The sequence below is a fragment of the Oryzias latipes genome, chromosome 4, assembly GCF_002234675.1.
Source record: "Oryzias latipes chromosome 4, ASM223467v1".
Lineage (NCBI taxonomy): Eukaryota > Metazoa > Chordata > Actinopteri > Beloniformes > Adrianichthyidae > Oryzias > Oryzias latipes.
The window spans coordinates 16,799,649-16,869,391 of NC_019862.2; the positions used below are offsets into that span (position 1 = coordinate 16,799,649).

The 69,743-nt window shown below is 39.0% G+C and overlaps 2 protein-coding genes across 3 annotated transcripts; one reads left to right on the forward strand and one right to left on the reverse strand.

Annotated features, from left to right (window-relative positions):
- The first annotated feature begins 34,897 nt into the window (after nt 1-34,897).
- On the forward strand, nt 34,898-38,257 carry fam183a (family with sequence similarity 183 member A). 2 transcript variants are annotated; one of them, XM_020702485.2, is made up of 4 exons: nt 34,898-35,167; nt 35,295-35,354; nt 35,438-35,541; nt 37,447-37,553. In XM_020702485.2, the coding sequence occupies exons 1-4, from the start codon at nt 35,047-35,049 to the stop codon at nt 37,501-37,503; spliced, it is 342 nt and encodes a 113-aa protein (XP_020558144.1). In that variant the 5' UTR covers nt 34,898-35,046; the 3' UTR covers nt 37,504-37,553. The 2 variants fall into 2 exon arrangements, with proteins under 2 accessions (XP_020558144.1, XP_004068078.1); XM_004068030.4 differs by lacking the exon at nt 37,447-37,553 and adding an exon at nt 37,886-38,257 and having other exon boundaries at nt 34,945-35,167.
- Nucleotides 38,136-41,218, reverse strand: ebna1bp2 (EBNA1 binding protein 2). Its single transcript, XM_023954329.1, has 9 exons — nt 41,014-41,218; nt 40,738-40,821; nt 40,456-40,619; nt 39,779-39,902; nt 39,149-39,238; nt 38,968-39,043; nt 38,782-38,872; nt 38,533-38,695; nt 38,136-38,439 (listed from the first exon to the last, which is right to left on the reverse strand). The coding sequence occupies exons 1-9, from the start codon at nt 41,107-41,109 to the stop codon at nt 38,392-38,394; spliced, it is 936 nt and encodes a 311-aa protein (XP_023810097.1). The 5' UTR covers nt 41,110-41,218; the 3' UTR covers nt 38,136-38,391.
- Nucleotides 41,219-69,743: the final 28,525 nt, after the last annotated feature.

A 69,743-nucleotide genomic window follows, 5' to 3' on the forward strand; every position in this document is an offset into this window, starting at 1 on the left:
CATGTTTTAAGATTATTTTCTGGTCACACACGAATAAAATACAAAAAACTCCCTCTTGTCTGCATGAGTTTTTCCCAAATCCCAATGAAATAAATCCCAGTTTCGCTCTTGCTCCTAAATCTTTGCACAAATGTGCTCTCTGTCCTGTACTCTCCTTTTTTTTTTATAATGCCAGAATAGTGAGTGCTTAGGTTGAAGTGGAACAACCTTGCTACCTTCAACACTCCTTCCACTGATGGATCTTTGCCCAAAAATATTTGCTCTGTAACACAAGCTTGTCTGTCTAATGTTTTTACTTCAAACATAGCTATTAATCACCTTAATCGCCCTCAATTAACCCCCGAAAACCAGAGGCACTCTCTGCATGACACAGACTGAACGTTCATGAAGTCATCTCCGCCACGCAGATGATGAATCGCACCATTCAAGTGATATTCAGATGACAAAATTTAAGGCAGAAGGAAACAGCAGAGACTACCACAGGGAGGATGGAGGAGATCGTCACAACAAAAGGAGGCAAATGTTCCCGGCGCTGTGAGTGCAGGTGCACAAGGCTTTGTCTTAAAAAAAAAAACATTTGATTTGATTCAGTTGTTGTCAAAGCTACTGTGAAAAAAAAACCTTTAAAATCCACCAAAAACGTGATTCTTTTTCAGTACCAACTTTTGTCACTTTTGCTTACTCACCTGTTGACGTAATACATTTAGGAATGAAACTAAGAAATGATAAATTAGGTCAAAGATAAAATATCTTTTTGGAATTAAGAAAAAAGAAAAAGAAAATTAAAGGAACTTTTAATCTTTAACTGACTTTAACAGACTGTAATCTGGTCAGTAACTTTCATACGTCATAAAATTGACAAAAATATGTAATTTAAAAAAGAAGTCCGGACATGATATTCCGACTGCAATTAGATCACATTTTCTGTCTCATTCGAAGGAAACGAAATAAAAAATAATTTACAGTAAAGACTGATGAATTTTTCATGCAACAGGCCTTGTTACCAGTGGGGTCAGGATTTATTCTTGTACTGTTGGTTTCTTATTGAGTTACTGGGATGGGGTTAGTTGCCAAAACTTTGATATGAAAGATGGAAGACTGATCCTCCTGAGCGTAGCTAATGCCGCTTCCCTCCTTTGGTCTCACATCAGACGGATCATCATAAATGAAGTCAGTCATGCTGTTGACAGCGAGGAGGATGAGTGGGGATCTAATTTGACTGGTGATGTAGCAGTTACCGGATAGCGTTAAATAGGGTATTTCAAAATAAGTGCAGTGGGTCTTAAGACAGTATTCATACACAGGAAAACATGAAGAAAAAAAAACTTATGGGGAAGATCTAATTAAATGAAATAAAAAAAAAAGGTTCAGCTTCCAAACTTTTAAGAAGACTAACAGCTAGTTTTCATTTGAAGAAACCAGGCCCAACGTAGTCATTTCAAAATAGTTATATATCATTAGCAAAAACAAAATTATCTTTAAAGAAACATTGCATGATCCATTTGTTGTGCATTTAATAGAGAACTTTAATTTTAAAAATGTAATGAAAGTTTTTCATGTAGTTTAGGGTTTAGTCCCCTAAACTTGAAGATAACCACAATATTTACCGGTAATACGTTTGCGTGGGGGTGAGAATTTAATGTGTTTAAGGGTTAAGAATGGCATAAAAATGTTGTTTAATTTTTCATTTGGATGGCTCGTTTTCCAACCTTTCATGTGACTATTGTTTGCATGAAATTTATTCTGGTTTCAGCTTCTTTTGATTGTTATAGTCGCATTTGGAAAAACGTTGACCTAAGGTTAAAAAAAAATTACATTTTGTAAAATTTTTATTTTCTGCAACAAAAATGTCACTTTTCTTCATTTTGATTTTTTTTATTACATAAGCTAATAAAAATATCCAAAACTTTAGATATAGAGTAGGAGAAAAAAGTATTTAGAATTTGAGGTTTGAAATAAACTCAACATATTTAATTTTTTTCTTATAAAGAAATTGTTTAGGTGCAACTGTACATTTGGCAAAGGATGATGTACTTTACGGTTCGTAAACGTTATGCACCGACTATTTTATGGAGACTTGAAAATCGATATTAAATCTGAATTCAAGGACGGTCACAGCTGAAAATAGAGCTCCTTCACAAAACATTTGCATGGACTGTGTTCTCCAAATATTAGAAAATGTTCCAGCAAAGATAACTTTTTCTGTAAAGTCCATTTCAGAGTAAACTCGGAGCGTGTTATACTAGAAGTGATGCAAATTCAAGCTGGCTTAGATTGGCTTAAAACTGCAGCGTGTGGTCACCGATGTTTTCTAACAATCCATCAAAGTGATGTGTCGGGTCGAAAAAAAAAAGTTTCTGCCATCAAAGATTAATAGCATGCTCACAGACAGTGGGTACACTGTTACGTGTGAGAGGAAAGAATCAAAAAGTATGGAGAGACAGCCGACAGAAAGACAAGGCAGTGGAACGATTTAGTCGTGTGTCACTCCTCACTACGTAAGCGGTTATTACAGAAAGAGCAGTGAAAGCTTGGAGGCCCTGCGACAACCATTTATCAATCATCATCAGGGGAGGGGGAAAGGCTTTCCTTTCCTCCCAGAGTTTTCCACTAGTAGCACTTAAGTTTGTGCACTGCCGTCCTGACACCCGACTGAGGGCGGAGTGAATAAATGGCGGGAATTAGATGGCTGTTAACTGACACGGCTGAAACACTGACAGACAAATGGGAAAACACGGCAGTGACATTGCTGACAAATGTGGCCTCTGTTCTCTCAGAAAATTAGAGTGTAATATCATTTGTGGTGGCAAAAAATAGCATCGATGTTGTCCCACAGTGGTGCAGAGATCCCACTGAAGGAAATGGAATGTGATCTTTTTTTAAGCAGGGTCATTTTCCTCATTACAACTTGCTGTAATGGCAATTTATTACAAAGAGTCAAAGCTGACAAATGATGTTCAGTGAAGCGTGGCGCAGAATAACTGCTTCTTAATGTCAAAAAGAAAAAAAAGAAAATCAAAGATCAGTTAAGTTGATTTGGACATCTTACTCATGCTTAGTGCTTTCTGGAGGTCTTCAATTCACAGCAAACTGGTTTAGGGAGTCTATAATAAGGAACAGAAATGTGCAGAGGATACCTACTATTGGTATAGCTTTTACTCTAGGAAAGGACTTTGAATTAAAGGATTGGAATGAGGTAGCTGTCAAGTTCTCATTGTAGTAAATTGTTCTAGTATGCAACTAAAAAAACCCTTTTCTTAGTGTGAAAAAACACTTTGAGCACAAGTAAAAGAGATAATAAAAAACAGGTGAGCAAAAATAGTAAGATGTTTTAAGTGATTCAGCAAGGCTGTCCCTGAAAATCCATAATCTAGTAAAAAGATACGTGGAATTTACTTGGAAAACATCTGGTCTTTGACAAGAAAGCATTTTTTGTTAAGGTGCAAACTGTCAAAATGAAAAGAAAACAAAAACAACCATCAAGATTATTTTAACAACTACATAAAACATGGACTGTTGAATACTAATTAAATGCAACTCACCAAATTAAACCAAAAACACAAAAACAAAAACTGATTTACAAATTGTTTGACCGTCATGTTTGTGCTTTTATTTTGATAGAGAAACTGTTTAAACTTAGATATTTTCAAATGATTTATATCATGCAAAAAAAAAGTAGCAGTTGAAACGATTTGACTGAAATGTTTACATTTGTTATACTCTTTAAAAATGGTTTAGGTCACATAAAAAAAGTTATTCTAAATAAATGAGAAATTTCACAGCTTTTTTTCTCTAAAGAACTATATTGTGGACACAAAGACACAAGGCTGTAATAGACAATCTTAATGTCAAATGTAAAAAATGGTTTGTTTATTAGACTTAATTTAGCAATAAAACTTTTTCTTGTTTGCTTATTTATTTTCATATACGTTAAAATAAAAACACCACTGATTTTTCTTAAGTCCAATTTTATTTTACAACTTCACACACTTTTGAGTTAATCATCTTAAGTGTGAATATATTTAACAAAATACTTGATGTAGTTTTTGTAAAACGCAATAAGAATGTCAAAAAACACTTTTTCCAAGATTTAAAAAATATCACCCCCAACATTAAGACTTTATCAAGTAAAAGAAAAATAGTTCAAAAGATAAGAATGATCTTTTTTACCTTCTTATGACATTAATGAAATGGTTAAACCTGATGAGTTTATTTAACACAAATATTTTACAATGAACTTCAATTTATTTAACAGGGCATCAGCTTCACATGCTTTCCAAATACATAATAAATGCGTCTTGAATGTTTCTGTGTTTTAGCTATATACGAAATTCTAATTGTTATCTGATACTAAAAGTGTACTCAGAGAAGGAGCAGGGGCCATCATAGGCAGTGGGTACACTGGATGTGGTAATAAGTTTGGTCTAAGGCGTGAATTTATAAAGATTTTTAAAACTTCTCACTCCTTTTAGGATTTTTGTTGTTTCTTTCTTTTTCCTTTTCTCTTTTTCTCATTAAAATGTCCAAAATAAAATATATCAATCCATGGGCAAAAACAGACTAGAAATTAACAGCATCTTTAAATGACGAATTACACTTAAAAAATTGATGCTTGGAGAAAGATTTTAGAAACCACTGATTAATCACATGGGCTTCATTTCATGGATCAGATGCTACAGACAAATGCTTGACTGCACATGTAAAAAGAAGGAAAGAGATGGCAGACAAAGAAGAACAGAGAATGGAGACTGCAGGGCGGCTGATTGTCAAACTGCATGTCAGACCTGCACTCCTCTTTCCCACAGTCTCAAACTCAACATGGATTTCCTCTGGCTCTTTGCTTGAATCTCCCTCTTTCTGTCAGATGTAAATTTGTCAATTTTTTTTTTTTTCTTCAAGCCAGCTAATCAGTCGTTGATAGTAAATCAGTGGTGCATGGAAATGAGGTTCTGACTTATTTACTAGTTTGAATGCATGAGGCAAAAGCTTCATAACAGATGCACTCAACCAGGTGGCAGGCAGGCCGCATCCCAACAATTCAAGTTTGTCAAATATGTCATTTTTGGGGTTCTGTTTGCCCACCTTTTTTTGCACTGCCACTGTGCACAGGGGATGGCATCACGAAGAAAGAGGAGTGAAATCACCGTCTGTAGCCTAAATTCTGCTTTTTGAACAGCAAAAAATGGTTTTGTTCAGGTACTGTATTATGCATTATTTTACACATTTTTCAAGCATCTTTTTGTGTGCGATATTGTTGACCTGTTAGAAGCTAACAGCTAGCACCCAGCAAGCTGCAATTATTTTCTAGTTCTGCTTCTGCTCCAACCCAGGTTTTCCCTCTTCAAAAGCCAATTCAGTCTGTTTTTTAAAAGACATTGTTCTAACCTTGTTATAGTTCAGAAATGATATAAAACTGAATCCAGATAAGATAATTTAGAGATATCTCTAACACAGAAAAAATTTGTTTTCCCAACTTTGTTTCTAAAAAAAAAAAGATAGAATATTTGCTAAAACATGCAGTGCTTTCTATTGGAGTAAAAAAACTAACTAAATTGCTTAAATTATAAGTAACAATATAACTTGAAGTGAGATTTCGCCAACAAAATGGATTTTATGGTGGCCCTGAAGTGCAAATGAGACCAACAAATCACTCTAAGCACAAACATAAAGATCTCAATAGGAGATAAAAAAAGAAAAGAAAAATAATTAAAAAAACATGACATTTCAGGAATCAAAACACAATTCCAAAAAATTGAAACGTTTCAGAAAACAAAAGTAATTTCCAGAAAACAAAATGAAATGTGTAAAAAAGAAAAGTAGGAACTATGGGAAATCACTGAATGATGAAGTTGGCCCATCATTTCAACTGAAAGTTATTTGACATGAGCGATACTGGATATGTTCCGAACAGATCATAAAACTTTATTAGAACGCATTAGGAAATACTAATATGTCAAAAATCAAACATCATCATCCAATCAGCGATGTCCCTCAGTACCCACCTTGTTTCCTTTTTATTTTAGTTTTAGGAATTGTATTTTGATAGCTAAAATGTACTGCTTTTTGTCAAAACACAGAAATAGGATCAAAGAAGACACAGAACCTATTTCTCAGCCATGATACCTTTGTTACACTTTTTGTAGGGTGGCTCTGCTACCGAAGAGGATTGGGGCCATAGAGAAAAAAAACAAAAACGAATCCTCTTCCGTACCCTGCAAAGCTTTATGTAAAAAAAAAAATAAAATAAAATATAAAAGTCCATGCAAAGGCCAACTACACAATTGAGCGCAAGGAAAAATCCACACTCCTTCCAGCTGTGTCAACAGGTGTACATTTATGTAGTCGCGTACTGATATTTGACTACTTGGCAGCAGCAAGTGAGTGTAAATTTGAATTTTAAAACGTGTTTTGGGGGGGTGACGGATAATATAACTGTAATTAATGATCTTGCTCTGCTGGCAATAAGTCATGTTTTGTCATTTCCTTCTCACATGCTAGCACAGTCCATATAACTAATCTCTTCAAAAGGTCAGCAATGCCAGAATGTGTCAGTTGATGCATTTAAATAGGCACCTTTACGCACGCTGAAATGGAGTTCTCTGGAGATTTGGATCTGCGACAGAAATCTACAACCTTGTTGTTGTTGTTTTAGTCAAAGCAACCAGGAGGAAAGAAATTGTGTGTGTCAGGAAAATGGAGCGAAACCAATTTTTTTCTTAAATAGGCTCATGTGTGGCACTAAAACATTTTTGTTTCTAATTTTGTAAAATGCCTGAGAGTTCACTAATAATAGTGTTGAGAACTGCTTTACTTCATCTGAGGACAACCTGATCTAGTCTGCAACACAGCCAAAATACACTCAAGACAGTAGAAATAATAAAACACATGCAAGAAAAACAAGTTCCCTGTGACTCTCATTATAAGTTGTTGTAAAATGCATTAGTCTAATAAAAAAGATAGACATATTTTGTTTTTAATATGATTTGGTATAAAGTGTAAAACTCCACCAGGCAGCTTTATTTAACAAAAGTATCTCCCAATATATTGTAATTATTTTTTTAAATAAAATATTCTTATTATTGCTGTTTTTGTTTTAAATTTCAATTCATTTCCTTTTTACATACATTACAAATATGTTTTACCACTTTTATATAGCCTTTTTAAAAATGGTAAGAAAAAAAATCCTGGGTAAAAAACAGAAATTAAAAACAGTCTGACCTTTAGACTATTCAAGCAAGCTATTTAAGAAGTGAATATAATTTAGAAACCAGAGCGCCTACTCAAAGCTAAAACTATGTTTTGGTTAAAGAGAAAGCAATCCTTTCATTCACCTCAATTCCAAAGATCCTGTCACATTCTAACAAAATGTACACATTTAAATTCTTTTATGGTAGAAATATTACTGTGTGGTATTTCAAGTCCTGGTATGATTTATGTCAGAAGTAATTTTATCTGACTCCCAGGGTGCTTTTAGAACGGATTCTGCCTGCAGGAGCTGTACGGGTGTGCTTTGATCACAAAGAAAGGGCATTTTTATTTCCACAGCATTTAATATTCAGAACCCCTTTTGCTCAAGATGAGTGGACTGCCCTTATGTCCTTCAGCGAGTGCATTAGAGCACCCAAATAATCCTTTGCTGAATGCCCTCCCAGCTATAATTCATTATCCTTACAACCCACAGAAAGCTTCCCTGCAGCATTTTTCCACAGGTCACACCAGGTACAGTGCTTCTGACTTACTCCCTCTGGTACACACCGAGTCCTGATTGCGTGCCGGAGCAGTCTTCTGAGGTCGGTAGTGGCAGAGCACATGCGATAGTTGACGTGACGGGACAAAATGGGCTTCTGAAGCTGAATGAAGTTGGGGTCGTTGGTGTCAGTGTAATTGGATCTCTGTGTTTGGCTGGGGAGGAGTGACCGGCAGCAGGATGATCCTGGACAGGAATAAATAGAGGAAAAATACTGGGTTTTCAAATATTGCTGTAACCTAAAAGGATTCAGTGGATCGTTTAAAGAGGGAAGGTGTAGAAAATACTAATACTGTGGGGCAAAAATGTATTTAGTCAGCCACCAACTGTGCAAGTTGTCCAACTTAAAACAATGAAAGACTGTAATAAAGAAAAGAAATCAAGAAAATCCCATTAAAAAAATTTATTCGTAAATTATGGTGGAAAATAAGTATTTGATCAGTAACAAAAGTCCAAATCAATACTTTGTTATATACCATTTGATGGCAATGACAGCAGTCAAACATTGTAAGGCTTTACAAGGTTTTCACAAACTGTTGCTGGTATTTTGGTCCATTCCTCCATGCAGATATCCTCTAGCCCTCCTGTCGTGTTCGGGTCAAATCTGACCGTTTTACAACTTATAATACTCATAAATATTATGTTTTACATCTGATTACCTCAAGACCTTATGATATCCTTCACACTGTGTACTTGAACATATAAAAGTGATGATCACCTATTTCATTCAATTTTGAGTGTTTTAATCAACCTTGTTACACCTGTGGTGTTCCCGGTCAAAAGTGACCGTCATAGGAAATGAATGGGTATCCAGAGTAAATTCATTCAACATACAGAAAACATCCCCATACACACTGCCCCAGCTCACTCACACACTCTCTCACACACACACACACACACACACACACACTCTCACACACACCGACACACACACCCACACACACACACACACCCACCCCCACACACACACACACACACACACACACACAATTTCTTTTGTGGGTACACATGTCTTTCTGCTTATGTGCCGATCCTCTCACGTGAACCAACTTCCTAATGATACAATGTATCATATGTTTACACAGACTAGACAGGTGTCTTTTGAACCCATTTCTTTCCCACGCTTCTGTACCTATCACACGTGAACCACACCTTCCAGACTAATCAATGTATCATATGTTTACACAGACTAGACAGGTGTCTTTTATATGAACCCATTTCTTTCCCACGCTTCTGTACCTATCACACGTGAACCACACCTTCCAGACTAATCAATGTATCATTTTTACACAACCCCATACTATATATAGCTCGATGTTTGCCTTGCATTCCTTTTACTCTGAGCACAATGAGTAGACGACTGAAGCGTTTTTCTGTGGAAGAGGTTCTGGTCCAGGTTCTTGGGCATGATGAAGAGGGCACTGAAATTGAACCAGAGATAGAGGAGGATGTCTCTGAATTGGAAGACATCACAGATTTTGAACCAGACTCTGAGGAGACTGACCAGTCAACAGATGGAGAGGGAAAGGCACTTGAAGAACAGGCACCTGAGGAAACATTTCAGTCCAAAAGTGGACACTTGCTCTGGTCATCATCCCCCCAGGACCGAGGAGGTAGAGCGAGAGTGGAAAACATCATAAAGATGACACCAGGACCAACGCGTTATGCAGCATCTTGTGTGGATGACATCAAGTCCAGCTTCCAACTCTTTTTACCAGAGTCCATTGAGGGAATTATACTTGAGATGACAAATCTGGAGGGGAAGCGTGTGTTTGGGGACACCTGGAGAGAAATCGACCTGGTAGACCTCCAAGCCTACATAGGTCTGTTGATTTTAGCTGGAGTGTTGCCAGAAAAGGAAGCGTTGTGGCCTCTGTGCCCCTAGAGACATCAAAACGAGCCTGACATGCTGCAAATGTAATGCTTATGTTTGCAAGGCCCACTCTGACCTGAGTGTCACATGCCACTCATGTGCATGTATACACACACAAACACACACACATACCCACACACACCCTGTTGAGTTTGGTGTTTGGTTTTCCATTTATTTTTTGTATTATATGTTCATTTTGTAGTTCATTTTCAGTGCCCAATTGTATTTTCACTGATGTTATTTAATGTTTACATCTACAAATTGTCGTTAGACACTACTTTTAAATGTTGTTCTCAACTAAAGAATGTTTAATAAAAAAATTGGTGGTGAAATTTTTTTTGTGTGCTAATTTAAGACCAGTTAAAACAGACCGGTCAATTTTGACCGGGAACACTAAAGTAGGGGGCTGAATGCGAACACGACCGGAGGGCTAGAGCAGTGATGTTTTGGGGACTTTCAACTCCCTGCAAAGATTTTCTATGGGGTTGAGATCTGGAGACTGGCTAGGCCACTCCAGGACCTTGAAATGCTTCTTATGAAGCCACTCCTTTGTTACCCGGGTAGTGTGTTTGGGATCGTTGTAATGCTGACAGACCAAACCATGTTTCATCTTCAATGACCTTGCTGATGGAAAGAGGTTATCTGCTACATGATATATCACTGTGATCTTTATGTTTTTGCGTTGCGTGATCTATTGATGTGATTTGCACTTCAGGGCCAATTAAGGATGGAGACCTCTAATGTTACACTAAAATAATCTGGAGACACTTCTAGTTTGGACACTCCAGATTCTTAGTGCTCTTATGAAGTGGAGTTTACTTTGTGTTTCTTCTTCTGCACTTCTTTTAAAGTCATGCCATTTCTGTCATCTCTCATTTCAAAACTGCTTTGCTCTGCTTCTTGTCCAGCACCTTGTTGTCTGCTGGAGGTGTAAAGCTTCAAATCCCACAGGATCTCAGCTGTTCTTTTGTTGGATGTCCCAGGGGCCTTTAGAGGCTCTCCTGTAAACCTGAGTACAGATGGAACTGTACTGCTACACAATCCCAGGGGGGTATTCCAGGAAGCATGTTTAAACTAGCCTGACCCCCTCTCTTCCTGCATCGTGCAACATGTAAACCCGGTGTGCAAATACTTGGTGCAAATACGCCACATCATCAGTATAATATAACATCAATAAAGGACATCACAAATGACATTTATATTAAATAATTAAAAATATCACAGAAAATTATTATGAACAATTATTATCAAAAATTAGATGCTTATTAAATAAAGAAATAAATATTAAATATTAAATAAATACAGCTGCAAAGGTGTAAAAAACATGCGGTCTGCAAAACATGTAAACCCGGTGTGCAAATACTTGGTGCAAATACGCCACATCATCAGCGGCGGTGGATGTGTCATTACTTTTTATTAATAAGTAAAAAAAGGATGTCCCTGTCACAAGCCACTCATTTTCATGGCACTATTTAAGCACCGGTTGTTGTGTTACCGCAACATTTTGATGTGTTTTTGTTTCCACATAGTTATCCATATTCATTAGTTAATGCTTGTGTCTGTCCATTTTCAGAGAATGAAGAGAAATTCAACATATATTCTTATTTTAAGAATAAAAGTGCAGCAGAAGGAGTGAAAGAGATGGTAGGGGAGCAACAGAGGAGTAGTGAGGAGGAGGAAGATGAGACAGAGCAGCATGAATGACAGAAGAGAATAAGGAAGACAAAGATGAGACGGCATCAGAGGAGGGACAGTCAGCATCATTGGTCAGAGAAACAAGGCAGAACTCAGCATAAGCAGGGGCTCCACCTGTTCCTGGACCAACAGGTGAAGTTAGAATTATGTTACCCTAATAATAAAAATGTTTCATGATTATAAGTCTGAATAGAAATGTCTACAGATATAATTAATAATTAGAAGGATATTTTTATTATTATTTCAGAACAACAGATTTCATTTTTTGTTTATTATAGATATCTCTCAGTCAAGAGCCGAACACCCCAAGCAGACACACCAAAGCATTAAATATAAACAAAAATATCTATATATATATATATCAGTAGTAGTATCTACTAATGGTATCTACTAGTATTTATTAGTTATTATACTAGTAGTATCTACTATAAGTTCATGTTCTACAAAATATCAGTAGGCATTTATCTTTCTGTTGGTTTTCTAAAGGTTGTTTTACTACGTTTGGTAGAATGAATTTTAAAAATATAGCTCATGGTTTTTGTGTGCCACCCCAAGATTTAATGTGGCCCCCCACTGGCCACCCCCATGAAAAATTTCTGGAGGCGCCACTGCAGAAAACATGCAGAAACCATGACAAGGATTTGGCAAAGAACAGCTGCAGTTAAAGGACTAATTAAAAGCTGAGGGAGAAACTAACGAGACACAGCTGTGGCAACTGAACACAGGTGAGAGCAATTAACAGGAAGTGATTACAACACCGAGCACAGTGCCAGAGTAAAACACATTAGAAAATAAAACAGTTCATTATTCTAAAAGGGAAAAAAAAAATATGACTAACAGATTTTTTGAAAATGATGAAGATTGTTAAAATTCATAATTAACCAAACAGTGGTAGAAATTGAAAACATTTGTGTGGTAAAACTTCTTATAGTTCTCAACCATGAGCTTAGTGTCAAACCACATCCTAAATGTATAAAAGGCAAATATCAAACACTAATAATATAATATTAAAAAAGGGGGAGAATTGTTGTTCATTCTATATTCAAGATTGATTTTACTATGCTTCCATTATTGTGTTTTTTGAGCAAATGAAGTATATACAAAATAAATATGGATGTAATAATCAACGTTAAAAAAAGAGCAATAAAAATATTACATCCAGCTGGTTTACAGGAATCTACAGTTTCACTATTCAAAAAAAATTATTTGTTCTAAATTTTATTTGGTGACTTTCAAAGGGGGTATTCAGGCAGGACACATTTGGTTTGCTCAAAGGGAACCAGAGTTATTTCCCCCCCTTATAATCTGGAACAAATTGCCAGTCTGAACGCACCCAAGCGGACCCTGGTCCAGACCAAAGGAGCCGATACAGACGTTAAAAATTTGAGTGAAATGTAAAAATTGAATGAACTAAAAGCACAGGACTTCCATAATTTCTGTCTCTAGTTGCTTTGCCCCGCCCTCTTAATTCCTGACCAATAAAGTAAAGAGATTTTTAGTCACATGGTTTTGTTTACAAGCTTTGGTCCGGAACAGGGGGGTATTCCAGGAAGCATGTTTAAACTACCCTGACTTTAACCCTGAACTCTGACTGAAATCTGCCTGAACTTGCTTACTCTGGGTATGTCGGTTCCAAAAGACCGGATATAAGTTAGTGTAATTACGCTGGACTTGGTAACCCTGGGTTATTAAAGACATTCTCAATGGATCGCCCGTTTCCGAAGTCACCATAGAAACGCGTGGAGAAAAAAAAGAGAGCGCTATACTCCAGTGAGACGGAGTCGGAGATTTAAATGACGGCGTATGAAGATCATACGCCCATCAAAAAAGTAAAACTGCTGCATCAGCAAAAGAAAGAGATTCTGCTTGTAGAAAAAGAGAAGACAAAGTCAAAGCAAGTTTCTGATCTTATTTCAATTTTCCTTGTGACGCATATATATATACACAACTTATCCAAATTAAAATAATTCAATTGGTAACAAGTAATTGAGTTAAATTTATTCAAACTAATTTCTTATTTCTATCCAACTCAATATTTGTTTTACAACTCAAATTTACATATTTATCTAACTAAATGTCATATTACTCCAATTCAATTAAAGTTTTTCCATCTTAATTTATTGTAATTCTTGAACTCTCATATGTTTAAAAATATGAGCCTGCAGATATTCTCATTTTTATTAAAATAAAATTAATGAAACAAAACAAATTTGTAAATGTATCAGTAAACCACTTCCTGAATTTTTAATTACTTCACTGTGTAGTAGGGGTGCTTTATAAACTTATTATCCTCTCCGTCCTTCTCACTCATGGAGCAGAAGAATTAAATATAACAGTACAAAAAACTGGGCAAAACACAGTAAAACAGCTAAACAACTAAAAAAAATTGGTCAAAAACCCACACTTAAACCCAAATCCGTCCAGACAAGCAAAGGGAATGGTATCCCACAATTCCTTGCGGTGCCGATCTTACAGCAGCACCAAAGTTACACCTACTTAATTTAAATAATTTAATGAAAGTAAAATAACTGTCTGATAATTACGTGTTATTTTTAAGCTCACTTAACTAAAAATAGTTGATTTATCTTAACTAAAGCAAATAATTAAGTTAGATCAAAGTAAAAAGGTTTATCTTTCCAACATCCATACGTGGTCTTATCACCCTCTCACGGTGGAAAAAGTATTATCTGAGCTTCTTCATCCACTAAATTATTTTCAAATGTACACGCCATGCTCCTTCACCTCACTGAAAACAAACTAACCTTCAACTAAACCTGCTCCAGACCAGGTTATGTTCAGAGCATGAGTTGCCAGGGGAACTAAGCATACCCTGAAACATATCTCTGTTTTTGGAACCGAAAGCGGTGGTTGTACACTTCTTTAGCCTCAAACTTACCGCGGGAGCTAGCATAACCTGCTTTCTGGAATACCCCCCAGGACAGTCCTTTTGATGACAGTCTGAATACAGACCAAACGCAAGGTTCAGAACTCGATTCAGACCAAATTAAGTCAAACCAAATGGTTTTCCCAGTTTGAAACACCCAAAGTTTGCCAGTGCGGTCATTTTTTTTTTACAAAAGGAGAAAGCCACATTTTGATTTTGGAGGTACTTTTATCATGCTAATGTGAAATGAAGATGTTCTTTTTTGAGCAAAACTGTGGAATTATTTAACATCTTAAAATAAGTCAACACTGGAAATAAAGTAGACAACAGTCAACAAACATACATACAATTTTTGTTGTTTGTATGCAAGAAGCATTTTGTTCAATTAAATCAAAATTGTTTTTCTTTGTGAATAGTGCCTCTGGTTTTGGATGGGTTTGGATGAGCACGCTGCTTCAGCCCAGTCCTTTTTAGCTGATGTTCAAACAGTTTGAAGTGTTTGAAAGAACCAATAAACTTCAATTTAATAAAGAATGAACGACCCTAAAATTTCAAGCCCTTCTATTCAGAAAGTTTTGATATTCAATGTTACAATGTTGTATCCACTGCTAATTGCTAGCTTTATTCTGCTTTCTTTTTACTTTTTTGCAGCAATTCAACCCCTGGGTTGAGGATGAACAAGCCAAGGTTGACTGAAGTCAGACTCACAATGAAAGTATTTTTTAATTATTCCTTCGGTTACAGTCAATTTTTCTCCTAATATGATTAAAGCCTTTTCACTTTGACCGTTTTTCTTAAAATGGTGTCAAATATTTCTCCCTCCAACACTTTAAGGTTAATGCATTTTTATTTGGGCAGATATTCAGGAGCTTTGTGATCACTTGTAATCATTTGAGGGGATATGGATTTTACATCATAAAGAAGACATACAAATACAGAGGCACACACATGCACATAGACAACACACAACACTGCCAGGTTAAAAAGTGTGAGGGTGTTTGGCAGCAGTTGTTGGCAGAGTTCCAGCTCTACATGTAAAGCTATGTAAGCTCTCCAAATGTAAATGCCTGTATGTGAGTGAGCTGTACATCTGTTCCTCCTCTGTGCTAGAAAGTGCCAGTCAGCAGTTTATATCACAGTGGGAGAGTGTAGGAGAGCAGTCAAGCAACATAGCACTCCGAATTTCATGTTGATACAGCACAGTTCCTTTTTTCACTTTGCTAACTTTAGTGCATGCAAGTCTAAATGACTTCAAAAGACAGGAAATGTCAGAATAAAACAGTACTTTTTATTCAGTTTTACTATAGGAAGCTGAGGGAGAAACAGTTCAGCAGGTTGTGTTTTTTTTGTGGCCAGGACTAATTAGTGAAGTGGGCTGTGGATGGAGGGCTGTGTGCTGACAGCAGAATGGCTGCTATTCTTGAGTTACACATGGTGAACTCCATCCATTTGACTCTTTTCTCTTGTGGCTCTGTTGTGCAAACACCAGCTAACATTTTGCAGTAAAGACAACAAAAGGAATCTGCTGGCAAAAGAAAATAATATCACAATGGGAATCACAAGACAAGTCAAATATATACCAGGAATATCAATTTCGCTAATCAATAGTTAAATTACAAAGCTGACAATTGACAAAAGATGCACAAAAATAGTTTCAATAAAATATTTATTATTATTATTATTATTTTTCAAATTAAAAAAAACATGCAAATAAAACTTTCACTAGTATTTTTGTTACATTTTTTTGTATCTTTTCTTGCCTATATTTGTGAGTCAAATGTATGATTAATGCATGTTTGTTTGTACAAAATTCCCACTTTCTTTACACCGTGAACAAGGAAGTCAAAATGTTCTATTCAATGTTACACAATTGTACCAAATCATGGGGAAAGTGAATCTTGCATTTCTACTACATTACAATTCTTACATTACAAGTGCCAAACATTGCTTTTGTGCTAAATTTAAGAAGTATCTATTATTTTACCACATTACAACCAGACTATATATGATCTAGGTGAAAGGTTTTTCTTCATTTTACTTGCTTATTAGCAAATTTAAAAAACACAACCTTTTTTTTTTCTAAACATTTTGGTTTTGTTGTTTTGTATCAAAGGGAAACAAAACCGTGGCGTAAGAATCGAGGTTTGAAGCATATGGTGAGGAATGTGAATCGTTGTATCCTAATTATAAGCAGGTTACTGCTTAGATGGTTTTCTGTTACAAGATCATACATTTCATGATGCCACTAAACCAAAATACAAAGTAACCCGTTTTTGTGGCGTAAATAACTTGTCTCCTCTTGGATCAAAAGTAATTCCTTTAAAATTAGCAGTTTTCTCTTTTATAGGCTACATTTTGTTCACAGTTAAGCTGGTGTTTCACGTGGGTGTGGATGTTGTTGGTGGACCTTTAGTGTTCTCCTCTACAAGATTTTAAAACATGCATTTTAAGAAGCTCTCACTTTTGTTTATGATTCAGAAAGATAATTTTCCTGTCTCATTTCTTTGTCGATGAGTGTCTTGATTTAACAAGCTTAGAAATTGGACTCTAGAAATTTCAAGAGTTTTCCAGCTAATTGCTGCTTGTGTTGCCTTGCCTGTTTGGTAGTGGTATTGAAGTAAGATCAAAACAAAAAAAGAAAAGAAAAAGGAATGTAGATTTATGTTTGTGCTTTTGTCCACACAGTCTTAGATCTATTTTGGAGCTGAATGTGACTTTGTATATATCACACAAAACCTGAGCTGTCTCTGTCTGGATTCCATCTGGATTAGGAAATAAGTGAAATAAAAATCATTATTCTATCTGTTCTCCCTTTGGTAAAGCTGGAAAAAATACAAGAATTAGATACAGACTTTTAAATAAAATAAAATTCTGAGCTGAACTTTTTTACTACTCACTTATTTTTCCTTTCATCTGGTTTTGACCTTAAGCTGTTGTGTCTGAAATGTTTCTGAGATGAGTGATGTCTGACTGAGTGTGATTAAATGATGAAAGGAAGAGAAGGTGAGGAGAGAGGCAAAAAGAAGTAGATGAGGAGCAGTTGCATCACTTTTCCTGGCTGATGAAAAGGTTGAAAACTCATGATGACACTAAACCATAATACCCTCTGAAAGTATATATATATATATATATATATATATATATATATATATATATTCAGGTTGCACCACATAATGGTTATTCAGACTGGGTCTGATAGCACTCGCCAAAGTTTTTTTTTATTGTTGGCCAAATCCATTCATTCTTCATTATTAGCGTAAATAAAGTATGGTTAGATCATCCACATTTTTCTTTTGTTAGCGTTGTAGGTGTTTCTTCAATTACCCCTCTTAAACATTTAGATTTTTTATTGATGTAAATCCTCAAAAGTCAAAAGATTTGTCAAAAATATTTAAGTGACAGTCTGATCCAGCTCTTTGTCCTTTTGGAGGCATCACAAGATTCTTAATCATGGTTTAAGAAAAATGTGCAAGAAAAACATCTTTGAAAGTAAGAAAAAAAAAAGAAATAAAATGTGTAGCTATAAACATCCAAAAATTTTTAGGTTTAAGTTCTGTAAACTAATCCGGTTTTGGCTCCACTTCTATAAATTCATGTGTAGTAGCAGTTTTGAGGTTATGCCCTACTTGCATTTAGGTAAGGTCTCTTCTGATTGGTTAACTTGAGTGATACAGCTAGGTGAAATGTGATGTCTTCTCCATTCAAAGAAATACCAATGAGCTGGAAGGGCTTTAGTTCTTCTACGAATGTATCTAGGTTTATCTTCAGTCTTAAAGAACTCTAGAACCATATAAAAAAGATCATGCCAATGTTAATGTTTGCTATGAACATATTTTTGTTTTCCTTCAAACAACAAGCACAACATGTGCAAGTGACCTTTTCCAGTTAAAAAATCTTTGTAAACGCACGTGTGTTTCCGGTTTCTGCGTGCAAAACTCTCGCCACCACGCAAGTTTTTACGTCTGTTTTTGGGCTCCACATACAAAAAGCATGACCATTGAATGCGGGTTGAAAACTAAACCAGGTCAAACTTGAACCAATCGAGGACCTGGATTTGGTAGTGACGTTTGGGTATTATCTTTTTTTTTTTTCTTTTTTTCTTTTTTTAACTTGTCCTGTCCAACAGCTAGGCAAACAGATGAGAGCTGAGGGCCTCTTGTGTTGGACATATTTTATTTTAACAAGAGGGGTTATTCATCTTCAGACAAACCAAAGGTATGTCTGAATAAACCCCTTTTGTAATTGAGGCCAAACTTTATTAATTTCAATCATGTTTGAAAATCTTTGGTGTTGGACCGGACGGAAAAGGAAAGAGGGGAAGAAGAGAGAGGGACGTTAGAGAGAGGGGGGGGTAGGAGGGTGATAATCGGAAGGGAAAGGGGGTAAGACCATGAAGCAGCATAGAGCAGACAGGCTTACTGGTTGTTTATCGTTACGGTATGGTTCAAATGTAGTACAAAAAGGGCGGGGCCTGTTCACACACACTCAAATATTATCAACACACCTGCTAGCCGCAAAAATGTCCACATGTCAACATGCACACAAAACAGATAGTGTTCACGAACGCATACCTATGCCTTTAAACCAACTAGTGTGAAATCTTTCATTCATTCAATCATGCAAACTATTAGTGCAAAGGTGAGCTAACACCTGTGCTCAGGTGAGTGTTTATGTTCTTCTAAAATGGATGGTGGAATGTGAAAAGAAGGAGGAGGAGCGCCCAGCCACCCCCACACCCATACCCCCGCCGCAGCAGCAGCGGCAGCCGGAATTCCCCCAACGCCACACGGGAACAGGCAGGGAACAACCGCCCCCCGGGCGACCAAGACCGCCACCCAGGCCAGGGCCAGCAGGACCGCCGCGAGGCCCCCAGAGCCAGAGAGCAGGGAGGCGCAGAGGGAAAGAGAGCGCCGCCCCAGCCCAGCCAGGAAAGCAGCCCCCCGCCGCGCCGGAAGAGCCCAACGCAGGGCCCCACCGGAGAGGGACGCCCACAGCCCCAGACGAGCACCCCACCACCACCCAGGAGTTCCGGGCATCCCCCCGCCCCGACCCCAGGTACGAGCCAGGACCCCCCAAGGGAGACCCGCTCCGCACTCCAGGCAGCCACCCCCCCGGCCCACGGTTGGTCCAGGTAGGAGCAAGGCAGGGGCCCGCCGCCCCCGCCCAGGAGGGGGGAACCCCGGGGAAAAAAGGGCGGCCCACAAGGGGTGTTATAAATATGGCCTGACCAGGCTCGGCCATGTTGGAAGTTTGGCGGGGCCCAGCGCCCAGGGGCAAGGACCAGGACCCACCCCCCAGGGACACGAACACCCCCGGCTCAGGTGTAATATGAACCCCCCCACCGCGCGGAGAGAGCACCGCCGGGCCCAGGGAGCCGGCACCCAAGGGACACGGCCGCCATCGCCAAGGGGCCCACACCCCCCACCAGGGAAGGGGTAGGGGACAGATGGACCCAGGTCCCACCTTCCTTGTAAAATGTGTGTGCGTGTATGGGTGCTTGAGAGGGTGTTTGTGTGCATGTGTGTGTGTTTATGTTTGAATGTATATATTGAAGGGGGAGAGGTGTCCGTACTAAGGGGGGTGCAGTTAAAATTGGCGAGTAGGGCACTAAGGGGACATCTCCTGATTACTCACAGTGATGTCCCCTCACCCTCCACACCAAGGGGCCCTAAATGTCTAAGGTGCGGTTAAAATTGGCGGGTAGGGTGCCAGGAGGACATCTGCTGCTTGCTTGCAGTGATGTCCAAGCACCCCCCCTACCAAAGACCCTACATGTCTAAGGTGCAAATAAAACCGAAAGAGGGGGGGCCCACTCCATACGGCAACCATAGGAGGGGGGCCACTCCCAAGTAGCCCCCCCCCAAGGCGCATCAAAGGCTAGACCCCCCACCCCCTCACCCTAATATGAGGTTATATAAGGAAGGGGGTAAGTTGGGGACAGCTGGTAGACTGTCCCCCGGTGGTCAAACAGCCGTCCCCCAGCCCACCCCCAGCAAAGGGGCCAGGGCCACCCAGCCCAGGGGCCCACCCCCGGAGGCGCCGACACCCCAGGCCCGGCACCACCCACCCCACACAGAGAGAGAGGAGCCAGAAAGCGTCGCCCCCCCCCCCCCCCCCCCCCCCGGAGCAAGCCCAGGCCCCCACCCCCAGACGCCGGCCCTAGAAGAGCTCTGGTCAGGCCTCGACGGGACCGAGGAGGCCAACCGGCCGAGGCAACCACTGATAGCCTCAGCGGAGACCCCGACCCGTTAGCCCCCCCGACCCGTACTAATAATGGGCCCCCCCTCCCCCCCAGAACGCCCCCCCACAGGACAGGGCCGACAAGCCCCCCACCCCACCCCAGACCCCGCAGCCGAAGCGGGTGACACCCAGAGCGACCGGGGGCCCCGAGAGGGTTGTCCCGTCCCGTCCCAGAGCCAGGGAAGGGCCGATCCCAGCCCCAGGTGCAGATGGGCAGCCCATCCGGCGCCGCTGGGCCCCCCCCACCCGAGCAGGGCCCCCCGCCAACCCCCCCCCAGCACAGGCAAAGGGACCACCCCCACAGGAGAACAGAGAGCCTGAATTCTTTCAAAGTTACTTGAGCTTTGGGCTGACATTTTTTCCAAGCTGATATGATCAAACAGCAGATTTCTGTGTTGACTTATGTTTATATTTTTCTTGTTTTTCCAATTTATTAAAATAGTTTTTTTGGCAATACAAAGAGTTATGAAAATGATAGATGCTAATCCTTCTTCTATATCGATGGCACTCATGTCACCAAGCACACAAAGTGACGGTGAGGCAGTGATTGAAACCTTAAGCCAGACTGATAAATCGGCACATACCTGCTGCCAGAGAGCCGTATTATCTTTTTTAATTCACGGAAGGACCAACCGTTTGAAAACTGACCATGGAGGAGAAATTAATAAGTGCGGAAATCTTTAACACCAAGTCTTTCATATATCGGAATGGAGCTGTGAATGAAAAAGATCAGCGAGATCTGCACCGCTTTGACATTTGACCACCTCTTCCAACATGCACTAGTAATGGGCAGGGGCAGTCCAGTGTGAACACTGTGCTAAAAGCGCGTTCTTGAACTCGTGACACATGCCCTGTGTGAATTTAGTATTACACTCTCTTATTACAGCAAACTGCTGTCCAAATCTAAACTGACCTTTAGGAAATCACACTTTGGTCTTAAACAGCAAAAACCTTTGTATATTGATTAATTCAAGAAGTCATTTTTACTCACTTTCAGGAACACAGCAGACACACTTACAAATAGAACCAGCTAATGCTACATGCTGATCCTCTGTGCCCTCTATATACCAAGCTTATTGCAGTCCAAATTTTTTTGACATTGAGATTACAAAAGATAAATTTATTCCAACTGTTCACATTTTTAACAGTTTTGCAATTTAGTTAGCAAAAAAAAAGTCTTTATAAATTGGTTTCTTAGGCAGGATATTTTTGTGATTCAAGAGTGTATGTGAAAAGCGCCAATCCTTTAAAAAACTGCAGTAACTGAAGACTAATTGAGGTGAGTTATCAGCAGAACCTCATGTGGGAATGTTACAGCATGAGTGTAATGGTGGTTATTAGTGAAAATAACTGTTGCAGTTGAGTAAAGTGTGTTTGAAATTGCAAAAGCAGCTTCTCACATGTCAAGCCTCACTTAGCAAACCGTAAACCCACAGCTGCAACCCGAGCCCTCTGTTCGTGGATGGGATAAAGTGGTAGTTGTTGACAGATTTGACGTTCAGCTGGACAGCAGGAGAAAAAAGGTAAACTGCTGGAGCTATAATTTGTTTCTGATTTCTCATGCTTCTAAATAGCTTGGGCACCTCACAGTCTTCACTGAAGTAAGTCATTTTGAAGAACAAATTGTTAAAAAAAAAGGGGTTCCTCTCAAGATTTTAGGATATTTAAGGAACGAATTTTAACGAAAGATTTTTTTTTAAAAACCTTCATAGTCAAGTATTCTCACTCAAGGGTAAGATTAAATCTATCAATTTGAACAAAGAGCTTACACAACTCGTTTTGCATCTTCAAACCAATGGCTTGATGCATTTATCAACATTGTTCTTGCATGACATGGCCGTTTCATCCTGCATATGTCTGTGCACAGCAAGATTAAATGGTCTTCCATTTCTGTAACCTAAATCACTTTTAGATCCAAATCTATCAGCTCAAAGTCACTTTGAAGGAGTTGTAGAGTTGTTTCATGATGGATGGTAAGAGAAATCATTGTTGTGGTTGCAAATGCATCAGCAAGCACTGGGTTATTGATTGTGTGCAGTTAAACAAGTGATGTTACATCATTGTTCCAGTTATTTTGGAATGGAAAGCGCTCCACTCCAAAATGATCTTATCTTCTCAGGTCTCGTTTTGCTGTCCTCATCTCCTCTCACTTGAATGGAGTGATGACTGCTAAGCTGTGACACAAGGAGGATCTTTTTCACAAACAAAGTGACCACTTTGGCAAGGAATTTTACATGACTGATGACCCCATCACTCTCACCTGACAGGCCTGCTATTCAGGGGATGTGAGCCATGGACACTTGGGTTAATGTTATTAGCCCCAGAGGTACAGAAGATGTATGGGGCAAACCAGTGGGGGAGGAAACATCTCACCTGATTTTCCAAGTTCTGTGTAGTGTTTTAGGTGGTTTTGGATTAATTCAGAGAAGAAAAAAAAGGATAGACTTTCTTTCAGAGATCATTACTTGACCTATTTAGTATTTTACATCGTCCATTTCATAATAAACACTCACTGGCCACTTTATTAGGTACACCTGTCCAACTGCTTGTTAACACAGTTAACTTAATTCAGCCAATCACACGACAGCAAGTCAATGCATTTAGGCATGTAGACACGATCAAGACGATCTGCAGCAGTTTAAACCAAGCATCAGAATGGAGAAATAAGGTGATCGAATTGACTTTGAACTAGGTAATAATAATAATAAAAATGGATTGGATTTTTCTGCGCTTTTCCAGACGCTCAAAGCACTTACATTGTGTTAATGATTCATTCACTACTCATTCATACTTGGTGATGGTAAGCTACTGATGTAGCCACGGCTGCCCTGGGGCAGACTGACAGAGGCGTGGCTGCCAGTTCGCGCCTACGGCCCCTCTGACCATCACCGGGATCATTCATAGACATGCACACACCAGTGGAGCCACACTGGAGGCAGGGAGGGGGAAGTGTCTTGTCCAAGGACACAACGACATTTTGGCTGGTGGGAGCGGGGATCGAACCACCGACCCTTCGATCATTGGACGACCCGCTCAACTGCCTGAGCCACTGCCGCCCTATGGTATGGTATGGTATGGTTGTTGGTGCCAGATGGGCTGGTCTGAGGATTTCAGAAACTGCATCTCTGGAGTTTACAGAGAAATGGTCTGAGAAAGAGAAACTATCCAATGAGCGGCAGTTCTGTAGGTGGAAATGCCTTGTTGATGCCAGAGGTCAGTGGAGAACGGCCAGACTGGTGATAGAAAGGCAACAGTAACTCAAATAACCACTGGTTACAACTCGTCCAACCTTGAGTCAGATGGGCTACAGCAGCAGTAGACTGCACCGAGTGCCAATCCTGTCAGCCAAGAACAGGAAACTGAGGCTACAATTCACACAGGCTCACCAAAATTGGAAAAAAGAATGGAAAACAGTGTGAGAATTCTGGATTTCTGCTCCCACATTCGGATAGTAGGGTCAGAATTTGGCGTCAACAACATGAAAGTGTGGATCCATCCATCCAATGCCACAGCCTACCTGAATATTGTTGTTGACCATACTCTTTTGAAATACAGCTTTGGGGGATATTCCATGCCACAGCTGTCTTTTTTTGCCCGTAGAATTTCCCTTTAAATTGGAAATGGTTGGCGTTCAGGCAGTTATCCCTCAGATCACAACTGTGTCATGGTGTCGGCTGGGTCAGTGGCTCTAATGAACAGAAATCCTGCCATTACCATTACTGAGAATCCGCACAGTTCGCACTTGCTGTCAATCACTGAACTGTAAAACCACAGTTTATTTTATGAGTTGCATGGAGCCACTTATACACAATGTTTTTGGTACTTTTGTTTTTAAAGCCACCCCTTTGATTTTCATTTAGCAAATACAACATGTGCACTAATCCTTCTGAGAAGGTGGTAATACATGTTTAGAATAAATATTTTAGCGGACAATGTTTCTGCACAGCTGTGAGCACATGCATCCATCCAACTTCTAAGCTGCATCATGCATAGTAAGGAGAACCTGCTCCTGTGTCTTGTTTCTAATGTCTGACATCCATCATCTAAAGTCTGCTGGAATAAGACATGACAGCCCATTTGTTGTGTAAATGCAATATTTAAAATCGCCCTGGTTTGTCATAGTTTATTTTTCTGCCAGCATTAGTTGATTGCCACAATCAACAACTATTCTCCACTGTCTGTGGACTTTCACAATGCTTCGATTACCAATGCTGTTTTTTGTTTTATAAAGTTCCTTTTATATTTGTGATTTCCTGCAGTGAAATACCAAAACTCCCAGTGAGGTGAGCCACTTCATCATACTGCTAAAATTCTATCATTATGACGATAATTGTGTGAGCAAATGCATGATCAGGGATTCATGGCTCATCTCATCCTCCCAGCATTCATTTACCGATTTTCTCTAAATTAGTCAATAGACAAAATCTTTAGAAAAATGAGGAGGGCTGCCATTACCTCTGATACACATAGCAGTTTGAAAACATGAAGAAAATTCTTGTGCATTCTTTTGTTTTTCTTTTCTTAAATCGCTTAATGTTGCAGTAAGGCAATATCCCGACCTCAGTGTTGAACAGAAAGCTCATGAAGAGACCATAGAGCCTTGAAATTGTTTTTCATTTTTTCAATAGCAAGTCCTTTCTCCTGATAAAAACTAATATGTATTAAAAAAAAAACAATAAAAATCTCAAACTAATTAAACTGTTGGATATTCCTTGAAAACTCATTTCAACTTATTAAAATGGGAATTTCTATGATTATGATATTGAGCTAGCTGCATTTCTCACCTCATCATATGTCTTTTTCCCCCAACTTTACAACCTGAAAGTATAATTTATTCAAGCAAATTATGCAAATATCTCATCCCTTGGCTGAAATAGTTTTGTTTTTTCCACATTCTTTTTTTCACTGTAAAATTTTCCTTAAACATGCAAAATTGGATGCAAATATTATGGCACAAGCCCCAAATATATATTACAGTAAATAGATTATTTACCTTTTAATACCACAGCTTTTCTAGGTAAAGAATATTTTGTATCACATTATTCATCTTTCAAACAGCCCAAAGAACTACTACATAAAACAGACAAAGCAACTTTGAAATGGACTAAACACGCCCCTGTAAAAGCATCCCAAGTTTTTTTCTGATATTTTTTAATTTCTCGCACAAATTGCCACTTTTATTTTTTATTTTATTTATTTATGTTACACAAAATTACTGATATCCACAAACTATATGTGCAGTAAAATAACATCCATGGACCTTTTGGACATTTTTTGTCAGTTATTAATTATTAAAGTTCCACTAAGATAATCTTTTCATCTATTGTAAAAGAGTTCTCAGTGCTACTTTAATTATGATTATTACGAATTACGATTTAGCCATCATTTAAAACATTGTTGTTTTTCAGGACAATCAGTTTTAAGACAGATGTTAGCTTGGATGAGAAAAACAAAGTCGTACATGGATCTGTTTGTCTGAAAGTGGATGCATTGGATTGAAGCGAAGCAGGGAGCTTGTGGCCCGCTGATTGTAACACCTTCATCACTGCTACTTTTTTTCCCAATGGCAGTTTTTTTGTCTGCTCCTGATTCACCAGGGCTCGAATCAAGAAATAGTCACAATTTCAATCTCAATCTTAATTTTCTTTATATACGTCCTCTATTATGAGAAAAATGCCACAAAAACATGTTAAAAACACATTTTTTTATTGGAGTGGGTCTTTAAACTGTGTACTGTTTCCTGCATTTGATTCTAAGTCAGCAACTGGTGGGTTAAGCCTACTGGGTTGACTATGCACATGCATTTGAGGATTTGAGAGGAGAGGAAAAGTCATCACATTCTGTTTGGTACTTGGGTTTTAAATGACCTGTGGACACACATATGAAGCCAACTCCACATGTATGTGTAGAACGGTGAGTGTGCAGGTCTGCCGATGTTGTTACACTTATTTTGAAGTGTATTAGGCCGACTTTTTTGTTTAACAACATTTGTTACCACATCAACTTGAACATGAACACCCAGAAGACAGGGAGATGATAGCGGCCTTCAGGAAAGTCACAGCCCCCACACCCCCTCTCATCCTGACAGACTGAGTCGAAGTGTCCTTGGGCAAGAAACCTTGCCTCTGGTGGTAGGCGGGCGCCTGTGTTTGGCAGCGGAGCGGCCACCAGTGTGTGAATGTGTTTGTGACTGGGTGAATGGGTCTGTGACTGTAAAAGCGCTTTGTCCTTGTAGGTAGAAAAGCGCTATACAAGTATACGCCATTTACCATAGTGGACTCTGTCCGTTTCCTTGGCACCACCATAACTCAGGACCTCAAGTGGGAGCCGTCCATCAGCTCTCTGCTCAAAAAGGCCCAGCAGAGGATGTACTTCCTGCGGCAGTTGAAGAAAGCCAGGCTGCCGGCCCAGATGATGGTGCAGTTCTACACGGCCATCATTGAGTCCATCCTCACCTCTTCCATCACAGTGTGGTACGCTGGAGCTACAACTAGGGACATAAACAGACTGCAGTATATTGTACGCTCAGCTGAGAAGGTGATTGGCTGTAGCCTTCCATCTGTCCAAAACCTATACGTCTCCAGAACCCGGGGGCGTGGAGGTCGGATAGCAGCTGACATGGATTACTTGAACTACTCCCTTCGGGCAGGAGGCTAAGGTCCATCAGGACCAGAACCTCACGACACAAGAACAGTTTCTTTCCCTCCGTAGTCTGACTCATGAACACTTTTTAACTCCTCCCCCCTTTCACTTGTATGTCCAGTCACTAGTCCACTACCTGCACCTTGATCATCCTCAGTTTGCACTATTATTTCTATTTATTGTTCTGACCATTGTCATTTTTTTTAATTTCACTTACTGTTGTTCATTTTTTTCCCCCCATTCTTAATTGTTTTATATCACACATTAGCACAGCAGCAAATTCCTATTCTATGAAACTGTTCTTTTCACGGAAAATGGCAATAAATACTCCTTGAATCCTTGATTATAGAGATCTTAAAAAAGTGGTTGCAAAAATAGCAGTTTTAAATTATTAAAGAGAGAAAACTGTTTAATCATGGTTATAAAAACAAACTACTAAACTAAAAATATCATAGCATGAGTGCTTGGTCAACAAAGTCCTTGCAGCTTAATTGAGACTTTTGGGGCACATTCTCCCCCTCGAACTTTGAACAATTTCCCATTTTGCTATAACACATCTGCTCACGTCACAGACCACATCTGGAGCTGTGAATGAACAAAAGAAGTGCTGAAAAATGTGAGGTATGGACTTTGTGAGAGCACATGAGTGTAACTACACAAGAAATCAAATCTGGGAGACTGTCTTCACCAAAAGACCAAACAGACAGACCACAGATGCAGATAATGAGTCCGTTGCCAAAAACAGAGTGAAAAACAATGCAAAGGTGGCATATTTTTTCATTTCTTTTACTTCTTTGTGGTTTGTTTTTTTCTTGTGATAAACATTATTTCTCATTTTAGATCGCAAATAAAGCGGGTTAACTGGTCCCTGACCTGACACCTTCTCATCAAAGCTCTTTGCACTAGAAATAAAAAAAATGTTGCGTTACTAAGCACAAATGGAATATAGTGATACATCTTGGGATTAGTAAAGCATGACAGTGATAAGATGGTCTGGATTTGATAAACTCACTTTGTAGTACATGACTGTGACTTACTATATTCCTTCTGGGCTTATCTGTTCAGCTTCAGAGATAAAAAAAAAAGTTAAAAATGTGCAGTTCCCAAATCTTTTGTAAAATACAATTGCCTCCATCTTTCAGGTTACATTTTCTAAAATACAATTTGGGAAATGGTTATAAAGTGTCATAACTTCAGAGGGTTTAATCTGATCGACATTATGTCGACAAAATATAGCGGGGCTAAAACCAGCAACTGTCACACAATTTTACTAAGAGGAACATGAACCTTTGGTCAAAAAACAAGCAAAAGATAAAACATTTATGTCATCTAACCCTTATGCCACACATTCCTATCACAGGACTTCAAGAAAGATACAGTTAAATTGATATCCAAAGCTTGGATATTAATCGTTTTTACTTTCCAACAAGCTTTTTTCAGAGCCAAACAATCACAGCTTTTCTGATTTTAGATTTTTTTCCCCATGAGTTTTAAGCTTTTTATGAAGGACACCCTCTCACACAGTCATATTATTTCTCACAGTTTTTCTCACATCTCACAGTCATATTATTTCAGTCATCAACTCTTCGAACGTCATGGTTCAACCACAGACAACTCCATGTTCTTTGGTTTAAGCCAGGTCTTAAACCAACCTCATTTGGAGTCTGCTCACCTAATCAAGAAGCAGCTAGCTTGGTTACATAAGTAGGTCATTAGAAATGGGTCTAGATGCAAAGAATACTGCTGGGAACTGCAAATATCAAGTGCAGCTACAATTTGAAAGAATCTTCTTTCCACTGACAGGTCGTTATCTAATTGCCACCATCGGAAAAAAGTGTTTGATGTGCTCCAACAACTTGAAGGCTTATTTGTCCTGAGGCATTACTCATTTTCAAAAAGGCTGCAGTCTGGTAATGTCCAAGTCTACCTAAGTGCCGATAATCACTGGTGAACAAAAAGAAAAAGAAACATTTGCTTTAACTGGCTGTCCCAACCCCTCTGTATGTCATTTCATTCATCCGTTTAATTCCATGCATTCCATAGTTGTTTTTTTTACATCACCAATTTGGCATTTTACTCTCAAACACAAACTAATCTTAGTTTCATTACAGTTTAAGAAAATGGAGAATTTGTTTTTCAGAGTGAATAAGAAACGTACATTTAGCACATTTTAGTAAATTTTTCTGAAATTATAGAATTTTGTTCTCATATGCTACCCATACTCAGATCTTTGTCAAGTTTCGCCTAAGCCATAATTCTGGCAGACACAACAGAGATCTGCCAGGTAATTATTTTACTCACACTACAAACGCAACAAAAACAAACCGCATTAACAGTATGCTCCCTAACTTCACCTTTAATGTTTGGGCTCTCTTTGTTGCACATTACATGGGAGGTTTAACTTGAATATTTTTGAAAGATGCACATAAAAGAAAACAGAACAACTTACAAAACAAATACCAAAATGGTTCATTTACCGCTTATCTATTGTCTGTCTGTGGAGCACTATTTTCGTTGTCCTTGGCAACACGGTTTGTCTCTGTATGCTGCAGCAATCTTTGTCCTTTAGCTGAGAAAGTTTCCTTTGCTGAGACTAAACAGGAGATCATAGACAAGAGAAATGGTGACATGAAGCTGACATCTGATGGTAACACAGCTTTCCCACGAGCTTGATGTCTCCGCTGAGCTCCAGAAACCTACTTGACAATCAAAACAAACCAGAACACAAGATCGGCAGACACCTGTAGTTTCCAAAGCAAGAGCAACTGCTTTTATTACTAAACACACTTTTTCAAAAAAGTTGTTTAAGAGAAAAGATAGAAATCACAGCACAGAAAAAACGGGAGAATCTGATAAAAAGCCCAGATAAATTATCACCGAGCATGAGCAGACAAAAGGTTCAGATAGATGGGGTTTTATCTGCTCTTATAATGTTCTGGTTGACTGGCAGCCACAGACAGTGCAGACAAGAGGGCCCAAAGTCAAACCACAAAACAACGTTCTCACGGTCTTCACAGGAAATCACTGAATTCTTCGTACATAACTTTACCACATTTTAATTTTCCATCCTTACGATCTGAATTAAAAAAAAAAAAACCTTTTGTGCAATTTTCCATAATCATTCCTTCATCACAGGTTATTTTAGCCTGTTTAACATTTTTTAAAGTGCCACAGGAATATCAAAACTGTGCATATTTTTTAAGTGGTGCTCGATTGAAAATGTTACAGCTTTCTTTGACTTTCAGCACTTGACTCTCCATCTAAAAAGGTCAGTAGCTGCCAGAACGGAGAGTCTTGTAGAGGGATTTCATGAAGGTCAAAGACCTCAGTAAACATTACTCTACTCGGGGAAAATATCAGTGGTTTTCATTAGACATCATTGAGAGGATTAGATGTTGTGTGATAAGAATGAGAGTGCTCTGCTCGTCCGTTTGGATGTCTAAGCAGTGGTGAAGTTCAAATAGCTTGAATAATACATGATATGGTCTTAATAAGCTGTCTTGAAGGGCAGGTGGTAATTAAAAATGGCTTGTTAAGAAAAGGTTTGTAGCTGAAAGAGATGCGTTGAGGTAAAAAGAGGGTGAACTCCTGATTTTGTTCAAAGTCAATGCGTGTTTCATTCTAAGCGCACATCTTATTTAAGAATGTAAGATCATTGGTGGATGCTTAGATCAAATAAAGATGATTTGTCTCATTAAAATATGTTTTGATAGTCTGTTCAGAGCCTTCACTAGAAATAACTTTTTTGCAATTGCCGATGCTCTTTGAATAAACTTCTGCTGTATTTCCTGTTGCATTTTGGACTGATAAACGTCTATTCATTTGCTGGAAATTGCATTCTTATCTGAATGACATCCACAGCATATTTCAGCCGAACACAGAAATGGGATTCTGTTGCCTTTACACACAGCTGTTTTGTTTGCCGTCCCTGAAAAGATGGGTGCTGGAGGGTGACACTTGTGATCAATGACAGTGAAATCTGGAGAGGTGCGATTGGAGGGGACACGCTTCATGATATGAACCTTAGTGGCGTTCTGTTATTGGACTTTCGGTTCCTTTCGAAATGTGTCAATGAGCACAATGCTGGAACAAAAGGATGTTCATTAGCATACCTGGCTTTATGACACCTTTGGCCCCAGTGAAGAGAAGCCCTTTGTGTCTGTGTCTCTGGACTTGAAGCCTTATGTTTTGAGAGAGACAGGCTTAGGGTCAGGGTCCGATACCTATTTAGCCTCCACTTTTGGACGTGCGTCCATCATGTCCTGTGAAAGACAAGGGACACAGTGGGCCTCAGACAGTGTTCTGTTCTCAGAGGATCCCAAAAATAATAGTCTTTCTTCTAGAAACAAACTTTTCTTGGCTGGTTGTACCTTACTACTGGCCCAGTGGAAGAGAGTCTAGCCTGAGGCTAATAGGCTGTGGGTTCAAATACATGATTGAGTGATACAAAAGTCTCTAAAAATAAGGCCCAAGTCCTCCCTGCTTTATACTCAGCATTGAAGTCCCACACCGATGAAAATTTTGCTTTTTTTTTGCATCTTGTGGCCTTTTTCTCAGAATTGAAGGCACAAAGACGTACAATTCAGCTTAAAATTTCTTTATTCAAATTGTTGGGAATCAGGAGCAGATGAAAAAAAACACTTAAAAAAAGAAGGTGTATTTGTGATGTAGAAAACGCTTTGGGCAGGCCTAAAGCTTCCTGCTCCACTCCATTCCAGTGTATCCACTTGCAGACAAATAGATCCATGAACATTTTCCTTTTCCTCACTTGAACTGGCCTCTGGTTCAAAACTGTACAGCTGGATAACTCCAGTGTTGCTCACCATTTCTGTTGCACCGGTAATGGTAGGTGGGGGTTGTGGGAGCTGTAAGTTAGCGCGGGGGGTGTAAACAGAGCTCTCAGTTATGGGTGTCTGTAAGGGGGGCAGGGTTGCTCCACACAAACGGTAAGCTATGTCCTAGACAACAGGCATAAAACGGCATAATCATAATTAAAGACCTCTTGGAAGACTTCCACAAAAGACCAATAGATAATCGGAGTCGATCTTTAAGTTGGCTGGTTTGGGGGTTTCATCCAAACGATTGTAAAGCGTGGCTGCAGCTCACTGCTACCCCAGTGGATGGATCAAACGCAGAGACTGATGGGACCCTTAACAGGATCTGCAGTGATTACCAGAAGAAAACTTTATTAGCTTCTAAAAGTAGATCAATGTGCATTTTAGTACAAGTTTGTTATTTGAAGAATTTGTTGCACTTCTTTGTTATCCTCTTTTAAAAATGATTCTTTTATTGTGTTCATAACTTATTTTGAGAATCCAGTGTTTTGCCCCAGGTCACTTTAGTCTGGTCCCTCCTCTTCACAAGGGGATTTTTAAAATTTATTTTTTATGACTTTTGTCATGGTAGAAATAAACAGTCTGGTGATGCTGTGCGCAGATAAAAAGCCACAGAAAGAGAAAAATCAGCGAATTTTCACAAGTCTAATGTTACACTACATCACACTTGCCCAAGTGTCATGTTTTCTACCACAATAAAGTGAACTCCCCACTAAATGACAAAGAAAAACTCAATTTTCAACAGAAGCTATTAAAACACACAAAAGCATTGTGTTGCATGTTTGTGCTGTGAACTTTGTTTATATCCTTGTCATGCACCATCTGTATGTCCCTTTAGCAAGTAGAGTTTCCAGAAACTCAAACTGTTTTCTGCCTGAAGATTGCAGACGCTGCTTTGACGGTAACACGCCCTGACTCTGACAGAAGCCGGGGAACAAAGTTCGGCACCATAAGGCCTCCCGTATTCCCAAAATACATTACTCCCCCCCCCCACACACACACACACAAAAAAGCACCAACACTATGGGGGACTTGTTACCCGTGCAACAATGAAATCATCTGCCAAGCCCTTCCAGTGTCCGAGTTGCTACTTGTTTCCATTATGTCTCCCACAGGGCCAATAAAGCATGAATCCTTTTACGAGGCAGGAACCTGGAGTTGAGCATCCCGACGTTTATTAAGCCGTCAGAGCCACAAAAGCGCACACGCACCAACATGCTGTTCATACAGTTAACAAAAACATAAATAAAGCCACATGGAACACAACAGTTGCCTCTTAGAGGAACAGATGGAGCTGAATGTAGGAAGAAAAGCTGGAAGGATGGTGGAGACAAGCAAGGCAAACCAAATAAAAAGGAAATAAAAATATGTGGATGCGAGTATTGAGACATCAGCTGGCAGCGAAGGATCCCCAACAACTATCTAATTGATGAGGCTGGTTTACAAAATGTGAAGTTGTTGTCATTTTGGAGCAGGAGAGGTCAGGCGTGCTCAGATCAAATATCAGAGGCAATGCCACCCTACTCTCTGCTCAAACAATGCAGTAACAAACTCTCACAGTTTTGATACTTTTTTGAAAGTCTGTTAGGTCAGTTTGACAATGTTGGGACATTTTCAATCATCCAGCTCTGAGTTTAATAGGTGAGTTTGCTGCAGGCAAGAACTTCCAAATATTTTCAACAAGACTTCTAAAAGGAGTTTGATTTTCCAGGGAACCACACAGTAGTTTATTCCAGAGACATCAATTTGAGGTATCTGCATTGTATTTGAATTGCCAATTTAAAAAAAGAAGAAAAAATTCATATGGAAACTGATTTAAATGGAAAAAGGCAGAGCCCTAAGGACAATGTTGTTTTCACCTTTTATTTAAACTGAATGTTCTTGCTAAACAAGATTAATATGTTGTTTTTTTTTAAAGAAATGAACGCACACCCTCAAAGTATAATTTGCTACTTTGTATACATTTAGGGGGAAATGAAATATCATCCCAACCTCTAAATATTTTTCTACAACGTACCCAAGAGACATTTTCTCTTTTATTTTAAAAAGGGCTCGACTCTTAAGAATTAAAAAGAAAAAGAAAAGAAAAAACTCAACTCATAAATTAAGTTTTACTTAATATAATTATTAACTTTCTTTGCAGATGTAGCCTAATGAAACAAAAGCAGGAGAACCTTTGCAATGTTTTATTTGTAATCATTTTATCTGCAATATTAACACAAAACATAACATTTTTTAAACACATTTTTTAAACTCCAGACAAAACTGGATAAGACTGCCCTTTGAAATTTAAACAGGATCTCAGTGGAGCTATAATTAGTGCATTGACAAAAACTATTGGGAGGAACTGTATGCTTAACAGAGGCAAGGTTAGAGATGAAACATAATTTAATACTTCATTTTTATAATAAACAAACCTATTTTCTCAAATTATGTTCATGCTACTTTGACACATTCATTCATCTTCAAACGCCCGTTCTGTCCCTTTCGGGGTCACGGGGCTGCTGGAGCCTATCCCGCCCACTCATGGGCAAAGGCAGAAGACATCCTGGACAGGTCGCCAGTCTGTCGCAGGGCTCCGACATCTTAGTTTTCTAAATTTTGTTAGAATAAAATATTGACCACATATGACTTAGCATTGAGTTTTGCATTTAAATTGGGGAATAAGTAAAAAAGAAAACAATTGATTTGTTTAAATGTTATGTCAAAATACATACTTTTTTAAAGTTTTATTTTAACAGACAAAAAAGTTAATTCAAACATCTTAACTTTATACAATAAAAGGACTTACTGCGCCCCAAAAATTAATTCAACAGAAACCAACACCTAAATATAAGACCATTGATGTAAAAGTATTGTAATATCCAAATAACACCACTAAAAAAAGTTGATAACGATGAAGTACAATTAAGAAACCAGTTTGATGTTGGCAAACTTTTTTTTTATCGAGTAGAGAATGTTAAACAAACAAGATTTAAAAAAAGGTAGTGTAGTGGTTGCGTGTCTCCATCTGGTGGTCTGATCGCGCTACTGCAACTTCAGCAGCTGTTTGGCTATTGCTAGGCAACGTGGGTCCAAATCACACAGGGATTTCCGCTACAAAACGCTTTACGTTTCAGCCAATGACAATATGGCCGAAAAGGAGAAACCGTCTGTTGTTGCCCAAGACGCGATTCACATCGAAAGGATCAAGAAAGAGGAGAAACTTCTGAAGCAGCACACCAAGTTCCACATCAACCCTTTCAGGAAATGTTAGCAACTTCTTTTGGTTTTAAATCAAGCATGCTGTGGTTACTTTAAAAAAGAAAAACTGGAGTAAATTTCAGTTTTACTTAATTGGTGCTTATTTTTAAAATTAAATAACCTTTTCTCTTCCAGTGCACATCCTGCCAGACAAACCCATGTCCAGGAGACCTCCAGAAGAAGTCTCAGAAAACTGTAGGAATGCAATCTTAAAAAAAAAAAAGATTATTTCTCAATCTCTTTTTATTATTTTCTTAATGTGTCTACTTCCATTGCAGCGGATTTTATTAAAGAATTGCACAGAGCCTACTTGGTGCCCAAGAAGAAATACTCAACTCCACAAACAGAGAGCCAAGAAATAGGATGGGAGTCCAGCCCTCTGGTAAACAAAACAAAACAAGGCTTTTCTTTCAACATTTACTCAACAAAACTATCAACTTTACATTTTTACTTCTAAATTATGAGTCAACCTGAAAAATTGAAAGTTTGTACTCACAAGAATGATTAGCCTTGAACGTGGTGGACACGTGTCTCAGGTTTGAGTCCTGTCACCACACAGGTGTGGCGTGTTAAGGTGCTGATCAAACAGCATTTTGCACAGGTGTGTTCATGAAAAAGGTCACTACAGTTCTGCACGGCATGATCATTTTAATAACGAAAGAGGGAGAATGAAATGGACATTCTAACTTCAGAGATGGTCATCATTATGCTGCCCATAAATTACTTTTGAAAGCTTTTTTCTGCTGAGAGTTTACCAGCGGATCCAAACACCTGCAGAACAAGCGTAACCACTGGGGATGTCAAGGATACAGATACTTTTCCAAAAATCATCTAGTTATGAGAGTAACTGTATTATCTGTTAAAACCCACAGATTAAACAAGATTATACTGGTTAAAAAAAAGGTATAAAATCGACCTAATAAGGGAATAACTGATTTCTGGTAAACTTTAAGTTTCTCTTCCTGTTGTTTTTCTACTGTCTTTGTCTTTTCATGTACGTGATGTGAACAAAGAGACGTCCAATCACAAGCTTTCTTCTACCAACTTAACATTACAATTGACTCTAGGTGAACTACAGCGAGGAATTTAATTCAGCTTTATTTATCTAGCCCTAGATTACAACACAGTTGTCTCAACAGGCTTCACTAATTGTACTAAAGATAAAGTCAGTTACAAAATTAAATAGCTGATTGCTAAACTAAACAGACTAGGCTAAACTGGGCATCCCTGCCCTTAGACCCTCCTTCTCAGCAAGGAAGAACTCTTGAAGGAATAAAAAAAAAAAGAAGAAACCTCAGGGATTTCCACATGAATGAGGAATCCTCTCCCAGGATGGACAGGCGATCCACCAGGACTGTTAAAGAAGAATGAGCTTCTCTAACTCTACAACTACATGTCTGAATAGTGTAGCAGATGGACTTCATCCAGATGGAGTTGGGGGAGCCCGAGGTGAGGTCCATGGCCAAGGACAGGAGCAGAGACGAGCCAACTGGAATCTGGAAGAACTCCTGCTCCTCCAGAGGGGGGTGGGAAAGAGGGACTGTACATGAATCACACTGCACCAAGCAGAGGCATGGAGAACAAAATGATCAAAAATAGTGGACAGAACCCCAGTGCACCATACTTTCTCACTTCGAGCTGACTACTAACATTTAATGGTTATTGAAATTGTAATCAAACATGTTGATAGTACGTTGAACGCACTTATGCCACAAATACCGAAAGGCAATAATAGAATTAGGAATGTGATAACTCTTTTTTTTAACAGCACTTCAAACAATACCTGAATAAATTAATGATTTTTATTTTAACCACAAACGACAAGTCTAAAAAAAACTCAAATTCCAACTTTTTTGTGTTTGAAACACTTATGTAATTGACATTTTGGTTTTGTTGCTTACAATTGCCAGAAAAAAAAGTTTCTGTTCAAATGTATTTTTATTTATTGATAGTTTTGAATGCCAAATAAATATTATCTATAGATCATATCCTTTCAGGTAAAAGAATTAGATTGTACCATATCAGCAGCTAGTTGAATCTTTTATGCATCAAGATGCATGTTGAGTCACGTGGTGGGGAATGATACACACACCAGGCCAGAACCGTCACATCCAGGATCTTCCACTCTGAGGTCGTCCTACATCCGCCTCAGCTGCTGCCATAATCAAAGAATTTCTGCAGAAACGGACTGAAGTTCCTCTGTACGCTCGTCCTCATGAGGGTCATGACTGGACTGCAGTTTGTCCTTATCAAACAGCACACTTCATCTGAGGTTCTCTCTCCAAAGGTTTTCATGGCAGACGGCGTATTTGGACGTTTTGAGTGCATGGATGTGCCACAATAAGATCCTGCTACATCCAAGAACAGGAACTCATTTACTGCAGCACCAACTTCTGGATGTTTGCAGCTAAAACCATTGCAGTGACGCATGTCCTGAACGTTCTGGATCGGCGATGACCACAGTCTAAACAGTAGCTTGATGTCACTCATGTGGATTGAAAAAAGTTTAATAGGTTTCTTAAAGAAAAAAAGCTGAATTAAAAAAATAGTGGGATGCCATTTAACCCCCCACATTATCACTGGAGCAAAAATGTCAGAGTGTTTGTCACAGAAATCTGAAGAAAATCTAAATAGTTAAGAGTGCAGTTTGTTTCTATGTTTCTATTAAAGTCTCTGCACTTTCAAATGGTCCTAGAGGAACTCATTTTGTCCTTTCTTCTCTCCAGATCCCACTGATCCACCAAGATAAAAGATTTCATTTCCACCGCGTCAGCACCGATGTCACCAAACATGCAGAACATGCCAGAAAAACGGCTAAATAAACCACAAACACACAGAGGGGCTCAAATGTGTTTGTCCGCTCTGCCTCTTGCTGAGAAATCCCTCAGCGGTTTCATCCGGGTGCTAATGAGGGGGAAAGGGGCAAAAATGACAACTCGTGATGTCACACAGGAGCCGATCAAGATGGGAACAGTATTTGGAGAATGTAGCATCACAGCTGAGGTTTATTCAGATACCGATGAGCTTTGAGTATTGAAAATGCTGAGACACCGTCACTGATGATTAAAACAGTTCTAAAATATCTCTAAGCAGTTCACTCTGTGGGTTTTTTTTGTGTCTCTTTGCGGTTTGAATCTTCCATACGAGTCCACATGAGTGAGTCTCCATCAAGTCTCTCTGGAAAGACAGAAAAAGGTTCCGATCAGAACCACAGTCCAGGTCCAGCCGGTGTTTACGAGCGGCCTTTCATCTTCTTGCGCACAGATTTGCCGGGACGTTTCTGAAAGCCCAGAAGAAAAATTCGGGTTACATCAACTTGACAAATTATTTAACGATAAATAAATGCATCTTTGGTTTTGTCTGTGTGGCTCACGTTTTGTTTTCCTTGTTTGCCCTTCTTTCCTCCCTTGGCGTGCGCCACTCTGGCTTTGAAACCAGAAACATCGTTGTAGCTCTCCTTGGTGTTCCACTTCTTCCCGCTCTTTTTGCCTCCAAAACCAAACTTTTGGTCCTTGTATTTCCGCTTAGCACTGGGGCTGAAGAATCCAAGGGAAAACCAGAGGAATTTAGAGAAAATATGACAGAAGCAAAAGAGGAAAAAAGCAGAGGGGAGAAGCTTTACCCTTTTTTGTTCACTGCTTTACTGGGACCTCCTGAAGAATTATTACCCATCTTCTGGTCTCCTTCCAAAAAGTCCAGTTTATCTGACATTCCTGGAATAAGAAAATGTAAAAGAATGCATCAGATTTGGCATTTAACAATTACAAAGTACATATCATGGCCACAGAAACAAAACCCAAGTCCTCACCTTTCTGGTATTTCTTTACAGCAGACATCATAGCCTTCTTCTCCTTCTGTCTCTTCTGGATCACCTCTATTTGGACCTGGCAAACAATCAGACAGAGGTTCCCTCACCATTTGGAGCACAAACACGTCTTCGTATCTACAGAGTGAGAGGCGGTTAAGAACAAGTCTCAGCAAAAACAAACCTTTTTGCCAAATTTCCGTTGCTCCCGCAGTTTCTTGGCCTTTTCAGACTTTTCCAAAATCATCTGCTTTGCGGTCAGCTTCTGCCTGATCTGGAAAACAAAAACAAAACAAAACAGGTTTGTTCCTGTTTTCCAACTCCTGTAAAGTAAAAGACTGCATTTTGTTCACAAACCTATTACAGGGTCTCCACAGATTTACAGAAGTGAATTTGAAAACCTTCTAAAGAACAATTAAAACCTACAAATCCGTACAAAGAAAATGAAACAAACAGCTGGAGTCTGGCTATTTCTTTCTCTACACATGCGTTTTGATCCGCTTGACCCTTTCTGTGCCACATCTATGTCTTTCAGCAAACTGTGCAGTTTGCTATAGTAATTACTAACAATCAACACAAGTAATCCATATTTTTCAAGCCATTTCTTCATGAATTTGCATCTTCCTAAAGCTTTTTAGTCTTTATGGGTCCACAGCCATCCATATTACAAAGGTCCAGCTTAACTTTTCTATCAGACATCTGCTACAAATAAACAGAAAGCCACATTCCTGCCAAGTACTATCCATGATTAATGTTTGGAGCTTAGAACATGTTAGAAAGCACACCCCCTTTAGCATGAATGAAAGCAAGTCACCTTCTGCATGTGCTGATCGGACTTGGCCATTTCTGCAAAGTAATCATCAGGCCTTCTGGTGTTTATGTCATGCTTCCTCAGGAGAGGGAGGGCCTCCAGGACTGTGGCTTGAGCTTGACGGTAACTGTAAAAGAAAACAAAACAAATGACATCATCAGTTTAAACAGCCATCACTTCAGTTTAACACAAACACACAAACCTGGTCATTTGTTTTTCCTCATTAGATCAAAACTTCAATAACTCTTTTTTTTCCCGTTTCTGAAAACTGTAAATGGTTGCTTTAAAAAAAGTTCCTTTAAAGAAAAAAAAGCTGTAGCCTAGAACACCATATGACCATTACAAAATCCTGTTACAAAATATTCCCACCGGTGATTTAAAAAAAAATTCAAATCTGAATCCTGAGCTCAATATTTTGAAATGTCATTTTATTAGAAAAAAATAAAAACACGCATGATGTGTTTTTACCAGCACCAATGTCAGGTTTATTGGGTGTGTGGAGTATCTTTAGTCAAAGCTCTAAATTAGGATCAACAATGACATGCAGTCGTACAAATGTGTAAGAACAAATTGCAGATTGCAATTATGACAGGGTAAAGAAATGTTTTGCAAATGTGATAACCGAACCCAGATTATGATAATACTTTGAACCCGAGGTCTAGAACACAGTGGTCACTTACAAGAACATCTCCCTCTGGAAATCATCCTCTGCATCCGGTCCTCCATTTATCTCAGCAGGAACTTTCCCTTCCACTTGGGATAAGACTGGAAGAGTGCTGAGGTCTAACCTTTCCACCCAGGAGAGGTCTTTCCGGAAGTCAGCAAGACACTCTTTTAACCCCTCCTGCAGCCATTAAACATGTTCACATAAATGCACTATAAATAATACACTTTTTTTCTCTTAATTTAAGAGTAGTAGCTTCATCACAGGTGTAACTAAAACTGTAAGAAAACCAACTTACCACATTGTTTACCAATTTCTTAGATTTATCCACCAGAACGTTCATTCCAGGTTTCAGCAACCCTTTGGTGAAGGCTTCCTGAAGCTACAGTTAAATAAATTAATACATTACCTTTCGTAAATTAGAATAATCACTTAGACCAAATCTTTCAGAGACAATAACTTTAACCAATTTTTTAAAAAAGGGGAAAACAAATCCCCAAAGCGTACATCATATAATGATAACTTTTAGCTGAACAACTATCAGAGCTTGAGTCCGGTTAGCATAAAAACTCACCTCTCCATCCGATAACTCGCTGCCTTCTTCCTCTGAATCCAGGCCGAGAAGCGACTCCTCTTCTGCAGACTCCATCGTGTTTACGGCTATAACCATAAAGAGGGCAAATCTTTCCAAACAACCAAGAAAAGTTAATTGTTTTGGACGCTTCGATTTTCCTCACGTGTACTAGCGTTCACGCGGGGAGAAATGACGTCATCGGAAGTTCTACAAGCAGAGTGCGCCGGTGGAAAACTGCGATCAAAACAAAAGGTTCCTACAAAAAGAAAATACATTCCACTGTTACACTCAAGAATAATAATGCAATGGTAATTTATTTATTATCAAGGTTGTTCATTTATTTATTTTTTCCCAAATTAAAATATTACCCGCAGTTTCAACCGGCAGAAAAAGAAAACAAGGTGAAACCTAAGTGTCTTTCAAATTCAGCTGGAGAGAGCCACCAAACATGTTAGTGTAAAACAAAAATGTAAAAAAATTATTATTATTATTATTATTATTATTATTATTATTATTATTATTAATAATAATAATAATAATAATAATAATAATAATAATAATAATATCATTATCAGCATCATCATTATTGCTGCACGGTGGAACATTGGTTAGCGCCCGTGCCTCACAGCAAGAAGGCCCCCGGTTTAAGTCCCGGCTGGGGGACCTGAACCAGAACACCAATGGGGGACCTGTTTGTGTGGAGTTTGCATGTTCTCCCCGGTTTTCTCTGGGGTCTCTGGCTAGGTTAATTGGCAACTCTAAATTGTCCCTAGGTGTGAGTGTGAGAGTGAATGTGTTATTGTGGCCCTCCAAAAGACTGGTGACCTGTCCATGGTGTCCCCTGCCTTCGCGCACAATTGGCGGTGATTGGCCTCTGGCATCCTGTGACCCCAAATTGGGACAAAACAGAAGAAGATGAATGATGAATGAATGAATAAATGAATGAATCATCATTATTATGGTTGGACTTCCCTATGTGGAGTATGCATGTTCTCCTCGTCCATTTGTGGGTTCCCCCAGGGACTTATGCTTCATAGGTTAATTGGTTACTCTGTCCCTTGGTGGGAATGGGAGTGTGTGTGGGATTGTGGCCCTGTGTCAGACTGGTGACCTGCCTTTCACATAAGTGGCTGGGATAGGCTCCAGCAGCCAAGCGACCCCAAAAGGGATTTAACGGTTTTAGATGATGAATGAAAGAATTATTATTATTATTGCTTTTGTTATTGTTGTTGCTGGTATTCTCAAAAAACAACACACACACCCGAAGACAAGAGAGCGTTTTCCTGACATTGACTCCATGAGCGTTCTCTATCTGCTGTACTGTGCGGGTGTTGAGGGGTCCCGGCTGCTGCCGCTGCTGCGGTGGGGGCCTTGGTGGGGGGGCGGCTGGGCTCTGTCTCTCTTTTTACATTCCATCATCCACCCCAGAAGAACATAAACACTCACTCGAGCACAGGTGCTATCTCACCTTTGCACAAGTTTGCGTGACTGAATGAAATGTTTCACATGTGTTAGTCTGAATGCATAAGTATGCGTGTGTGAATGTAAGTGGTATCCATGTAGACTTATTTGTGTGTGAACACTTTTGGAGCCAACAGGTGTGTTTGTAACATTTGAGTGTGTGCATGTGGACAAGCCCCGCCCATTTTAGATTTTTCATGCATCTTAACCTGTCAGTTGTGATTATAAAGCTCCAGCAACTTGTTGCTTTCTGAGGCTTCACGATCTTACCCTCGCTACTATAATCCCCCTTCTACCCCACCCCCAGTTATCTGTCATCCCTCTCTCTTCTTTCCTCCTTTTCTTTTCCATCTGGTCCAACAAGAAATATTTACAAATATAATTAACACGAAAAAAGTTTAGCTGAAATTACATAAGGGGTTTATTTAAACATACATCTGGTGTATCAGAAGATTCATAACCCCTGTTGTAAAAGTAAAATATGTCCAACACAAAAGGTTTTCAGCTTTAATCTGTTGGCTTAGCTGTTGGACAGGACAAGTGAAAAAACAAACAAACAAACAAAAAAAACCTCCATGAGCGTTGTTGCACACACATCTGGTTCTTAGCTAGTAAGCTTAAAGGGTGTATGGCTTGTCAAACCACATTTATAAAACATTAGTTAATCGTTCAGTTCACTGGCAAGTTAGGCATAAAGAAATAATAGACTGACAGTAAATTTTAACAGGTTATCATACGTTTAATTGTGAAACTTAATGAGAAAGGAACAAAGATCTTTCTTACTTGCATAAATCAAATCTGATTGGTTGATTACGCGCTGACAGGCAAAAAGTGCAGATTGGTAGATACATTTTTGTAGAAAATTCTTGTCATATGTTGATAATGTAACTCCATTTGTGTCTGTACCTCTGTGTGTTAGTGTACACTCACACGTTGATTGTTTTTAAGATGGTTTCTTTTTAAATCTGGATGCAGCCTGAAATGCTGTCACTCTTATTTTTTTTTCATTATCTTGTCTATCAAGGCTTTTTTTTTTTTTTTTTAAAGAAAAAGAATAATTTCCCACCTTCTCTTTTATGGGCAAAAATATAGATCAGGTCCCATTTTTCAATGTTGCGCTTGAGTTTGAACCTTTTTTTTAAGTGTTGAACAAAAATGATAAGTGGCCCTACAACATCCCCCAAAATCACAAAAAAGTCAGGAAAAAGATAGCGACATCAATCCCAAATGTCAACACTTGAAGATCACTGTTGTTGGTGCAGGGCAGTTTGTACTCATATCTTCCACAGTCGTGTGGCCGTCGTGAATGGAGGGCTTGCAGTTAGAGCCAGGGAGCACACATGCTGAATGCTAATGCAGTTCTTTTGCCAGAGACTAAGAGAGAAACTTGATCTTTCCTTAAATGTCACTTGAAAAGGATTCAGTGGAAGTGGTCGGGGAATGATCACACTCTTGCTACAGGATGAAAGGTGGATTTGCTTCACAGCACGCATTGTAAAACTTATGTTGCACGTCTTCAGCATTAGAAACAGTAGAGGGCAACGTGTTTCAATCTCAAGAAGCAATTCATGTGTTACTCAATTGTGACAGATAAGCATACATTTTAAGTTTATATTTACAGTGAGTCCAAAAAAATGCAACTATTTAAATGCAGTGCTGATCATCTCAAGGTGTAAAGGGCAGAAGAACTGGCTTAACAGAGTTCTTTGCAAAACTAGATTCTTTAAAATAAAGCTATGAAGTCTAAACATTGTTTTGTTTAAAGTTGCAAAACAAGCCCTTTGTCTGCATTTTACACAGTAAATGCTTTTTTAATGCTTTTATACTTGGTCAAATACTTTAATACTTGGTCAAACTGAGTTAGTAGTTTTCCAAAAATAATCTGCACATTTGTTAAAAGTTTAAAACCTTTTATTGAGGGTTGTGACATTCCATCGCAATCAGATTTAAGGTTGAACTTTGAATAGATCACCTCAAAGCCCTTACTTGATTCTTCTTCAACTAGACATATTTCTGATGTGTTGCTTGTTTTAGAACCTGGGGGCACAACATTTATGGTGCCATCCATAATGGGTAATCTGAAGGGATCCGAATGTGTTTCTTTTGTAGAAAGACTAACTTCTGCTGACCAGTGTGCTAATGAGCCTAAATGGCTTCTGTGAGGTAAGGAGGTATTTGTAGCCTAGTAGGAGGTAGAGTGTCTTGACACTTGTGATCAGAAGCAGTGATTCAAAAACGGCGTTCTCAAAGTTGGGGACAGGCAATGGTTGGAAAATTGGTGAAGGAACTGGAGGTCAAAACAGGCAGTGGGCAGAACTACATAAAGATAACTCATTGTTGAACAGGCACATGTCAGGAATTCCGACTGACAACTTGTGGTTTGGAGCCTAACCTCAGCAACCTAAACTAAGCTTGACATTAATAGTGCTGGAATGAGTAAAAGACCACTATGATCTAGAGGTGGGGCAACAGTGGAAAGGATCTCAAACACATGATGTAACCGGTGTTTGGCAAGATCTCTGATGACATCATGAGGAGCAGGTGGCAAGTTCCAAACGTGGCAATCTTCCTGATGACAGGTTCCAAAGTCCCAAAGCAGCCCCAGACCACTCTTCTACTACCACCATACACCACTTCAAATTGTTTTATATTGCAGAATTAAAAGCCATTTGGAGGTATATCATTTTCAACTTGGAGACGGGTTTTGTCCTGGTTCATTTGTGGTGTACTCAGTATTGTGCTTCTGGAATCATATTGGTCAGCCAATTTTAAGTGGGAGGGTTCAAAGCCAACATTTTAGTCAGAATTAGAGCTTATTATTGATATCCAAGGTCTTAACATGCCAGTGTGGCTATTTCAAGACAAAGATGATCTTGGTACAGTATTTTGTAAAATAAAAAAGGGATACATAAGTCATTTTCATATCAATAACAATGAGATGGAACCTTATTTTGTTCTGTGCGGCCCCCGGAAAACCTTTTTTCTATTTATTTGATTTTTAACAGTATATTTGATGAATATGTTGTAGCACTTTGCGTTAAATAAAAGTGGTGTGCACACAAAGCTTGAATGAACATGTAATAGGTCGTAAAGTTACTTGACAGTTTTTGAGACGTAAAGCATAAAATGTGTTTGCAAAGACTTCCGAAGAGAGATTTTGTGTTGTTATCATTATAATAAGACATTTATATTAACATTTCAATATGCAAATGTTGTTTATTTTCAAGCTTGACAGCCTCACAGAAGTCCTTTTATCACTAATGCATGAAAAATACTGGACGGACAGATGAGCAGAGACTCCTGTGAAGATAACCACGGTCCATTTACGCTGTCACGACTCTCTTTCTGCTGATTGTCGTCTTTGTCCTCAAAGCAGATACTTTCTTCCTTCTCTGATGAGAATCAATATGTCTGATTTGCACATCAACATCCTTAATTTCTGTACTCTGGAGACAGTCAGAGCTCTCGACTAAGTCTTTCTCCAAAGGATAAAAAAAAAACTCTTAAATGAGACTTCTGTCCACGTTTGAAGAAAGAGGCAGAAAATCAGACCATCATATTCACATCTCGCTTTCACTCTTCATCCTAAAGCAACAAACTTGTTTCGGACTTAAAAGCGAATTGATTTTACTCCATCATGCAGCTTTTGAAATTTTTTTCCTGATTGCTGAAGTTTTGGACAAAAAGCGAGCACTCATCGGAGGCTTCTAAGTAAACAAAAGTGGAAATTGGAGCAGAAAATAATCGCTTTAACAGAAAGAAGACATCCCATAGCAACAAAAAAATACCACCTTTACACACACACACACACACACATACACATATATATATATATATATATATATATATATATATATATATATATATATATATATATATATATATATATATATATATATATATATATATATATATATATATATATATATATATATATATATATATATATATATATATATATATATATTTTTTTTTTTTTTTCTTCACAATTTTGCTCCAAAATTCCCTCAAACATTTTATCCAGTTTGATCCATCCAAACATTTGGCTGTAGAGTAATTTACATATAGTTGTGAATGGCTCTTATCACATCACTGTTTGCTTTTTTTCCCCACATTTCCACTGACATCTCATAACAACCATGTGGTAGTTCTACCTTTATGACAGTAAAAAGGTTGGTTTTAACAGGAGGGCTCAAAAATGTGAAAATGTGACAGTTTTCACACATTTCCTACTCCTTTTGCTCTCTAAACACACATACCGGTACATCCCATCCCAATGGTCTCATTAACTCATCTGACATCAAATTTCAGTTGCATAGATGAGGAGATGACTATGCACTTACATGACACCATTAATATTCATCCAATGCCCAGACGTTTTCTTCTTTTGAGGTTTTACTTAAAAATAGACAAAACAATTATATTTTTTGTGAAAAGTTAGGGTGATTTTGAGCTCTTTAGCATCCAGAAAATACACTCTGGACATGGGGACATATAAAAAGGAGAGCGAACAACAACTCTGGAAAATCCAGGGAATCATGTTTACATAGCTTATTTTTCAAGAAAAAAATCAATCATCAACTATCCAGCCATGTTGCAGGTTTTGTGCTCAGCCTGATTCATGTTTGCTAAATGCCTCTCATTCACAGGTAAAATGTTTGCAGCTTCCCTCTTTTCATCCTTTAATTTTCCTGTTCTCCTCAACCTAAGCTGTAAAAAGCAGACGCCTGCTTAGTCTCAGTCTTTTTTCTCCCCAGCTTTTCTGCACCAATGTCACTTTTCAGTCTTGTTGTTGAGTCCCTCAGTGCAAAGTAAACAGAGATGGTGAATGCTCTTATTTAACCAAAAATAACTAAATTAAGTTAAAACAATAGAAATTTTTGCATGCTTCATTATCCATTTGAGGGGTGGAAAATAGACTAGCATAAAAAAACCAAAAAACACCTAAACATAATTTGGGTAAAATTTAATGCATTAAACTGGTGTGTTTATAACAAATGCCACAGAGACTTTCCTATGAAATGCCAGCAGTCACAATCATTAATACCTTTCTTTCACAATAATCTAGAATTGTGTCTTCAGGGCTGAATGGTCAATTTTCTTATTGCACGTTGATTCTGCAATTTCTATAAAACTGCCTTGCTCTGCAAGACTAAAAAAATGCAAGTGTTACCCAGTGCTATTATCAAGCAGATTACAGTGTTTAGCCCAAATCAGTTGTCACAAAAGGCCTTATAGTGTTTGCGTTTTTCTTTACTGGAAATCCTGAAATTACTGCACGCAGGAAATGATTAAAGTGAAGACGAACAGACAGAAATAACAGGGGGTTGATGGCTTTGGGGTCTTCGTTTTCTGCCATCAGAACTCACCTTTATCTGACATTTTTTTCCAGACGGAATAAAGATTGCCATTTGCAATTTGCAAATTTGCAATTTATGCCACTCATCAGAATTTTTAATATATATACATTTCTATTATAGAACTTTGTTCAGGATATTGGGATGAGTGAAGTTGTCAAAATTGTGCATAGGGCAAGGGCCGCATCAGCTCCAGGCCCCAATGGAGTTTCATTCAGGCTCTACAAAAATGCCTCAGGTGTCCTGCAATTCCTCTGGAAACTTATGAAAGTTGTGTGGATAAAGAAGGAGATTCCAACATCCTGGCGGAGAGCAGGAAGGATCTTCATTCCCAAGGAGAAATACTCCTCAGAACTCGGCCAGTTCCGCCAGATCAGTCTCCTAAATGTTGAGGGAAAAATCTTGTTCAGTGTGTTGGCTCATAGGCTAACAAGCTACCTGCGCAGCAACTACTTGATTGGCACATCAATCCAAAAAGCAGGGATCCCAGGCTTCTCAGGATGTGTAGAACACGCTAGCATCATCTGGCATCAGATTCAGCTTGTCAAGAAAGAAAGAACAGATCTCCATGTGGTTTTCCTGGACCTTGAAAACGCATTTGGCTCAGTCCCCCACAAGTTACTGTGGACAGTCTTTGATTGTTTCAGAGTCCCACCAGCTTTTACAACCCTAGTAAAGGCCTACTTTCAGGATATCCAACTGTGTGTGATGAAGGCAGAGTACACTACTGTGTGGCAACACCTGGAAGTGGGAATGATGGCTGGCTGCACCATCTTCCCACTGGCATTCACTCTTGCCATAGAGGTCATAATACAGGCTTTTCAATAGGAGGTTGGTGGACAACAAATAAGACCTGGGCTGGGGCTTCCACCGGTCAGGACCTACATGGATGACCTCACTACTCTGACTACGACCAAGGCTTGCACAGTACAGCTGTTAGGAAATCTTCACAAGAACATTGAGTTGGCTTAGCGCACCTTCCTGGAGGAAGGCCAACCCAGCAGAGAGGCATAGATTGGTGGTCCAAGAGATATGCCGGGAAGAAGAAGCAGGAAGGTGTGCTCAAGCCGTGGCCCAGGCAAAGCAAAGTCAGTGGATGCGGTGGGAAGGAGTGGAGAAGAGGAAGCTCTGCTGGAAAGAACTGTGGGAGATGGAGGCGTCCAGGGCAAGCTTTATAATTAGGGCTACCCATGATGTTTTGCTTTCTCCTGCAAACCTAGACGCACTGAAAGGCTACCACGCAGGGAACTGGGGTTCGATTCCCGGAGGGGAATAAACAATGAACCATATCAACGGCGAGCAATTAACATCACCCAATGGGGCCCCTTGGGCAAGACCCTTAATGCTACTGCCTCCTGAGTGCGGTTCAGCTGGGGATGAGTCAAATGCGGAGAAGAATTTCCCCATTGTGGGATAAATAAAGTATCAAACCAGTGGTATGGAAAAGACCCCTCATGCTCTTTATGTCAAAGCCCAGCAACATTGAAGCACATCTTGGTGGGATGTAAGATCAGCCTCGTTACACCTGGCGACACAATGTGGTGCTAAGGTGTCTGGCAACAGAGCTGGAAAGACAGAGAACAAGCGTGAGCGCCTTTCCTTAAGCATCATCTCATCGGCGGCTGACATTGGACAGCTGGGTAGAGCACGGGACTGGAAAATGCTGGTGGACCTGGACAAGAAACTTTGCTTTCCACAGGAAGTTGCATCCACCAACCTTCGACCAGACCTTGTACTGTGGTCATCCACCCTCAAGCTCGTATACATCATAGAGCTCAGAGTACCTTGGGAGAGTGCAGTAGAGGAGGCTTATGAAAGGAAAATGTTGAGGTACGACCTGAGACCCGTGGCTCTCACTTCTGGAGCAATCAAATGCCTGGAAAAGCTGGTTCTGTCCCACATCAACTCCCTGGTCGACGAACCAGTAGACCCCCACCAGTTTGCCTACCGCTCTAACAGATCAGCAGTAGACACGGTGACCCTGGCACTTCACTCCACCCTTGGACACCAAAAACACGTACGCCCGGATTCTGTTCCTAAACTACAGCTTGACAGAGACAGTGACAAAGATCATTAAAGACAGACACCACATGCCCACGCATTGATCCAGTGTGTGGACTCAGGCCACAACCTCAGACGTCGCAGGCCCGAAAGCATCCACGCACACACCACACGCTTCCACAACAGCTTCTTTCCAGCAGCAATCAGAATGCTGGCACAGGAAATTTACATGATAGTAATGGATTTCCAGACGCCCAAAGCCCTTACAAGGTGTCAATTATTCATTCACTCCTCATTCATACTTGGTGATGGTGAGCTACTGATGTAGCCACAGCTGCCCTTATAGAGTTCTCTCACCTTATAATGCTTGTGTTGCTGGAGATACATTCGGGGTGTCTTTGTTGTGAATTGGCCTCTTAAGTGTTCATCTGTTCACTTCTCATTACTGCTGGGGCCACTTTTGGATGTCCTCAGAGCCACATACAACCCTCGAGTCTTGCTTTGCACAAATGTTGTACAAAGTCTGCACAGAAATCTCAGGAGAAACAGTTGAAAAATTCAAAAAAACAAAGGCACCAATACACGAAGAAACCCCTGACTCCCTTGTCATCAAACAGGCAGAAAGTGAACAGACCTGCAAAGACCTAAAACTCAGTTTGGTGACAAATGAACAGGCTTTTCCAGGCTGAGACCTCTAAAACATCCATGTAGCAGTAAGACATGGGTCAAAGATAATATGGAAGATAGAAGGACAGGTGTAGAGGAAGTGAGGATCAGGATGAAGATTACTTTGTGACAACAGGGAACCATGAATTAAGAAGATGAAGCTGACACTGAGATATTCCCAAAAGAAATGAAGTTTAGGATCAAAGCTCTTATAAAGATTTTGCCCAGAAAATAGGTGTGGAAGGGCCAAAGTTTCCAATATTTGCTATGATGTACAATAATACTGGAGAATGCTTATATTATTCCTTAAAAATAAAATAAAATGTAAAAACATTAAATGTATTTCACAATAATCCGAACTTTACCTATATGAATTTCTACTACGACTAAAGAGAAATGTCCTTTTGCTCCAGAAGTCTCATTATTTTGACAGATGCAGCAGCTGGGAGAGATAAGAGATTCTGTTAACCAAAAATTAATTAAGCAAAAGTAGGTGGGGGTGGAACAGACATTTTTTATACATCTGCTTTTTTCTCAACAAGAAAAACAATGACATGCAGCTTAATTAAATTTCTTTACAACAGTGGCATCGTTTTAACTCAAAATCCTGATTGGTATTCTAGTCTTGTCCAGAAAGTTTTAATTTCATGTTTTTGTGGGACAATGTTGAAGAAATATTGAGTTTGTAGACTGTAGTTAAGAAAGAACAGAGCTGTAAAATGTGTTTCTCTGGTAAAGACCATAGAACATGGATGTAAACAACTAATGTTGACTTTATGAGTAAGGAAACCAACAGAACATACATTTTTAAAAAAAATTATTTAAATGTCCCAACTCCACTTTTTTTTAAATATCCATTTATATATTACATTTCAATATATATATTTTTTAAATAAACACAGGCCTATATTGTTACTTTTTAAAGATAGTTTTGAACCCAATGTCAGAAAGGAAAAGGTTATTTTTTTAAAGGAGAAGTTCTGATTAGTTCATTGCATTCAAGAGAGTAAAGAGGCTTTTGTGACTTGTCACATGACCAAATCCCTCGCTATGTCATCATCACGAGTTTAACTCAAGAAAGAAAAGGCGGAACTTGACAGACTTTCCTCTTTTTTTGCAATGTTAATATTCACTTAGAACTTCGGGATTCATTCTTTGTTGGTTCTTTTAAAGAGAGAACAACTTTCTTACGGTTTTCTTCGTGTTTAAAATAAAAATAAATAATGGTTAGGTATGGCTCACCTAAGATAAATGCAGGAAGAAAATCTGAACTAATTCTGAAAAAAAAAAAGACTGAATGATAAACTAACAAATAAAATAAAACTAAGGAAAAAACTGAAAAGCTGATCCTAACAGTGTTACTGCTTCTTTACAACGTTCAGAATTAAAGGCATTCATTGGTAGAAAAATCATGAAATAACACTTTTTGCAGCAAATTGTATAAATGTCACACTAACTTTTTTTTAAATTTGTGCCTATAATCACCTGACAAACTCCAAATTCTCTTTTATTTCCGGGAGGCCACAATTTTTTTAATGTCAGCTGCATAAACTTTTCTCATGTTCTGCAATGATATTCTTAAGATTGGTTTGAAACTTTCAACGTTTTGAAGAATTTCTTCCACAAATTTGTCTACCAAAGGACACAATGGCCTTTTACAAAGACTGTGACAAGCTCAAAACCCACTGAGCCTTTGTACACACTTTTATTGAGATAGCATTAGCAAAATAGTCAAAAGCTGTCACAGCGAAATGAGAACATTTCTTCCTGTGCCATGGAACTCAGATGATGTGACTTTGACTTTATGATTCACTGTTTCACTGCCCAACCATGAAAGCTCATATTTCTGCACTTCCTATATCAGCAGCCCCCACATCATCTGCTGTCTCTTTATCTAAATTAAATGAAAGCTGCACGCTGGATGTGTAGCTTTTTGGTGCAGCGCAGAATTAAGGCACCCTGTGAGCTGTTTAAAGTACCATGAGCACTTTCACTTTCTTATTACTTTTACTGTAACGACTTTTATTTTTTTTATAATCAAGTAACCAAGAAATCTTTCATAAAAGCTTACAGATCAGGATTTATTTTTTTATTATAAAGCTTTTATTTAAGATTTTATGAGCACAATGAACATTATTCTCTGGCAAAACCCTTTATGCTACTGCATAAACTGCACAACTGTTTATCCTGTGCCGGTCCCCAGCACGGATAAACTACAGTATTGTGTCAGTTAAGGGCATTGGGCGTAAAAGTCTCTGCCAAAAACCACTTGTGCAAGTCAGTGAAAGCTGATTCGCTGTGGCGACCCCTGTAGGGATATATTTAAAGGTGAACAGCAACATTTATTTAAGATTTTCTTCAAGTTCAAAGATCCCTGTGATGCATCATGAGGCATTGGAATCGGCCCTTAAGAATTCAGTGAATTAACTTGTAGACAAAAGATGCTAAATACTCTTCAGGAACTTATAATAAATCAGAGGAGTCTAACCAAACATTTGAAGGAACCTGGCTTGCCTTCCTGAGTCTTTGTCTTTCCGCCCCTCTCCCGCACCCCTGTGTGTTTCCTCCATCCTGACACTGATTAAAACTGAAGAGACAAATTAATCTAGGGACCGCCAGGTTGCCAACGTTCTCTTACAGAAGACATTTGCAGAATTTTTAGAGGAGATGCAACGCCAACTTCCATCATTGCTAAAGGGGGAAGAGAATGGGTGTGTGTTTGTGCGAGCGGGAGAACTTGGGTAAAAGCAGCACAGGGGCCATCCATGATCACCCTATTACATCCCTGTGAACGGAAAAGTGAACTGATTAGAAAGAGAAGTCAAGAAGGGAGAAGTCTGGCATGCAGAACAGCTCAGACTGAAAGATAAGGAGAAGATTAAAGGAAAAAAGGAAGATTAAAGAAGGAATGATGAACAGAGCAAAGCAAAGGCTTAAATGAATAGGATGGAAAGGATAATGGGGTGACAAAGCACACAAAAAAGAAAGAGGAAATTAAGAGGAACAAGCTGTACTGCAGCTTGTTCCAAACTTTTTAATTTTTAAAAATTGCTTTTTAATTGTTGAGTAAAGTAAGAAGAAGGTAAAATTAATTTAAAGTAAAACCATGAAGTTTTGCAGCAGTAACATATGCAAGGTGGAGCCTACAAATCTCTGCTTCTGTGCTGTGTGTGTGTGGTAGAAACAAAAGTTTTTTTATATGAGGAATCACGTGGGACATAATTAATTCTGAACTTCACATACACTCACATTCTCACTCTGTATATAAACTCTACTATATTTTCTTCACATGCATACCTATAACATGATTACTTTTTCAGACATACCTTTTTTTACAACAAATTCATTTTTTTTACACGTACATGTTTTCTCTTCACACATACATGTGTAATTCCCACATGTACATTTATACCTTTTACACTGCTCACACTTACAGACTTGGATTTTCTTGACGTATTTATTCCAAGGTTTTGGTTGACATGAACCTGACGTAATACATTTTCTTTGTACCTAATCCTCTTCCTTTAACATAATGTTCAGACATACAAAGTAAGCAACAGGAAGTTACTTTGAAGCAAATGTGGAGAGAACCAGCTGAATCCTTCTGTCATCGCAGGAAGAACTAAGTGATCATATTCACACCTTGCTTGACTTTGGAGTTTCTGCGCAGTTGTTTGCAGATTTTTTTGGGGCTGCAGTTGAAACGATGCAGAAAAGGAGATCTGAGAGGAGCAAAGCCCCTATTTTGCTTCCAACCATTACGACTGGAGATCAAAGTCAACTTCAGAGCAGCATTTCAGAAGATCAAATCTCTTATTCGTCATCACTTCGAATAAAGTGGCGAAATATAAAATGCTTGGGAGTGTGCAGCAATACTTTCTTTAGCAACAGACGGCAGCTTCAGATTGAACCACTGATTCATTCATTACTCTTAAAGAACCGTCTCAATAAAGTTTTGAAATTCTTCTGCTGACCAGTACATAGAAGCTTGAGATCATGGGGTTTAAGCATTCAGGTATGTCAGACAATTTCTTTAAGAAATGTTCCATGGTGCACATGGAAAAACAGTTGCAAAGAGCTAAAGTGTGCTGTCAATATTTAAACAGAAAAAAACATTCAAAGCACAATCCTATAGATACAGCTTGGACACTTCGTAAAAAATGCATAAAAACCAAGAAACAACAACTCTGTAGATAAACAGCAGTAAAAGAGATAAAGGCCCACTCCAATCAGCTTTTGATCTATTGTAAAAGTATCCCCAGTGGTTTTTTAATTATGATTTTGCCATTTTTAGGTTGTGCGTGGAACTGTTGGTGGAAGCAATTTCATTTCATTTTTACATAGTCTTTGATTCATTTAATGAGTTGGATCTATTTTGACTCCATCTTTTTTAGTTGCTATGCAGTTAGAGGGCTGCCATGGAAATTCAAGAGTCAGCAGAACAAACGTGTTCTTTTGACAGAAGGGGGCAGACTCCTCTTCAGCAATGACAAAAGGTATGAGAGCCCTGCTGGAGATCATGATGCAAGTCTAAATGATATTTGTGAAGTAGACAGTGAGCTTGCTGCTGATAAAACCACTTGTTTTAAATTTGTAAACAATAATATTCTTTCTTTCATTCATCTTCAGTTATCACTCTGTCCAGGGTCACAGGGATGCTGAGGTCTACCGTCGGTCAAAAGCGGGGTTCACCCTGGACAGATGGCCAGTCCATTGCTGGGCCCAAATATCAACATTGTTTTATCTATTGTATAAAACCACTAATGACACAATAATGGCTTTTCTAAAACAGAGTTTTAATCATTTACAGAGATGTAGTATGGAACCAATTTGCTGTCTTGTGCTCTTCTTGGAAAAAAGAAAAGGAAAAAAAGACTTGAAGATCCACAGGTTAGGGGAGCATGGTCTATTTCATGGCAGTTAACGACAGCATGTGAATTAGATGGATTAGACATCCCTGGTCCAAAGACATTCGGTAAAAGTAGAAAAATGTTCTTGAGTTTAGAGGCACAACTGTTAACAGATAACACACCCCACCCTCTACTACTTTCCTGTTCTAGCTAAAGCCCCCACCTTGAATTCCCAAATATGAGGAAAGCCTGGAAACACCTAAAGTTACATAAGATGAATCTAAGTTGATTTATTTTCTTTTTAATGAAAACTTTATGTGTGCGTGTTGTGTGTGTGTGTGTGTGTGTTGGGGGGGGAGCAGACTATTCTAAGATTTGAAAACACTTTCTGTTGCATCTGGGGAGAACCCACATTTAAGGAACACAGACCTTACACAGATCTAACATAATAACAATGCACGATAATTTCTAGTAATACATAGAATCATAACAACTCTTCTAAAGCAAACATGACCTAAAGAAACCCTGACTATTCAGTTGCAAAAGGGTGGAGATGAGAGGATCTGGCAACAAGCAAATGATAACCACACTCAATGCACAGAGGACTAATTAGCTAAGACACAAACAGCTGTGAATGATTGAAAACTGAAACCTGCTGTGACCGTTTCTGCAGAGAAAACAATAAACACAAAAATGATGAAGACTGACAAGAACACCAATCCTTAAAAAAATACGCACCAGTCCTTAGAGTTAGGTATGATTGCAATGCGAATTTGTTAGGAAACAATGCTAAAAAACATTTCTTTCAGGTGCAGATGACTAAGAATGTAAATAATATAATTGAAAACTGTGCGAACGAATAGGCTGTTTTTAAATCGAACAATATTAAAGTCTCACTCCAGTCATCTTTTGATCTATTGTAAAAACGTTCCCAGTGGTCTTTTCATTTTGATTATGCTGTTTTTAGCCAAAATTTGAGTCGTTTTCTAGAACAAAGTTTCTGAAGAGCATCAGAAGTTCATTGGAAATTTCCCTCTAAGTTTCGGACTGGACTGTTCGTGTGGAGGGAGCTTTACTTTATTTCCCATCATCCCTTTGTTTGTGCTCTGTACTGCTAGCTTACAACCCCTTACAACCCCAGCCTAATATTACCAGTGCAACAAAAATGGTGCTCAATACTGGAGTATGAAGGTAAAAATGTGTCAAAAAGAACGCACTTGTAGATTTGATTTGAGATCTTGTAATATAGAATGGGAATACTCTGGAGCTATCCAGCTGTACAGTCTTGAGCCAGATTCCATTTTGGAAAATAAAAAAAGCGTACACAGAATCGTGTACAAGTGGATGCATCAGAATGAAACGGAGCAGGGAGCTTGTAGCTCACAGGTATTGTAGCACCTAGCTTATTGCTACAAATGCCCCCCCCAAATGGTAAAAAAAAAGTTTTTCTAGACTATGGTACTTCTAAAGGCCAAATTTTACTTGTGTTCACATTCTGGTATGATTTCTAATTTGTGTCATGCACTTTAAATTTCACAAACATAATCTCATCTGAATTAGCAAAAAATTTCCACTTAATTATTTTGCAACTTTTTTTCCCTTAAAAAATCTTTTTTTTTTTTTTAAACTGTGCTGTTTTAATATTTGAACATCACCCTCATGTCATTTTCTACCAAACCGATTTCAAGACCACCAAAAATGTCAATTTTGCTTTTTGCCTATTCTCTAACTTATTCTGTAATACTTTAACTGGAAATTATTTTACATAAAACTGCACCAATGCACAGCATCTTTGCTTAGTCACCACAGATAGTATTACCATATGGACACCCTACGTCAACACAAACAATATCCTTTTCTCAACACGCCGCGATGCCCTACTTTCCGTGAAACTCAGGATTCACCACAGAAAAAACTGCACGCACACAAATGCACACACTCAGAACACATCGTGCAGTCAGCAGTTCCCTGGGAGGCACGGCAGTAGATCATAATTAGAGCCAATCAAAAAGAAGCGTACACCCTGTTACTTCCTGCCAGCCAGCCAGCTCGTCCATTTGGCCATACTTACGCTGTCTGTGTTCCGTTAACTCTTCCCCAACATGCAAAGAGTATCTGTTGGGAATCACTTCAGTGCACATCCTGCCATCAGTCGAATAAAACAAAGTTTCTATATGAGAATTTGTTTTTCCTGTTTTTATCTAAACATGTCAGTGTGAAAACAGAAACAAAAATCATGTAGACACTATTGCCAGTTAGGACATTTTTTCCCATCTCTTACCTCAGATCTTCACCGCGTTCTTGCTCCATCCAAGTTCCATGTTACTTTTCACTGATTTTCACCCAGACTGCCCTGATGTCTACACTTACTATTCCTCTCCTGTCCATGTGTTCTTCCCAATAAGTAATTGCTCTTCCCACCAACTCATTGTCCACTCATTTATCTCCTGTCTCCTTATCTTTCTGATTACCGCTCTGCAAATCAAGTTTCTGCCTCCCTCTGTGCCAACAACGACTTATTTGTCCATCTGTGATGCTGCTGTGGGGCCTCTAGACAGTTTGCTATAGCTTTACGTCCAGGTGTTCTACATTATTTCTGCTCATAAATATTGTTTCATATTCAGTTGTTTGTACTGTTTTCCGTTAAATCCTGCCTAATCATCTTTAATTGTAGTGAATTCTAATTGCATTGCCACTGGTTTGTTTGTAGCTTTAATTATTTACAGCAGAAGTTAGAGTGATCCAGATGGAAGTCTTTACACTGCTGTCTGTGTCATGGGGCTGAGACACAGCTCAGATATTTCGAGTTTGTGAAGACATTTTGAGATCTTTGGGATCATTTCTGCAATTAAATCTCTTTAAGAAGGTTCTGACTGGAAGAAAGCCTAATATTACTGTGAAGGACTCTTTTAGTGTCAATTGGGATTTTTCTCAATCAATTTTTGATTTCTGACTATTATGTTTGTTGATCCAGTCTACACACAGATCTTTCCATTTATTTTGTCAGTTCCCCGGATCCGCGTTGGAGATTCACATTACTTTGCTGCTTCCTCTTCCTGTCTGAGATCCTATTTCTTTCTTCTTTTTTTTTAGGGCTCTCTGCTCTGCAGAGCTGTTTGTTTATGAATAAATTATCTGGAGTCTCGTCATCCATCTGCCTCCTGCCATTTGTGCCCTGGATTCGGGTCCATCATCACAATTCCAGCATAATTTTAGGTTTTGACGTGATCAGGAGTCCAGAACACCTGAGTGAGTTTTATAATGCCAAAATAAGCTAAGTGAAATACTATCAGAAAAGCTGAAGACACTTTTATTTGTTTATGCAACAAAAAACTGAACAATTGGAAAACGAAATATTTTACTTATAGGTCCAAGTTTTGTTTTTTTTTTTCATTTTGCTGGAGATTTATTTTAATCTGAGCTCTAAGAGTTCTACTCTGCCCAAAAATCAAATAAATAGACAAATACATACACTACAGAACCAACTGGGTCGTTTTCTCACTGACAATAACCCATGAGCTACTAAATCCTACTCCACCAAATAAGATGCTGTTTGTATTAATATTGTTTCTGTTGTGAAAAAAAAAAAATTGTTTTTAATATATATTTTACATTGAGAAGATGAAAAAAACTGTATCATATCCCTTGTGCTATTCTATGGGGTCCAGATGACCCGATTCTTACATTGGCACGTTATCCCTTCAATCACAAAGGTGGAGAGGATTTCATGTAATCCATGGACACCATCACATATCATTGAAGAAAAAAAAAAAAAAAAAAGGTTTAGCCACTGTCTTGTGGGGTCTAGATGACCCCACTCCCAATGTTAAAGTGCCTAGGATAGCACAAGGATTACATTGTATTTTACAGTATTTCAACACAAAGAATATTTTCAAAAACCTGTGTTTTATTCACTGGTGAAATAATGGCGGCAAAAGTGGCCCCTTGTGACAACTGACCCAGCCATGTTGACCGTCGGAGTCAGCAGCTCCCTGCTAAGGCTGCCTAACAGAAACTAACCAATGAAAGAAACAAACAAAGCCCGCAAATAATGACTACCAAGGTCCAACCCCAAACTGAAATAACAAAACCCAGCAGTATAAGACAGCACAGCACAGCACAGCACAGCACAGCACAGCACAGCACAGCACAGCACAGCACAGCACAGCACAGCACAGCACAGCACAGCACAGCACAGCACAGCACAGCACAGCACAGCACAGCACAGCACAGCACAGCACAGCACAAACTCAAAACAACTGCTCCTCAGCCTCCTGCTCTGCTCTCTCTGCATACCTCTCCTTTGGTTGAGGCCTCCCCTGACTTAAATACCTGGGAGGTGCTGATCAAGACCATTGGCTTCACCTGCCAGGTGAGCAGAGTGTTAGGATGCAGCAGCAGCAGCAGCAGCAGCACAAAACAGCGGTGCAACAAAAATGGCGAGCGCAATTGAAGCTATACAACAGCATTTTCTAATCGGCTCCTGATTCACAACATTTTAAATAAAACCAAATTTAATCTTAATTTTCTACATGTATGCCCTCCATTATGAGAAAATGGCACAAAAAACACAATTTTCTTTGGAGTGGGTCTTTAAAACAGTTCCAACGCATATACAAATCATAACTCCAAGATCCAAATTGTACCATATCTCAAAATGAAACATACATTTGAAGAGCCTTTTTTTATCATAAAAGCCATCCTGTCAAGTGAATTATTTTGGAAAGTTTGGGCAGCATGCTGTAACAGCTCCTGCAGCATATCCTGAAGTGCCGTTGTGCCATATGAGCCTGTCAAATGCACAGAGAAGGCCTTCAGCTGAGGAGTATGTTTCTATTTTTTCACCTTTCTCCCTTTTTTTCCTGTCACAGAACTGTTGGAAATGAGTGGCGCTGTGGTTGCTTGAAATGCACACTGTCACCTCACCTGATGAGCTCCCTATTAATCACATTTATAGATCTTTTTGTGGAATTTGCAGCATGTTTTTCCTCCATTTATGCCTAATGAGCCTCAGACTCGTTCATCACGGTGCTAAGGTGACTGAGCTGCAGGTTGGGTTGCAAAAGATTTATAGTAATCTCCTCTGCTTTGCAAGCCAAGGACCCAAAGACAGAGCAAACACTTAAAAGTAGACAGGGAAATGTATTGAAGAGTTAATCTCCTCTGTGACACGCTTAAAACCAGGATAGCTGACCTCAGGGAAACAGGAAAAACAAGAGGGAAAAAGGTAAAACAAAGGAAAAGGTAAAAATTGATTCTGACTGCTATGCGGAGTCTTCTCACTCAGTTAAGCTCATTAATATTGTCCAGAAACTTTGTTCATTCATCACAGACTCTTGCAAAAGTAGGAGGCATTTGGAAAAACCATCAAGTGTCTGCCTTGGCAGTGAAGCATAGTTTGTTCTTCACAAGAGAAACTTCACTTATCATTACCGTGGCAATTGTCCCTCAGTCAAGACACTTGCATTCTGTCTACTGTTCATTTATAACACAAGGAGAAGAATCAGAATCAGAATCAGAATCACTTTATTTGCCAAGTACAGCGCATGTACAGGGAATTTGACTTCGGTTACTTGTGCTCTCGTGCAAACTAGCAAGGTAGAAGGATAAATAATAAAGGGATAAATAATATAAAAGAAGGTAAGTGTAAGGTAGCTGTATGAATAAATAAACATAACTGAATAAGGAAATAGATTGAAATAACAAGACAAAAAGATAAAAAATAAAAAAGGAAAAATGCAGCAGCAGTAATTCCAGTTGGACAGTTTATGTGATTGTACAGTGTCCTTGAGTAGTCTGGAGTCAGGTGTTCATAAGAGTGACAGCTCGGGGGAAGAAGCTGTCTTTGTGGCGAGTGGTTTTGGTTCGCAGTGTCCTAAAGCGTCGCCCTGACGGGAGGAGGCTAAAAAGGCAGTGTCCAGGATGAGAGGGGTCTTTTACGATCCTGCCAGCCCGCTTCCTGGCACGGGATCGGTACAGGTCCTGAATGGGGAGAAGGCTGGTACCAATAATCCTCTCAGCAGATCTGATGATTCTCTGAAGTCTGTTTCTGTCGTGTCTGGTAGCTGAACCAAACCAGACCGTGATGGATGTGGTCAGGACAGACTGGATTATTGCAGTGTAGAAAATGGTCAGCAGCTCCTGAGGCAGGTTGAACTTCTTGAGTTGTCGCAGGAAGTACAACCTCTGCTGAGCCTTTTTCCGGAGTGAGTCAATGTGAGCGGTCCACTTAAGGTCCCGTGAGATGGTGGACCCCAGGAACCTGTGTGAGTCTGTTGAGGGGACAGTGCTGTTGAGAATTGTGAGTGGGGGGGGAGTGGAGGGGTTCCTCCTGAAGTCCACTGTCATCTCCACTGTTTTGAGTGGGTTCAGCTCCAGGTTCAGCTCCGGGTAATGTTGGGGATGATCCGGTGGATGCTCCATGGGAAAGCTAGCGTCCATCGCAAGAGCCAAGCGAATGGAAGGACAATCTCAACTGTTTTTGCGTGCGCATTTGTGCGTGCTCTTTGCAGACTCATGAATAAAATTTAGCTTGGAGTGCAGCAGCTGCTGCTCACATGCTCTGTTGTCATTCTGCTGTGCATCTCTTGCCAATTACAATCCATCAGAACAACCCAGCCTACTTTTTAACTGGGTTTCATGCAGCACCACTAGATAGATCAGAGGGATAGAAATGATATCAGTTTTGTTCACGGACACTTGGGAAATGATAAAAAGCTTACGTTTATGTTTCTCATTGGTTCCCATGAGACATTTGTTTGCTGCTGTACGAAATCCACAAAATGAGAAAAAGAAGAAGGGAGGAAACAACAAATAAACCAAAAGACAATTGCAAAAACAAGTAGTCAAACACAGAAACATTTTAGAGGGTTAACAGTTCACTGACTTCAATTTGTCTGGTTTGACTGAAAAGGCTGAACTTCTGGATTTTAGGCCCAACAGTCGGTGATTAAAAAAATAAAAAGATTTTATTCATGAATTGGAGCTCTGGAGAAAAAATAAATTTAGAAATCCTGCCGGCAAAGGTTTAATTTTGACAAAACATTCAAGAGCAAATGTTTGAGTCACGAATATAAAACATTTTCATCCATTTTTTTCAGTGTATAAACTCTGCTTTTTAAACTTTATTAGTTATGAAAAGGCAAGCTGGATTGAATATTAAATATTTATTTCTAACAGTTTAAGCCTGATTGTAGTTGAGTAGAAACTTTTGGTCGAAACAAATCGAATCAAAAATTTATTTTTTTAAATCAATTATAATTTTTTTTTAAATATTGGATTTAGTCAATTCTTATTTGTTTTTCCACAATCTAGGTTCCTCCCACAGTCCAGAAAATTGCTTTTTAGGTTAATTGGGGACTTCAAACTGGCCTGTGTGAATGTGAGTGTATGTGTTTATCTGTTACTGAGCAACCCTGCAATGGACTGATTCAAGTGGCTGAGTATGCTTCAGCATCCCTGTGACCCAGCACCAGGACCAAGTGGATTTAGTAGATGTATGAAAGACATGAAGCTATTAAGTAATTTTGACATACTTTCTGCATCAAATGGGGAAAATCATTTCAGAAAACATCAAGGTATTGTCTGCAACATATATGGGAGTGTTCTAGTAATCAGAAAACACCAGAGAAGATGCAAGATATGTGCAGCATCACACCAGAAGTCGAATAATTATACTTTAGGATAACTTTCTGACAACCATTTGAAATATTACAAGGTTATAAGTGCACAGATGTTGGATTGTTTTTTTTTATTTTTTATATTGCCCTTAAGTCCTCATTGAGTTTGCGCCAGCAGGACTTCATCTGCTTTATTTTCCTCAAGCTTTTCCTGTCTATCCAACTCTCCCCTTCAACACACACAAAGGCACGCGCACACACACACACACATGCTGACTGTGCACAGTACATCTGGCGTCCTTTTTGCTCACATCATAGATGAGAGCAAAGAGAAAAGCAAGTTATTAAGCAAGAACTTTAAGCTAAATAAATCAGTTCTGATTCTTTCATGCACTCACATCTTTATGTTTTTAAGATGATTTCAGGTAAAAATTCAAAAATAAAACACTGGCTGTTATTTACATGGACATGTTCCTTAATGGATATTGAAATAAAGTTTTGTGTGCGCCACTCTCTACAAAAACACACATGACAACAACACACCTCTCAAGGCTGCACGCAATGCAAAGATAGTAATAGTAATACTAAGAGTTCTATTTACTTATATTCCAATAAAAAGAGCAAATTTAAGTGCACATGCAAGGAACGTGTGGGTGATTTTCTAAGATATGCGCATTGTATAACAGACGCACATCAAGTATTTAAACAGGGAATTAGCGTGCACCATGGGGTGCAGTTTCCTGTAGTCAATGCAATGGAGAGAAGACGAAGAGCAAATAAGTGAAGAAAAACAGAAATGCTCTGCTGAGCTAACCTTAACCCAAAAGTATTCAGAATTCTAAAGAAAAAATGTAATTGTAGCTTAAAAAGGGGAAAAAAACGTAACTGTTAAAATACAGTTTTTTCAAGCGATATGTGGGTTCTTCCGGTTCCAGTTGAGGACTTCCGGTTCTGGCCATTAATGTCTGCAGCCAGGTCCTCTTGAACAACGTGCACGTTGTTTTGTGGGATGCGAGTTTGGAGGTGGGATGTTCAAGCCATTACAGCGCATACTCTGTATCTGAGCAGTCTGTGTCTGATAATGAACAGAAACGACGCCCCTCCTTCCACTTGCTCCCTAATTTTGAGTCAATATTAGTTTAAATGTTGACAAGGATAAAGAAGTCATCAGTACAAACTTGTTTAAGCAAGACAAAAATAACAATTAAATTAAAATTAAATTACATTAAATTTAAATACTATGTTCTCATTTGCCTCCCTTTTGCCCCCCACCCCCCAAAATTATAAAATGTTCTAGCTCCACCACTGGCCGGGATTAAAGATGGGGTACAACTGGACAGGCCCCTCAATACCAAATGCCTGAGACTGTGTCACATGAAAAAAAAGAGTGAAGGAAGGGAGAGAAATTGACTTATAAACACCACCCAAAGTAAAAATGTAGCTAATGTAGGAAAAAAGGGGAAATAGAGAAGTGTCAGCTTTGATTTTCATCACTGTTTCAAGATCCGACTGTAACTCATTCAAAACAATTACCTGCGTCTCAATAATCTTTGCCTCAGGCAAATCAAAGAACAAATGAGCAGAAATGTGTCTCCTTTTACGGATTTCAGCGTCATGACTGAAAAAATGGCTGCAGCCATTTGTGCATAAAGTTGTATGAATCAGAATCTGCCTTTCAAACATACAACAAACAGTGACTGCAGTCCTGCTTCACGTTTGATAAATCCTATTATGTATCATGTTGACGGACAATCAAATGAGTTTTCTTGGCCTCCCTGACAAGTTTTCCACCATTTTTTTAAACTAGTAAACCGTCAGAAGATCAGTCCCTAAAATCATCAAATACAGGACAAAAGTCTGAATAATCACGTAAACAGGGTTATGAAGAGGCACCCTGACGGCAGTACGCTAAAGAGGTAAGCTGGCACACCACAGGTGGTAACAGGGATGTTCTACACCTAAAACAGAGTTCTGGAGGCAGGAATATAATGTGATCTTAGAGATACTTATGAATCCTAGACTGTGTACTTGTTGTCCTTTTTTTTGGCCCTAGAGCTTTTGTGGAAGTGGTGGAAGAGTTAAGACTGCTGGCATGATAATGCAGACAAGTTAATGCTGGTGTTGGGATCTTCTTATTTGAGTCGAGTTGTTTTTAAGTGCCAAAATCTTTGTTTTGGTCAGTATGAACGGATGAGGGACCTGCGGAGAGCTTGCTCAAATGATGACAATTCTTTTTCAATTCTGCATGCTGTCCATGCACCATGGGTAACAATTAATTGCTGTACTATCAAGTTTTTCCACATTAAAAAGAAGACCCTACTTTCCTACAAAACTTTCTCAATAATGTCTGTGTTGCAAGTTCATTTAAACTGTTTTGCATGACTGCTGTAGGTAAAAATGGCAAACGGATCCCAAATCGGCTTTGCACATGTTTCCTGTACAACATGTAGGCTAGTAGTGCATGAAATCCCTGCGTGACAAGAAACCTGGTGTGTTGTCAGAGCATTACATATCTGTGTAATTAACTCATTCTAATGCTGTGCACAGAAAAGTCCAGAAAACAGACGTCAGGATTTTTCAGGAATGAGCAAAAGTGCATCCTTTGTTTGAATTCATCCTTCAGTCTTTTTTTTAAAACAAATGAACAAATAAAGACAGAATAAACAAAGAAAATGAATAGATTTTTTGTGAAGTTTAATTCCAATTTTAATGTTTTTTTTTCTTTTTAGACAAAACAAAAGATAATTAATGGAGTAGGTACATCAAAAATATTTTCTTAGGCTCTTAAAAGGTTTCAGTTACACTCAGTGGTTGAACTTGACTACCTGAGCAAAAATAGACGGCAAGCAGTATCAAACGTCTCTGCACACAAATACTATATATCTATATTAGAATATCATCCTGACTACCAGCGAAACAAAATTTGTCCCACTAGAAACTGTAAGTCCCAGAGCCCCACCCCTTCAGGTTTGGTAACATTGAAAGGCCCCAAATGTCATGACATCTGGACTGAGTGACTTCTCCTCACGTTCCAAATAGGATGTGACCACTGGCGCCATGAAGCTAAAATCCCATTGATTTCTATACCGAAATAAACAGCTATATTTGTCAGAATAACCATTATTGCTTTGAACATTTTTTATCATATTATTTTTATCTGTGGTGCAAATTGTTAAAGTCATAACCTGACCAATCAGTTGCGTGGTCTCACGTTAAACGTTTGATTAACACATTTTCCTGGTCCCGTGCTCAGGCGGTAGTGGGGTGTGGACTTCCAAAAAGCCCAATCCTGATTGGCTAGAGTGGTCGGTTGCCATAAAAAAGTTGACTTGGAACAAACACTGCATACTGGTGACATCTGACTCCAACATTGCATCATCCAAAAAAAATGGCGACAAAATGCACCTTATTTGGTTGGAGCCGGAATTAAGCCATTTTCTTTAGGTGACATTACACTCACTCGATTCAGTTCTGTCTCACAGTCATAGATACTTAAACAAGTTAATTCAGTAGGATGCAGTTGTGGAGACATATTCAGGTTCGGAAATGGCCTCTATAGAGGATAAATTTGCATTGCTGAGGTCAGGAGAATATGATGATATTTGTTATTACATTTTACAGCCAAGTTTGACAATGTAGAAAACAATTTATGAAAAAAAATTAAAATAAAAAGGATAAAGGACATTAACTTAAGTAAAGTACAATAAATTGGACTTCTATATTGGAGCTGTGTTCAAAAACAATTTAATCTCAGTCTTAAAAAAAACAATATAAAATCCATACATCAAATTTCATTTGAAGTATTTTTTCTGGTTTTACTTAGTATTTTTGTAACACATAACAATTTTATCAATTGAATTCTAACTGTTTTCAGTTTATACCTAGTAATTTGTAATCCTAACCAAATAGAAATGGTTTTGACTGGATATGATTGAACAAGTTTCACATTGAATCGTGAATTTGTGAATCAAACAAATTCAGCATGTCAACTTCCCTGTGTCATCCACAGCATTTTAGTTAATTTTTGGGATCAAGGGGACTCAAATACAGGAGATCAAGCTTGAAAACTAGAGAAACAAAAAGTCTGAGAAGGCAGATGACCTGACAACCAGACCCTTGCATACACCGAGGATGTTTAACTTCAATGAGAACAGCTGCTTGTAATTATCAAGTGAAACCAGGTGAGACTGTGGCAGGAGAAGTCTGAATCTGAAACACAACAGTGCAAGAGCTAAGAAGTCAGAATTGACAAACAAACCAAACCAAAGGGCAACACTCTGCAACCGTCATCCGGGACAACATCAGGATAAAAAAATGTTTCAGCAAGAGATGAAGTGGGTTTCAGAACAACTTTGTATTGATTCACAGAGACACTTGGTCTCTATAAAAACAATTGGGCCCAAAACAGCCAAATGGCTCACGGAGCAGAAGAAACATCACTGAAATCCTCCCTGCAGGTCTTAAGCCTGCACTGAACCACTGGTGTGCACCACCACACATCACTCATCTGTTTGTGAAGGACGGCTAACCTGGGCATCCGTCTTGTGCCGCAGAGCTCATTCATTATGTGTGAGCAGAGAATACAATAGAATAGAAGCTTTAATAATCCTCAAGGAAATTAAAAGAGCATAGAAAGAGGCTGTTTATTATGTCCCAGTGTAATATTTATCCCTGCAGGTGGTGAGGCCTACTGTGTCCAGCATTCTCCGGTCATGTTTTTTTTTTATATATCATGATGAGTCACGGCGCTCAAATGTGCACCGTCAGTCAGCCTCCTCCCATGTTTACTGATGTCCTCCTTAGAGCTCTAACTCCAGGTGCCACTTAAATCAATGGCATGTCGAAACAAACGCTTGAGCCATCTTTGTGACTGGAAATCCTTCCATCCGCCTCCCAACGATGAACCCTCCCTCAAAGTCACTTAAATCGTTTTCCTGGCGCTCAGCGTTTTAACACATCCCACAAGGCATTCCTGAATCTTAATGGCTTAGCCACAGCACACCTGCGTGGATCCAGAATTAGTTTTCATTTTTTCCCACTCATTCAATCTCCATTCAATGTGCCCCCCCCGCCCCCCCCGCCATAGAATGACACAGCAAAATCAGAGAGGGCATTTCAGTTTGAGATTGATCTGGAAGGGAGATTGTGGCTTTTCTTTTTTTGATGACTAATGCCAGATGTTTGCATTTTCTCTGAGCATCTGTAAGACGCCACAGACCACCCAATAATTATAATTTAGTTTGTACATGAGAGAAGTTTGATTATTTTTCATTTATGAGAAACAGAACGGTAGAACCAGCAATTTTTCATTCTAAAGCTCCGAAAAACACTTTTCTGTTCTCTCAATTTAACCAAACTCAAGGAAATGTGTCGACTTGTCTGATCTTTGATAAACATGGAACCCCTTTTAACACATCACAAGAATCCCGTCCTTATTATCTCCAGATAATGAGATAATGTCCTTGTAATCTTCATATCTAAATTAACAAAACACTTTCTTCTCCCAACTTTCGGAATTGTAACACAAAACCCAGCCTAACATTTTATTCGGTTGTTAGACCAGACTTTAGTATACTGTCATATTACAAAGTCTGAAAAATGCTTGACATCTTCACCCACATGATAAATTAAAGGTTTATTTTGTTTTTTAAGAAATATTTCTAGTTATCTGAGATAAATTGTCTGTTTCGTGATTAAATACAAACTAGGCTAATACTTATTTACTATGACACTATCTAAACATATAAACCAACTGAAGCTATATTGTACAAAGCTTTATTTAGAATAAGCAGTAAATGCAAAGATTCATCCAGACGTTAAAGACCATGGTCTGCAAACTGGGGTTCCAGAGCAACTTGTGGCTCCTTTATCTTTAAATGTTAATAAAAAAATGCTTTGAATAAACAATTGGTTTGTAGTTTTGGTCATTTTGCTTTAGTTATTAATGTTTTGTCGCCTATTTTTACATTTTTAAACATGTCAGATAACAGAACAAAGTTATGGCTAAAGGTTTTATCTATTGTAAGAGTGGTGTATGATTACAATAGGCTTCTTGCACATATCCTTTATCCTATTTTACACGAGGTGTATTTTATTTTGAAAGGAACTTGGATTTGCTACTGTCAAACGTACAATAAGTTACAATTGTTAAATGAAAAAATGTAGCACTTTTATAAATATCTACAAACTAGATGTTAAAAATTAATGGCTTAATGGCCACAAAAACGTAAATAAAGGGTTTTTCTAAATGGAAAGTGGGACTTTATGGGTCTCACTGGTCCGTTAAAAACTGGACCAAATGGCTCTTTCAGTGTCAAAGATTGCACCTCTGGATTTATCTGTGTGTTCAGTAAAGACAGCAAAGCTCAAGTTATTAGGTCAGAGTGAGGCTATGGTCTTCCACTTTCGGCTTCTCCCATCAGGGGTCGCCACAGCGAACAAGTCGCATGGTAAATTTGGCAATGTTTTACGCCGGATGCCCTTCCTGACGCAACCTTCTCAAACCGGGCTTGGAACCGGCACAGAGGTAGAGAAGGGAACAGGGAGCAGCCCGGAGTTGAACCCTGGTTTCACGGACGGAAGGCGCCGCAAACCAGCACGAGCTAAACCGGCTCCCATGAGTGAGGCTATGGTGGATCGATAAAATGGACTGTGGAAGTCCTGGTATCCAGTAACATGGAACTGGGTCCGTTTTGCTTATCTATCTTTTTTAATTGAGTCTCATCTATTACTATAAAATCTATTTCAGTCAACGGGGAGAGAGGCACAGCAGAGAC

Bases quoted from the DNA above. Each gene is read 5' to 3' on its own strand.
- fam183a (XM_004068030.4), top strand. From the start codon at position 35,047: ATGGCCGAAAAGGAGAAACCGTCTGTTGTTGCCCAAGACGCGATTCAC. The intron at 35,168-35,294 runs GTTAGCAACTTC...TTTCTCTTCCAG, and splicing joins CATCAACCCTTTCAGGAAAT to TGCACATCCTGCCAGACAAA. The intron at 35,355-35,437 runs GTAGGAATGCAA...CTTCCATTGCAG, and splicing joins AGAAGAAGTCTCAGAAAACT to CGGATTTTATTAAAGAATTG.
- ebna1bp2 (XM_023954329.1), bottom strand. From the start codon at position 41,109: ATGGTTATAGCCGTAAACACGATGGAGTCTGCAGAAGAGGAGTCGCTT. The intron at 40,822-41,013 runs GTGAGTTTTTAT...ATTTAACTGTAG, and splicing joins GCGAGTTATCGGATGGAGAG to CTTCAGGAAGCCTTCACCAA. The intron at 40,620-40,737 runs GTAAGTTGGTTT...TAATGGCTGCAG, and splicing joins AGAAATTGGTAAACAATGTG to GAGGGGTTAAAAGAGTGTCT.